At 42.3% G+C, this 69,464-nt stretch overlaps 2 protein-coding genes and 1 pseudogene across 8 annotated transcripts in view; 2 read left to right on the forward strand and 1 right to left on the reverse strand.

Annotated features, from left to right (window-relative positions):
* LOC111962038 (histone H4 transcription factor) overlaps positions 1 to 5,409 on the reverse strand; it is a 10,276-nt gene extending 4,867 nt beyond the window's left edge. For 2 of the 3 annotated variants that reach the window (XR_011479657.1, XM_023984798.2), the window contains exons 1-2: positions 4,967 to 5,409; positions 1 to 80 (exon numbers count right to left, since the gene is read on the reverse strand). The exon at positions 1 to 80 is cut by the window's left edge and continues 147 nt beyond it. Coding sequence is in view for 2 of the 3 variants with exons in the window: in XM_023984798.2 (XP_023840566.1) it covers positions 1 to 80; positions 4,967 to 5,132 (246 nt within the window). In the remaining variant the exon portion in view is untranslated. The remainder of the gene's footprint in view (positions 81 to 4,966) is intronic. The other variant, XM_023984799.2, reaches the window with a different exon arrangement.
* Positions 5,410 to 23,226: 17,817 nt separating this feature from the next.
* On the forward strand, positions 23,227 to 53,147 carry LOC111962039 (nuclear cap-binding protein subunit 3). 5 transcript variants are annotated; one of them, XM_070442925.1, is made up of 13 exons: positions 23,227 to 23,422; positions 35,128 to 35,230; positions 35,358 to 35,483; positions 35,554 to 35,688; positions 35,826 to 35,971; positions 36,071 to 36,179; positions 36,895 to 36,994; positions 39,801 to 39,901; positions 40,149 to 40,452; positions 40,599 to 40,783; positions 41,038 to 41,220; positions 41,338 to 41,582; positions 53,105 to 53,147. In XM_070442925.1, exons 1-13 carry the CDS (start codon positions 23,264 to 23,266, stop codon positions 53,126 to 53,128), a joined length of 1,920 nt encoding a protein of 639 aa, XP_070299026.1. In that variant the 5' UTR covers positions 23,227 to 23,263; the 3' UTR covers positions 53,129 to 53,147. The 5 variants fall into 5 exon arrangements, with proteins under 5 accessions (XP_070299026.1, XP_023840569.1, XP_023840568.1 ...); XM_023984801.2 differs by lacking the exon at positions 53,105 to 53,147 and adding an exon at positions 43,787 to 44,596; XM_023984800.1 differs by lacking the exon at positions 53,105 to 53,147 and having other exon boundaries at positions 41,338 to 42,536.
* Positions 53,148 to 57,259: 4,112 nt separating this feature from the next.
* Positions 57,260 to 57,384, forward strand: LOC111962849 (small nucleolar RNA SNORA57; annotated as a pseudogene).
* The last annotated feature ends 12,080 nt before the right edge of the window (positions 57,385 to 69,464 follow it).

A 69,464-nucleotide genomic window follows, 5' to 3' on the forward strand; every position in this document is an offset into this window, starting at 1 on the left:
AAAATACACATGGCGCTTCAACTCCTCAGCACTCTCCACAGAGCAGAACCCACAGTCTTTCCATATACAACTGTGCTCCTCTAGTGACAGAAAACAAACAAGAGACATGAATTTCAATGTGTGACCATGAAATTCCAAATACAAACTCGCAGAGTTCGGTCATCATTATTATCCCATAATTGTGGAAGACACTCATGATGTACACTGTTTACAGTGCATTCGGAAAGTATTCACACCCTTTGACTTTTTCCACTTTGTTACTTTACAAAGTGGGGTCACTTAGAAATTCTTGTTTTTGAAAGAAAAGCACATTTTTTGTCCATTAAAATAACATAAAATTGATCAGAAATACAGTGTAGACAATGTTAATGTTGTAAATGACTATTGTACATTTACATTTACATTTAAGTCATTTAGCAGACGCTCTTATCCAGAGCGACTTACAAATTGTAGCTGGAAATGGCTGATTTTTTATGGAATATCTACATAGGCGTACAGAGGCCCATTATCGGCAACCATCACTCCTGTGTTCCAATGGCACATTGTGTTAGCTCATCCAAGTATATCATTTTTAAAAGGCTAAAACCCTTTTCCAGTTATGTTAACACAGCTGAAAACTGTTGTTCTGATTAAAGAAGCAATAAAGCTGGCCTTCTTAAGACTAGTTGAGTATCTGGAGCGTCAGCATTTGTGGGTTCGATTACAGGCTCAAATTGGCCAGAAACAAAGAACTTTCTTCTGAAACTTGTCACAACAGACAAAAACAGTGTGCTTAATCTAATAACACACAATTATACGTGTTCATGTCTTTATTGAACACACTGTGTAAACATTCAGTGTACAGTTGTGGGTATATGTGGGTTTTGGTTKGTCCACCTGCCTCTTGAGGATTGACCACAAGTTCTCAATGGGATTAAGGTCTGGGGAGTTTCCTAGCCATGGACCCAAAATATCGATGTTTTGTTCCCTGAGCCACTTAGTTATCACTTTTGCCTTATGGCAAGGTGCTCCATCATGCTTGAATCAACTTTAGGAGACGGACCTGGTGCTTGCTGAACTTTCTTGGGTGCCCTGAAGCCTTCTTCACAACAATTGAACCGCTCTCCTTGAAGTTCTTGATGGTCCGATAAATGGTTGGTTTAGGTGCAATCTTACTGGCAGCAATATCCTTTCCTGTGAAGCCCTTTTTGTGCAAAGCAATGATGACGGCACATGTTTCCATGCAGGTAACCACGGTTGACAGAGGAAGAACAATGATTCCAAGCACCACCCTCCTTTTGAAGCTTCCAGTCTGTTATTCGAACTCAATCAGCATGACAGAGTGATCTCCAGCCTTGTCCTCGTCAACACTCACACCTGTGTTAACGAGAGAATCACTGACATGTCAGCTGGTCCTTTTGTGGCAGGGCTGAAATGCAGTGGAAATGTTTTTTGGGGATTCAGTTCATTTGCATGGCAAAGAGGGACTTTGCAATTAATTGCAATTCATCTGATCACTCTTCATAACATTCTGGAGTATATGCAAATTGCCATCATACAAACTGAGGCAGCAGACTTTGTGAAAATTTATATTTTGTGTCATTCTCAAAACTTTTGGCCACGACCGTAGGGTGGAAAAAGTATGTGAACCCCTGGATTTCATAACTTATTGATCCTCTTTTAGGCTGGGTTTCTGTATAGCACTTTGTGACATCGACGGATGTAAAAATGGATTAATACATTTGATTGAATAACCTAAACCAAACGTTTTCTGTAGTTGCGGATCAGACCTGCACAACAGTCAGGAGGAATTTTGGACCATTCATCTTTACGAAACTGTTTCAGTTCAGCAATATTCTTGGGATGTCTGGTGTGAACCGCTCTATAGGTCATGGCACAGCATCTCAATCGGGTTGAGGTCAGGACTCTGACTGGGCCACAGCAGAATGCGTATTTTCTTCTGTTGAAGCCATTCTGTTGTTGATTTCCTACTGTGTTTTGGGTCGTTGTCCTGTTGCATTACCAAACTTCTGTTGAGCTTCAATTGGCGGACATATAGCCTAACATTCTCCTGCAAAATGTTTTGATAAACATGGGAATTAATTTTTCCGTCAATGATAGCAAGCTGTCCAGGCCCAGAGGTAGCAAAGCAGCCCAAACCATGATGCTCCCTCCACCATACTTTACAGTTGAGATGAGGTTTTGATGTTGGTGTGCTGTGCCATTTTTTCTCCACACATAGTGTTGTGTGTTCCTTCCAAATAACTCAACTTTAGTTTCAACTGTCCTGCACAGAATATTTTGCCAGTAGCACTGTGGAACATCCAGGTGCTCTTTTGCGAACTTCAGACGTGCAGAAATGTTTTTTTTTGGACAGCRGTGGCTTCTTCCGTGGTGTCCTCCCCTGAACACCATTATTGTTTAGTGTTTTTCGTATCATAGACTCGTCAACAGAGATGTTAGCATGTTCCAGAGATTTCTGTAAGTGTTTAGCTGACACTAGGATTCTTCTTTACCTCATTGAGCATTCTGCGATGTGCTCTTGCAGTCATCTTTACAGGATGGCCACTCTTAGGGAGAGTAGCAACAGTGCTGAACTTTCTCCATTTACAGACAAAAAAAAGGCATGCACTGATTCTCGCACACAAGCTTGGCATCATTCACAAGCGATAGTATAATCATTCACAAGTGATGTGGTAATATTGTCACCCATCAGACTGTTCTTGATCTAATCTTGTCTTTACATATACTAAATAATATGTGACATTTGTTTTGATTTAGAATGGACTATTATCATGCACCCGTTTCGAAACAGGGGCAGGGAGGAGAAAAAAATCTACGCACTTAAATAGCAAACWGAGGATGCTTTTCCTATGGTTTATTTTCATGCCAGCCAGATAGGCTATATTCCTGTTGTAAAGAGAAGCAAATGTGCTTAATATCAGGAAAGTTGAGAAATACACATAGTAGGCCTAGCCTATATAAAGCTGATGGGATTCTCCTCTTTTTAATAGAGGCCATTCTCTATTACTCTATCACACAATGCCTTTAGAAATGTTGCGCAACATGAGCTATCATGAAGTGTTTGATTAGATTTTTGATTACATTTGCATTGACGTCAGAGTGATTAGTGGGACAATAGTGTGCGGAGCACCAGGTAATTAGTATGTTTGGTAGGCTACTAATGACCATCAGCAGCAGCAGAGCTTGGAGGAGCCTAATTATCGTGATTAAACAGTCACATGGAATTTGACTGCCCTCATGACTCGTGACCATCGGTGTGGCAGTAATACGATCACCGTAACAGCCCTAGTCCTGCTAAGCATTCAAAATGGAACAAGTACTTTTGGGTGTCAGGGAAAATGTATGAAGTAAAAAGAACATTATTTTCTTTAGGAATGTACTCAGTAAAGTAAATATTTTCAAAAATATAAATAGTATTTATATTTTTGAAAATGTTTACAGTCCATGGTAAGACAAAAATATAAATAGTATAGATACCCCAAGAAAAGACTTAAGTAATTTAGTATTTTTACTGAAGTACTTTACACCACTGAGCATATCACTCATCCCTTGGTGCTAGCACAGATCCAATACTCAGAGATCATCTCAGGACCCCTCACCCTTGACCCATCCTCCTCTACTTTCTTCACTGCCTCAGCATACGACACCTTCTGCGCTACTCTGACCACCTCCACCTGCCTCTCTCGCACCGGACACTTCCGAGCCCCAGCAACATGGTCACCCCTACAGCTGACAACTTTACCTACCGAAACTACACAATCCTCTGTCCCATGCCCACCTGTATAATTCCCACATCTTGGCATCTCCCTCCTAAATACTGCTGCTACATGACCATAAACGTTGCACCTGAAACACTGCAGTGGATTCGTCACAAAAGCTCTAACAGGTCTGCGTCACACCAAACAGCGGGAGCCACAAACACCAGGAATCCTCAACCTGTACACTTAACGCTACTCCAGAAATCACTCCTTCAAATGGTGCCCCATTCCTAATCGCAAAGCAAGAAACAGATCTTGACCCATGTTGCGTGACACAGAGCACTCACTCCCTCTGGTCCAAAGAAACAAAACTAATTTCACAAGTCCACTACAGGTTACCTTCACTGATTCAACAGCTTCCCCACCCACCCTGAAACCACAAATAGRTCCGCCAAAAGGCAAGGATCCACTTTCTCCAAAAATGTCTCTCCTCCTGGACCATATTCTTCTTCAACATGTCCATCAATGCCAGACACGGGCTCCAAGCTCTTTACTACACCTTCCACCTAGCTTAACTCACCCTTATTCACTTACATTTCACCACCAGGACTAGGTCTGGCACTGTTTGCACTTGACACCAATCATCTTCGACACCCCATTTCAATTTTTACTACTTTCTGAAATTTGATTGATGGAACAATCCAGCCAATAGGAGGCTGATTGGTCAGAAGTAAAAAAGGTACTGGCTCCACAGCAGCTCAAATAAAACATTTGACTTATGAATCTCTGTTTACAAACTTTAAAAAACTTTCTTCGAGTTTACGAATCTCTTGGTAACGTGACAGAACTCAGCGCGCAGATTAAAATGTACAAGTGTATTTTTGATTCACAGCAGAATATTCATAGTCGTAAAAATAAATGCTTGCAAATCTTATTCAATGTATTCAAATGTCAAGTTACACATGATACAAGCTCACTAAATGTAATCACATATTTGCAAGTCGTACTTGCAGCCACAAATAATGTGCAACAACGAAATTCAAAATACAAACTCACAGGGTTCATTATTATCCCACACACTATAGGCGTAGGTACTTTATCTCAAATCATATTAACTTTTCTTTGTCCTGTGTTTTGATGAAAAGTTAAAGTTGAGCATTCACTGGCTTTTCCTCTCATGTAATGTCTCTCACAGAGTGCCACTYCACGTCGGAGGCACAGGCTGTGAAAAGAGACGACTCCATTCTCCCCCCCCACCCGCTCACCAAATGAGAAATTGTCACCTTCCTCTATGTCCAGCGCCTTGAAGTGACCCTCCACATGCCCGCAGAACTCCTGCATCTGATCGAATGACTCTTGACAAGAACCCCACTCACACGCCAACTCAAGCGGTGAGTCATCTTTTCTCGCCGGTTTGTTTGCAGGAGGCATCTCTCACTATGAGTCTTATGCACGGTCGTGTATTGGGAAAAAGATAACGTCGTTATATGGAAACGAAAATTGTCTTGCTAGCTAGCTAAACTGGACAGCTGCCATTAGCCAACGTTAATATCCACGTGTGACAACAACGTTCTGATATCGTTACAACGAATGTGATCATGTTGAAAAGTCCAAAACACAATTGCTCAGTTATTTAGACTAAGAATAAACAAATCTACAAGTTCGCTAGCTACCTGGATGTTGTTAGCCAAACGTTTCCTGATGTGTTTCTGAGCTCCAATCAGAAATCACTTCATAGTCAGTGTCCAATGGACTTTCAGTAAAAGTCAGCCCAATAATGTATTGGCCAATCACGTAAGGCGGTTYCATGGGCTAGATGGGTACGACTGGAAAATTGACCTCTGAAAACAGGAACGATTAGAAACAGTTCCATTTAGAAATATCAGTTGTGTCTGTATTCGGCATTAGACTCAAAATAATGAAATAACAATTTCATAAAGGACATGATTTGTTCTGAGCACTTATTTATTTCCTGGTTTGAGCATTCCATTACAAACGTAAAACACATCATAAAGTATTGTACACTTGTATTTACATTCTTACAACCAGCAGAATTAACCCAGTGTCAAATGAGCCTAACAGCATGAACGCAAAGCTTACAAATACATTATGGATTGAGAAAAAACTGTTTTCACATTCCATGTCCTTCTTTAATAAGTTCGTAAAAATACACCTCCTAACCAATAATACAAAGAAAAGTCTTGGTATATTCATCTAGCTCTTGCAGTGGTGTAAAGTAAAAAATACTTTAAAGTACTACTTAAGTAGTTTTTTGGGGTATCTGTACTTGGCTTTACTATTTATATTTTTGACAACTTTTACTTTTACTTCACTACATTACTAAAGACAATATTGTATTTTTACTCCATACATTTTCCCCGACAACCCAAAGTACTCTTTACATTTTGAATGCTTAGCAGGACAGGAAAATTGTGAAATTCACGTACTTCAGGCGGACTCACTTGACGGTCTGACGGACTCACTTGACACAAATGCATCTTTTTTAAATAATGTCTAAGTGTTGGAGTGTGCCCCTGGCAAGCCGTACATTTTAAAAACAAAAAGATGGTGTTGTCGGCTTTGCTTAAAATAAGGAATTTGAAATGATATATACTTTTTACTTTTGATATTTAAGTATATTTTAGCGATTACATTTACTTTTGATACTTAAGTATATTTAAAACCAAATACTTTTAGACTTTTACTAAAGTAGTAATTTAGTGGGTGACTTCCTTTTTAATTGAGTAACTTTCTATTAAGGTATTGTTACTTTTACTCAAGTATGACAATTGGATACTTTTTCCACTATTGAGCTCTTGTAATCGCACCCATATTACTCTCCACCCTCAACTCCTCTAGAATTAAAGTAAGGCTTTAAACCCCTCAGAGAATAACTACAGATATCCTCCTAATCCCTCAATATGTTTGTGTCACAAAGAGTAGAAATCCTCGATATAGTCTTGGCTTGGACCTGGATATGGCCCCCCTGTGTTTCTTTTCACAACTGTATGATTGTGATTCAGTGCGTCATCGTTCATCCAAAACATGGTAAATTTCCCATACTAAATGCAGATTCTCAACCTAGCCTCAGAGCATTTCGTATTATTCTGCATGTAAATCTGAGACACCCCATTTAGTATGATATGTTACGTTTCGTATGGTATGTATTCATTTGTGGATGTCCATCACACATTAATTGCAATGCTCTAGAGGGGCATGATTTTTCACCGTCCCTTTTTCTTTGAAGAACTGAAGTCATCCTCAGCTCTCAGTCTTGTAAACGGACCAATTGTACGCAAAAAGGGAGATGTGTAGCAATAATCAAGGAATCTGAGAGCGAACCGGCTCTACATGTTTTCTGACCTGTGACCCACTGACACCTCCACCAGTTAGAGAGGAGTAAGGGACAGTTATACATTTAATGGGGTGGGTGGGATGGTCCAAAAAACGGTAGGGTTGTGTGATTTGGTTTTTAGCTTTGGGGAGGGTTGTGTGATTTTACTATTGTCTACAGAGCTGTAGACCACACTAGAGCTGTAGACCATACAAAGAGAGCGTACAAAGGTCTCCCTCGCCCTCCATTTGGCAAATCTGACCACAATTCTATCCTCCTGATTACTGCTAACAAGCAAAAATTWAAGCAGGAAGCACCAGTGATTCGGTTTATAAAAAAGTCGTCAGATGAAGCAGATGCTAAACTACAGGACTGTTTTGCTAGCACAAACTGGAATATGTTCCGGGATTCTTCCGAAGGCATTGAGGAGTGCACCACATCAGTTACTGGCATCGAGGACGTCATCCCCACAGTGACTGTACGTACATACCCCAACCAGAAGCCATGGATTACAGGAAACATTCACACTGAGCTAAAGGATAGAGCCACCGCTTTCAAGGTGTGGGACTCTAACCCGGAAGCTTTTAAGAAATCCTGCTATGCCCTCAGACGAACCATCAAACAGGCAAAGYGCCAGTACAGAACTAASATTTAATCGTACTACACCGGCTCCGACGCTTGTCTTATGTAGCAGGGCCTGCAAACTGTTACAGACTACAAAGGCCGCAAGCTGCCCAGTGACACGAGCCTGGCAGTCGAGCTAAATCACTTCTWTGCTCGCTTCGAGGCAAGCAACACTGAGGCATGCATGAGAGCACCAGCTGTTCCGGACGACTGTGTGATCACGCTCTCCGTAGCCGATGTGAGTAAGACCTTTAAACAGGTCAACATTCACAAGGCCGCGGGGACAGACGGATTACCAGGACATGTGCTCCGGGCATGTGCTGACCAACTGGCAGGTGTCTTCACTGACATTTTCAACATGTCCTTGATTGAGTCTGTAATACCAACATATTTCAAGCAGACCACCATAGTCCCTGTGCCCAAGAACACTAAGGTAACCTGCCTAAATGACTATACACCCGTAGCGCTCACGTCCATAGCCATGAATTGCTTTGAAAAGCTGGTCATTGCTCACATTAACAMCATTATCCCAGAAACCCTAGACCCACCCAAACAGATCCACAGATGATGCAATCTCTATTGCCCTTTCCCACCTGGACAAAAGGCACACCTACGTGAGAATGCTATTCATTGACTACAGCTCAGCATTCAACACAAGTGCCCTCAAAGCTCATCACCAAGCTAAGGATCCTGGGACTAAACACATCCCTCTGCAACTGAATCCTGGACTTCCTGACGGGCCGCCCCCAGGTGGTGAGGGTAGGTAGCAACACATCCGCCACACTGATTSTCAACACTGGAGCCCCTCAGGGGTGCATGCTCAGTCTCCTCTTGTACTCCCTTTTCACCCATGACTGTGTGGCCAGACACGACTCCAACACCATCAATACGTTTGCAGAAGACACAACAGTGGTAGGCCTGATCACCGACAACGATGAGACAGCCTATAGGGTGGAGGTCAGGGACCTGGCCGGGTGGTGCCAGAATAACAAACTATCCCTCAACGTAATCAAGACAAAGATGATCGTGGACTACAGAAAAAGGAGGACCGAGCACTCCCCCATTCTCATCGACAGGGCTGTAGTGGAGCAGGTTGAGAGCTTCAAGTTCCTTGGTGTCCACATCCCCAACAAACTAGAATGGTCCAAACACACCAAGACAGTCGTGAAGAGGGCACGACAAAGCCTATTCCCCCTCAGAAAACTAAAAAGATTTGGCATGRGTCCTCAGATCCTCAAAAGGTTCTACAGCTGCAACATTGAGAGCATCCTGACTGGTTGCATCACTGCCTTGTACAGCAACTGCTCGGCCTCCGACCGCAAGGCACTACAGAGTGTAGTGCGTATGGCCCAGTACATCACTGGGGCCAAGCTGCCTCCCATCCAGGACCTCTACACCAGGCGGTGTCAGAGGAAGGCCCAARACCCCAGCCACCCCAGTCATAGACCTTTCTCTCTGCTACCGCATGGCAAGYGGTGCCGGAGCACCAAGTCTAGAACCAAAATGCTTCTCAACAGCTTCTACCCCTAAGCCATAAGAGTCCTGAACAGGTAATCAAATGGCTACCCGGACTATTTGCATTGTGTGTGTGTGTCCCCCACCCCTCTTTTACGCTGCTGCTACTCTCTGTTTATCATCTATGCATAGTCACTTTAACTATACCTACATGTACATATTACCTCAATTAGCCCGACTAACCGGTGCCTGTATATACAGTTGAAGTCAGAAGTTTACATACACCTTAGTCAAATACATTTAAACTCAGTTTTTCACAATTCCTGACATTTAATCCTAGTAAAAATTCCCTGTCTTAGGTCAGTTAGGATCACCACTTAAGCCATTTTGCCACAACTTTGGAAGTATGCTTGGGGTCATTGTCCATTTGGAAGACCCATTTGCTACCAAGCTTTCACTTCCTGATTGATGTTTTGAGATGTTGCTTCAATATATCCACATAATTTTCTCTCCTCATGATGTCATCTATTTTGTGAAGTGCACCAGTCCCTCCTGCAACAAAGCACCCCCATAACATGATGCTGCCACCCCCGTGCTTCACGGTTGGGATGGTGTTCTTCGGCTTGCAAGCCTCCCCCTTTTTCCTCCAAACATAACAGTTCTATTTTTGTTTCATCAGACCAGAGGACATTTCTCCAAAAAGTACAATCTTTGTCCCCATGTGCAGTTGCAAACCGTAGTCTGGCTTTTTTATGGCGATTTTGGAGCAGTGGCTTCTTCCTTCCTGAGCGGCCTTTCAGGTTATGTCGGTATAGGCCTCGTTTTACTGTGGATATAGATACTTTTGTACCTGTTTCCTCCAGCATCTTCACATGGTCCTTTGCTGTTGTTCTGGGATTGATTTGCACTTTTTGCACCAAAGTACGTTCATCTCTAGGAGACAGAATGCGTCTCCTTCCTGAGCGGTATGACGGCTGCGTGGTCCCACAGTGTTTATAGATGTGTACTATTGTTTGTACAGATGAACGTGGTACCTTCATCCATTTGGAAATTGCTCCCAAGGATGAACCAGACTTGTGGAGGTCTACAATTTGTTTTCTGAGGTCTTGGCTGATTTCTATTGATTTCCCCATGATGTCAAGCAAATAGGCACTGAGTTTGAAGGTAGGCCTTGAAATACATCCACAGGTACACTTCCAATTGAGTCAAATGATGTCAATTAGCCTATCAGAAGCTTCTAAAGCCATGACATCATTTTATGGAATTTTCCAAGCTGTTGGCACAGTCAACTTAGTGTACTTCTGACCCCCAGGATTTGTGATACAGTGAATTATAAGTGAAATAATCTGTCTGTAAACAATTGATGGAAAAATTACTTGTGTCATGCACAAAGTAGATGTCCTAACCGACTTGTCAAAACTATAGTTTGTTAACAAGAAATGTGGTTGAAAAACGAGTTTTAATGACTCCAAACTAAGTGTATTTAAACTTCTGACTTCAATTGCATGTGATCAACATGCAGTAGGAAAACACRCAGTATGTAACCAAAACAGTCACATTCCACTTACTCTATTCTCCAATTCGTCATCCCTGCTGGGGTGTTTCTCAGACAGACACTGTTGGAATTGGTCACCCTATTGAATAATTGGTGACAGTTCAGTTTTGGACAGACCTRCATTTTGTGTTCATGGATATACAGAAAACCCATGAGGACCACATGGCTTAGTAAAATGGTCAACATTTTGTGACATACCCAAATAAGGCAAAATCCATTAACAAATAAGACCAACCTGTTGATCAATGGTCGATCGTTCTTCTTGGTGGCACACTTATGGCCAGAGAATTTTGCACCCAGATGCCTTKCCTTCGCTTTATTGGCATAGGACTTTCCACACTTCCGCCAATGGTCAGTACAGCAGCCAGTCGGTAGACACCCGTCTGGGCGCTGTCCGATGAGGAGCAGTAGCACGTCTCCGTTGGCAACAGGGTAATAACATGCTGCTTGTCTGGGAAGCCCTGTTAGAGGAATGATTGGGTGCTTGGCACCAGRATGATTCGTCCTTTTGCCACAGTCATCCTGGCCAAGGCCTCCGCTCCAGTTTCTGCCATGTCAACCTCTTCCTGTGCCACACAGGACTGGATGCCTTCAGCAAAGGACACCATGTCTTTCTCCAATGTGTGGTAGGGGACAGTGGTGGTGGTTATTCGCCTGGAAAATTGCTCATGGCACTCAGGGGTCAGCTGGAAATTTTCTAGGTTACAGTAGCCCCGCAGCACTTCCCTCAAGGCAAGGGTTTGGAGTTTTTTTTACTCTGACCTTCCATCCAACCAATGCCTTGAGGACAGCATTGAAGCTCTCTGAGCAGTTGTTGGTAATTCCGTCTGACTGGATGCCCAAGCTGTTTAGCACATATTGTGTGTGCTCTCTTGTCCATGGCGTCGGACACCGACTGATAGAAATAAGCTTTAAAATCAGGGCTCCAGTGTGCATTCGTAGTCACTCCTTGATTTTGAGGCCAAGAGCTCTTGGGTGGCGTTCTGGTAATCGGCCACAGCTTGGGCACCCTCTGACCCCATCTTGTGCTTCACATTGTTCGAGATGTGGTTACAGCAATTGACCATCCTGGCTTGCAGGCAGCACAGACTGGATTACTCCCTCAATAGTCACCTCACGGTCTGTGCAGAAGATTGCTGTTGATAGTTGGGGAAGGAGTGAAAGGATGGKGTGAAAKAACTGTTTGTGGTTTTCCATGTGCCGGGTGGTGTGAATGAGGAATGCCAGGGGAAGGACAGGTGCCTCTTGAAATGCTACATTRCGGAAAACAAGGGGTAAGSATAAAGATTGCCGMGGTCAAACGTGGTGTCATAGTGAAAAATGCTTGCTCCTTGGTGTTTTGATTTTAATGCCTGCCTTGGCCTCTTCAACCATTTCTGGTGCTGCCACCACTAGAAGGGTTGTGGGTCGAGTCTCCATATGTGTGACAATTCCAGGGAGAATATCACATATTATATGTGTTGCCACCAACTCGCCCCTGTCCAAAACAGTCAGGTCCCTTGCTCGATGAATTGTGTTCTTGACTTGTGCCAATTTGTGAGGTTGATACTCCGGCATGAATGATGCATTTGCGGGTGGTGGTGGGTTATGTCCGAGTATACAGTTGTGGCCAAAAGTTTTGAGAATGACACAAATATTAATTTCCACAAAGTTTGCTGCTTCAGTGTCTTTAGATATTTTTGTCAGATGTTACTATGGAATACTGAAGTATAATTACAACCATTTCATAAGTGTCAAAGGCTTTTATTGACAATTACATGAAGTTGATGCTAAGAGTCAATATTTGCAGTGTTGACCCTTCTTTTTCAAGACCTCTGCAATTCGCCCTGGCATGCTGTCAATTAACTTCTGGGCCACATCCTGACTGATGGCAGCCCACTCTTGCATAATCAATGCTTGGAGTTTGTCAGAATTTGTGGGTTTTTGTTTGTCCACCAGCCTCTTGAGGATTGACCACAAGTTCTCAATGGGATTAAGGTCTGGGGAGTTTCCTGGCCATGGACCCAAAATATCGATGTTTTGTTTTTTAATTGAAATTCATCTGATCACTCTTCATAACATTCTGGAGTATATGCAAATTGCCATCATACAAACTGAGGCAGCAGACTTTGTGAAAATTGATATTTGTGTCATTCTCAAAACAATTGGCCACGACTGTACTTTGCCAGGTGTTTCAGTCGTTCGCCTGGACATTTCATCTATAATTGAGGTCGGATTAAATCCCTTGTTTGCTGCTGTTGGCTGTTGCCGTGTGGGACAGCAGAGTAGTGAATTAGCATGGGAGTATGAGGTTGGTGCAGGAACTCGTACTCCCTGTTTTGGAGCCCTGGTGCTTCCTTCCCTGCATAGTACCCGTATTTTTGGTGAAYGCCGAAGGAAGGCTATGGGATCCCTTCTGAATCCATTGCTTTTGGTCTGCCTCCCAGTCCTCACATGACGAGGAACTACCCACAAACATAAAAATGTCTCCAGGCTTGGGGTGGAGTGGTGGAAAGTGGGATACCTTAGCGGGATCAACCGTTTCAATCATTTCAGCTGTTTGTGCTGGWGTTAACTTCTTATGGGCAGGTAGCTAGCGTCCCACCTGGCCAACATCCTGTGAAATTGCAGAGCGCCAAATTCAAAATACAGAAATAGTCAAATTAAACATTCATAAAAATACAAGTGTTATACATCGGCTTAAAGATGAACTTCTTGTTAATCCAGTCGCTGTGTCAGATTTCAAAAAGGCTTTACGGCGAAAGTATATCATGCGATTATCTGAGGACAGCGCCCCGCATACAAAAGCATACAAACATTTTACAACCAAGTAAATTAATTACAAAAGTCAGAAATAGCGATAAAATTAATCACTTACCTTTGATGATCTTCATATGGTTGCAGTCACAAGAGTCCCTGTTACACAATAAATGTTTGTTTTGTTCGATAAAGTCCCTCTTTATGTCCCAAAAACTCTGTTTTGTTGGCACGTTTTGTTCAGTAATCCACTGGCTCAAAGGCGGTCAGGACATGCAGACGAATACATCCTAATAGTACCGGTAAAGTTTGTCGAAACAAGTCAAACGATGTTTATAATTAATCCTCAGGTTGTCTATTGTCTAAATAATCAATAATATTTCAACCGGACAATAGCGTCTTCAATAGAAAGGAAAAACAACGAACGGTGCGCAATCGGTCACGCGTGCAAAACAGCTCTGGTTCATTCTACAGTCCACTTAGAAAATGTTCTCATTCTTCCTCATTTTTCAGAATACAAGCCTGAAACAATGTCTAAAGAATGTTGACATCTAGTTGAAGCCATAGGAACTGCAATCCGGGTCCTATCCYATTACATACTGTATAGGCATTCAACAGAAAAGTACCCACATCAAAAATATCCCACTTCCTGGATGGATTTTCCTCAGGTTTTCGCCTGCCATATCAGTTCTGTTATACTCACAGACATTATTTTAACAATTTTGGAAACTCTAGTGTTTTCTATCCAATATTACCATGCATATGCATATCCTAGCTTCTGGGCCTGAGTAACAGGCAGTTTACATTGGGCACCTCATTCATCCAAAATTCAAAATACTGCCCCCTACCCAAGAGAGGTTTTAAAGGCAGTGGGCGTGTGATGTATACTTTCTGGGGTAGTGATTGGGGGACCTGGGGTAGTGATGGGGCAATCTGGGATTGACGGAGTRGGGTTGTGCATTGGCCATCCTTCCCTTTGTCCACACATCGTAGAGTTGACGGCGATAGCTGAGGGTGGTCGACCTTTCCAGTTCATTGACCAGCACAGGAAAMAAAAATATTTTGATGATGGTAGCCTGCTGCTGTAACTTCCTCTGAACGGAGGCAATGTCATCAAAAGTTGCTGCCCTCTTTCTCTTTGGCATTCTGATAAGGAAAATGACATTGGGATAAATATGGAGATAGCACAAGACACTTAGGACAAGGGCCCTGACCTCCAGGAGGCCCCCAATGATTGATTGTGTTAGTCACTCTCACTCAGATATGGTCTGCATTGCATAACTCTTAGCAAAATGTGTAGAATTGCAGGAAATTAGCTGGAAAACTGCACTTTTTTCTCAGTTCCATGGCAAAATTTGTAGAATTGCATGAAATGTCTTCTAAAATTGCTAWACTTCTCTCCGCCCAATGGCAACATTTCTACAATTTAAATATAATTAACTTGAAAACATAACCCTAACCTGCTGTAATTTCTCCCCGCTGTTTTGCCAGCGAGGTGGGGGGCCCCCAACCAAACCTTGGTTATGGCCCCCAAAAAGCATGTTAAGATCCAAATGAACATCATCACATGGACAGAGAGGGACCTGGAACTTCATCCACAAATCATCTGAGTCAGAGTGCTGATCTAGGATCTGTCTATAATCATATTCTTGATGTAAATGGCAGAACTGATCCAAGAGGAACACTCCTACTCTGAGACACTTGATACGTAAGGCCCCAGGTTTGACTGAATGTTGACACTTGGCCACTGGGGTTGAGTGGGGTCATATGGGTAGCAAACTTCTTGATAATGAATTTACCTGCAGTAGAAGTGATGAGTTATCGCTGACGTGGACGAGGCAGAGGCTCAAGTGTTTCCACTCTACGASATATCTGTGGAATGGTTACAGACAGTATACAGGTCAAAAGTCATATATACAAATAACACGATTGGGTTGTGTAGCTGACAATAGTGGCTTGTTCAATCTTTACATACAACCCTCCTTTCTCCCTCCCAAGAAGTAATCACTGATTAGAAATGACTAGACAGGTTAAAGCCATGTAGTGGAGCCCTTGGTTTCACCTGCCCAATGCTTTGTAAGCAGCGATTACTTCAAGGAGGGAGGAAGGAGTTGCTCAGTAATTTGTACCAAACATCTCAGTTCTCCCAAAGGGCACCCATTCAGTTCTCTGCATGAACAGGAAATATAGTGGACACTCCTTTTAGCCCATGCATACGCCAATCTAATGCTTTCACATTTGTGGCGAATAGTGAATGTGTGCGCCCTTCAGCAGAAGTGAGTGTTTGATGTTATTACACTGACTTGAAATAATGAACAACCTAAGTGATTTCTTACAGACATCCTACCAAATGATCTTAAAATATTTGCAGACGACTCAAAACAACCAAGAAAGACTACAAATGAAATGATTCACCCACATATTAAACATATTCAAAGTATTTCTACATGAAMAAATAAAATGTGCCGAACAAATGAGCAATTTCAATTGTCATTGATTGACATTTCCTCTCATCCCAAATCACATGTCATGTCTACATCATGTAGAACCTTTCCATTTAACTGCATAGTAGGTCAGCCAACATGGGACAAGTGCTGGGGGAAAAACTGTCACACGCTAGGTCAAACAATGAAATGGGAACACAGTTCGGCAGGATGTCATCCAGAATTTGGAAATGTAAGGTCATTTGCAAGGGGTCACAATGGTCGGAATGGAAAGTTTATGAAGGTTGTAAGTTTAAGTCCTTGACAAGGCATGCTYTCTTGTTTCATTTCCTTTGTGGCCTTGACAACAATGTTGAGGTGGGATTTGGAAGGACATTGAAGAGAAGGGAAATGGTTTCCCATCAGCTGGCGTTAATGGAGTGACAACTTGTAAAGACTTTTCTTCGAGCTTTAATAACAGAAGTCTTGACGTAAGAGGCAGGGTTGGGGTCAATTCCATTACACTGAAATTCCAATTCCAATCCTCTTCAATGCTTTTCAATGAGGATCATTTTATTTATAGGAATTGGAATTTGGTTTATTTGCAGAATTCGCTGGAATTGAAACAGTATTCAACCCAACCTGGTAAGAATACAAACCTTCTCTGCAAAAAGGCTACTTTGTCCTGGGGGCGTGCTTTGTAGACCATTCAGAGGCGTTCCTAATCTTGGTCCCCAAGAAGAAACCCACATGTTATGATAGTTTAGAAAGAGTAGTAGTTAGTAGTAGTAGTAGTAGAAGTAGTAGTAGTAGTAGTAGTAGTAGTAGTAGTGGTTGTGGTGGTGGATTCCCAAAGAAGAGGTTGTGAGTTAAAACCCTTGCAAGAACATGCCATCTTGCTTTTGTGGCCTTGACAGAACAACAATTACATTAGACAGCAAGGGAAAATGGATTATAAAATGTTAGGTTAKAGCAACTGGCGTTGAGTAGGAGTGCTGATCTACGATCAAATCCTGTCCATATTATCTTATTCCTGAGAAAACTGAATCTAGACAAAGCTGATCCTAGRACAGTATTTATTAAATGTCTCAGGCTAAGAATGCTGAACTAGAATCAGGTATCCCCTCGTCAAAGTCRTTCATTAGATCCTAGTTCAGCATTTCTACTACAAGCCACCAAGTGAATGTTGGGTCTTGGGTGCTAAATGACTTGAACAGTGGTGGAAAAAGTACCCAATTGTCATACTTGAGTAAAAGTAAAGATATCTTAATAGAAAATGACTCAAGTAAAAGTGAAAGTCACCTAGCTAAATATTACATGAGTAAAAGTCTAAAAGTATTTGGTTTTAACTTCAGTATCAAAAGTAAACGTAATTGCAAAATATACTTAAGTATCAGTGGTAAAAGTATAAATTATTTCACATTCCTTATATTAAGCAAACCAGACGGCACAATTTTCTTTCTTTCTTTTTTTTCTTTAAGAAATAGCCAGGGTGTCACCACTTCCGCTGAAGTCGGTCCCTCTCTTTGTTCGGGCGGTGTTCGGCGGTCAACGTCACCGGTCTTCTAGCCATCGCTGATCCACCTTTCATTTTCCATTTGTTTAGTCTTTGTTTTCTACACACCTGGTTTCATTCCCCAATTACATGTTCATGTATTTAACCCTCTTTTTCCCCCATGTTTTTGTGCGTGATTGTTTCWATGTTCATTCGGTACRTTATGGTTGGTTTTTGACGGGTGCTGTTTTCACCCGTGCGTAATTGATTACCGTTTATTGTTGGTCAAGTGCATTGTTACCTTGTGCCTTTATTTTGAGAAAAGTAAAGTACGTTGCTCACTCATTCTGCTGTCCTGCGCCTGACTTCATGCACCAGCTACACCCACCTTCTGACACAGGGTCACACTCCAACACTCAGACATACAGTACCAGTCAAAAGTTTGGACACACCTAATCATTCGAGGGTTTTTCTTTATTTTTACTATTTTCTACATTGTAGAATAATAGTGAAGATATCAAAACTATGAAATAACACATGGAATCATGTAGTAACCAAAAAAGTGTTAAACAAATCAAAATATATTTTATATTTGAGATTCTTCAAAGTAGCCACCCTTTGCCTTGATGACAGATTTGCACACTCTTGGCATTCTCTAAACCAGCTTCATGAGGTAGTCACCTGGAATGCATTTTAATGAACAGGTGTGCCTTGTTAAAAGTGAATTTGTGGAATTTCTTGCCTTCTTAATGCATTTGATGGGCAGAGCCCCACCTGTTTTGAGACCCACATTTTTAGCAACAATTTTATTTTATTTTTTATATTAATATTTTTTTTGGGGGGGGGGGGCTTGCCTGTTTTGCATGTTATTTTGGCTTTAATAAGTGTCACATATCAGTTTGCAAACAATGCAAAAAATAATAATATATACAAACATGGTCGCATACAAACATGGTCTCTTTTTTGTTTTCTTGAGTAAGGCAGCTCCAAAATGAAGGTGTTTCAGCCTAGCTCAGTGCTTTCTGTGGAAGTGGGGTGGGCCAGCAGAAAATAGGAGCATTGCCCCGTGTTTGGCTCAGTGTTCTGTCACTCATGGGGACCTTACGCAATCGCCAAGCTTAAGTCCTTAGAAAGGGTAGAYATCCGACATTTCAGCCCTTTGGGTCCTGCCATAGAGTTATATTACAAGTGCCGTTCCAAGAAGGCTCAAGGTCATTGGCCACAGAAATTATGTCAAATCACGTTAAATGTACAGTWGCTTTGATTGGACTGATCATGTCAACATCTTACTATCACAATCTTAGCTAGCAGTCATCATCATGAATCAAGTCTGCTGGCAAATCCTTTTTAATCCTTGTCATATGAAGAGAAATAATGAAGAGAAAATATAGATAAAACATATCGGTGCTCATCGGCCATTGGACATAAACATTATACAACAATTTTGAGATCGCAAATTCAACAATGAGTGGCAGTGGCTGACTGCAAGCATTGCAACTGGGAAGTCGGGAATAAATAGCTCAAACTGGGAAAATACGTTTGGAACGGTCATTCAACTCGGAATTGTAAATCCGGCATCTTTCTCTTTGATGACARAATTTGCCCACGAAGGACTGCCGCGMCACTTTCCTGTTCAAGCACATCACAACAATGTGAGTCAAAAAATGTCTTATGCTGCTTCATAAATTATGTAGAATGCCAGAAAGATATGTATCATGTAGTGTTGTGGAAAATCTTGAGTCAAATATTTGCACAGATACCGGAACTTGTAGATTCAGTTAGACTTAATTACAGAGTAACAGAGCCGAGGAYTTCCAAGAAAAAAGCTAAGTTCTCTCATCACAGAGCCCTGCCTTTATAGTATTCCGTCTTTGCATAACGTATAGAGTCCCCTCCCTCTATATGAAAATAGCTTCCCTTGACCTTTCTCCACCATTATCTTTCCATCTCAGTTCTTGCTTGTTAACTCMCACATCTGACAGCTGTTTAGGTTATCCTTTCTAGCCCAGGGGTTCCGCTAGCGGAACACCCACAACATTCCGCTGAAAAGGCAGCGCGAAATTCAAAAATATTTTTKKGAAATATGTAACTTTCACACATTAACAAGTCCAATACAGCAAATGAAAGATAAACATCTTGTTAATCTACCCCTCRTGTCCGATTTTTAAAAATGTTTTACAGCGAAAACACAACATATATTTATGTTAGATCACCACCAAATCCAAAAAACACAGCCATTTTTCCCAGCCAAAGATAGACACACAAAAGCAGAAATAGAGATAAAATTAATCACTAACCTTTGATAATCTTCATCAGATGACACTCATAGGACATCATGTTACACAATACATTTATGTTTTGTTCGATAATGTGCATATTTATATCCACAAATCTCGGTTTACATTGGCGCCATGTTCAGAAATGCCTCCAAAATATCCGGAGTAATTACAGAGAGCCACGTTAAATAACAGAAATACTCATCATAAACTTTGATGAAAGATACATGTTTTACATATAATTAAAGATACACTTGTTCTTAATGCAACCGCTGTGTCAGATTTTTTTAAACTTTAGTAAAAAGCACACCATGCAATAATCTGAGACGGCGCTCAGATAGTAACAACATTTCTCCGCCATGTTGGAGTCAACAGAAATACGAAATTACATCATAAATATTCCCTTACCTTTCATTATCTTCATCAGAATGCAGTGCCAGTATCCTAGTTCTACAATAAATTGTTGTTTTGTTCGATAATGTCCATTACTTATGTCCAATTAGCAACTTTTGCTAGCATGTGTAGTACACGTGTCCAAACGCTGGCGCAGATGCAGGCAAGCGTCGGACGACAACTTCAAAAAGTTATAATACAAGTCGAATAAACTGGTCAAACTTAGTAGAGAATCAATCTTCAGGATGTTGTTATCATATATATCCAATAACGTTCCAACCGGAGCATTTCTTCATGTCTGTATAAGTAATGGCACACATGGCCATTTCATGACTAGTGCGCATGACCAGGAACTAGCATTCTGCCAGACCACTGACTCAAATAGCTGCCATCCCCCCACATCACACTAGAGTCTTCATTCCACGTTCTACAGACTGTTGACATCTAGTGGAAGGCGTAGGAAGTGCAAACAGATCCATATATTACAGGGAATTGAATAGGTGATGACTTTCACATCAACCCTTCTCAGAATTCTCACTTCCTGTTTGGAAGTTTKCCTGCCATATGAGTTCTGTTRTACTCACAGACATAATTCAAACAGTTCTAGAAACTTCAGAGTGTTTTCTATCCAATAGTAATAATAATATGCATATATTATCATCTGGGACAGAGTATGAGGCAGTTCACTATGGGCACCAATTCATCCAAAAGTGAAAATGCTGCCCCCTATCCCAAACAGGATTTATAATGGTAGCGGGGCCCTGGTCCTATATGTTCCATTCCTTATATAGCCATTCTGTCTCAGCTCTTCAAAGTGGACAGCCTATATGCTGCTAATAATGGAAATGTAATCATAGTCATGAGTTTGCTCCCACAGTAGCTAAGAAAGTAATACTAAGTGTATGTTGTGTAGTAAGCTGTTAGTAGCMCATGTGTCTCACCCTTATAATTWGGTCTATTGTAAACATATCGTTCCTGGTCGGTGTGTGCTTGTTTACWAACTTTTTTTGTACAGCTTTGACTGTGCTACTGATAGTRGTAGTGGCACTTGGCTTGCACGTGCAAATTCAGCACACACAACATTCTATAATAGAATTGTGTTATTTGACGTGTCAAATTAAAAGCTTATTTAATGCATCAAATAGTGTTATGACGTGTATCTTTTTTTCACACACAAAGACCCAAACGGCGTTCAATGTGCCTCACCCTAATAATTTTGTCTATTTTCACCTCTTAATTTTGCCTAATGTTGGTGGTGCACATGTAGCCTATAACCTGTTTTAGAGAAATRTCATTATTGAATATTGTAAGAGCTTTYATTATTATCCTACGGTTCTGACTTGGTGTACAGGGAGAACACTGTAAGAACGGCCCATGTTCTGAATTATGTCGCTGTACATTTCAAAAGTGCTGAACAAATAGTTATTGATTTTGACAACGTCCRTTGTCGCTCGCTCATTAATGTCTTAATCGAAMTRACAGATTGCCTCTTATCCGCTTGTCGTCCCGTTATGTCATAGTTTGTACATCTCAATTGTCAGTAGAAACCACATTTGTTTAAGCAAGTCAGCCATATATTTTTTTAAAGACAGTAAATGAAGCTGAATGAACTGTTTCGCTGCTAGACAAGGCTCTGCTGAAAGACCGGTGTAGCAGTGGTAAGGTGTTGGGACTGCTGTTGGGACTCTGCTGTTTGGACAGCTTTTATGTAGGCCCTAACAGTTTTTGGGCACCGTTTGTCACCGTTATAGTGCAATTAATGTATTGTTTAGTGTTGTGTTGTGTTGTGTAGTGGCTTTGCTGGCATGCATCCCACATTTTTGTTTGTTTGTTGCCCCACCARGATTTACATGCTAAAATCGCCACGGCCTCTGCTGCAGAGGATAAGTTTATTAGAAATTGCAGCCCAAATAAATGCTTCACAGAGTTCAAGTAACAGACATATCTCAAAATCAACTGTTCAGAGGAGGCCTTCATGGTCGAATTGCTGCAAAGAAACCATTACTAAAGGCTAAAGGACACCAATAAGAAGAAAATTACTTGCTTGGGCCAAGAAACACGAGCAATGGACATTAGACCGGTGGAAATCTGTCCTTTGGTCTGATGAGTCCAAATTTGAGATTTTAGGTTCCAACTGCCGTGTCTTTGTGAGACGCAGARTAGGTGAACGGATGATCTCCGCATCTGTGGTTCCCACCATGAAGCATGGAGGAAGAGGTGTGATGGTGTGGGGGTGCTTTGCTGGTGACACTGTCAGTGATTTATTTACAATTCAAGGCACACTTAACAAGCATGGCTACTACAGCATTCTGCAGCGATACGCCATCCCATCTGGTTTGCGCTTAGTCCCACTATCATTTGTTTTTCAATAGGACAGGACACCTCCAGGCTGTGTAAGGGCAATTTGACCAAGAAGAAGAGTGATGGAGTGCTGCATCAGATGATCTGGCCTACACAATCACTCGACCTCAACCCAATTGAGATGGTTTGGGTTGAGTTGGACCGCAGAGTGATGGAAAAGCAGCCAACAAGTGCTAAGCATATGTGGGAACTCCTTCAAGACTATTYGAAAAGCATTGCATTCCCTCTTCTCCAAATCTCAGTCCAGTCCAACATCTGCATCTCATTTGAACTTCATTTGAATATGATGACAATTTATTTTATTTACGTAACTAAGCCATCTGACTGACATCTGATAGACCAATAAATGCGACTTTGAAAAACACATCTCCACACTTGATCCCACCTACTCKGCTCACTTGCCTCCCATYGGAAACGACAGGATGTGGTCTATCTTGGGTTAGTTAAAARAAATATTAGCTTTTAGCRAGCTAGTTGCTCTGCAGTGCAAGCTAGCTTGACTTGCTATAAAGTTGAGGRAAAAGTAACTAAATAAAACATGTTTATTATCACCTGAAACAATATATTTATCCTGTCTTGAATTWAAATATATTTTACAATCTCCCAAAATAAATGTGATATCTGACGAGGGACGGTCTCCTCACACTGAGTACAGTAGGTGGCGGTAATTTTATTTATTTATTTTAACCTTTATTTAACTAGGCAAGTATTGCACCATAACGTTGGATGCCAACCACCGATAAACCTCRCCGAAGAATAACTCAATCTTGCGATAATAACGCTACACTCACAGGGTTAATTAGAAAAAATCTTTGCTACAAGACTCCGTGAAGATGACGTACGGCGTAATAAAGTACGTCACGATGTAAACGGKGCATTAGTTCCTGTTTTGAAACCGTTTGCTCGCATCATGGCCGCAGTACGCAGCCTACGGGTTTCGGTAAAGCCAGACTGCTCAGAGTCGGATTCAGACCGAGATGCCCGCGAATTTGAACCGATGGAGGTGGAGGAGGGCGAACTCGAGGCAGAGGACATCCCCGTTAACCGGTCCTTGAATGAATTGCTGCCGGTGAGTGAAGTAGGCTTCAYAAGACCGCGGGCTCGCGTACCTTCTGGGCCTGCGAATAGTGTYTGGTTATCGGAGGAACTCAGTGAGCTACTGTAGCAAGATGGCCAAGTAGCTAACGGTAACTAGTCAATATCCTCGCTATAAGTGCCTCTGTTTTTAGCTTGCAGCTAACTAGCAAGCTACAGTAGCTATACTTGTTGGTTTTTAGCGTTAGCAAACTAACGTTAACTTTACATATTTTATGACGACCTAGACTGGACACATTTTCTGATTTAAAAACGAGTTTATTGCATCCACCACGGAGCCCAGTTTCATAATGTTGCCRTATAGTAATATAAACAGGCCTTCTTTTAGGGCATTTTTCACCCTGCCAGTTCTTATTAGTAATATTGGGCACCATCTCATTTTAAGGACTTTCTTTTCCCAGCTCATTGTTCTGCGTTAAAATGCCAGCTTCGCTATTGTTAGCAATGATAAATACCCGCACAAACCTTGAAGRCTTACCTCAGGTAACTTAATATTAACAAGGTTAAGGATAGTTGGTGAGCGATATCACTGTTTTGCCTAGGTACAGGTTGTAGTGACCCACGGTACAAGAGATGGCTGGCGCCAAACCATCAAAAATGAAACATGTTCTACCCCATTTTTTTCCCCTTAAGAAATTGTAAACAAAACTCGTGTCCCTGTCCTCGTTTTCAAAATGTTGCCAATTTTAGGCTGGACAATACATTTTAAACAATGCTTTGTTTCAGGTAAAATCTAGAGCTGTGTTAGAATATTCCTACTGACTGCACTAACCATACTATTTGTGAAGTGAATTGAGTATAGAGTATGCTTATTGGTTATAGTATTGTAACGACCCTGGGTTTATAAGCGCGGAAATCGACTCTGTCACGAGAGCATGCTTTTGCGGCACAGTCGATAGCGCGCCGGACCTCGGGCTAGAAGGTCGAGGGTTCGAGACCTGCTCCCTGCTGTTTCATTACATGTGTGTCAGAAGTGATGGACCTTGCATCCACGACAGTGCGTGTGCTTGGCCGGTGAGCGCGTTCCTGTAAGGCGTAGAGTTGCAAGCTAGCGCGAGGACCGTCTTTGAAAGGAGGGAGTATTGTAAGCGGGAATGTGGACTCTGCCGCACGAGCATGCTTTTGCGGCACAGTCGATAACGCGCCGGACTCGGGCTAGAAGGTCGAGGGTTCGAGACCTGCTCCCTGCCTGTTTCATTACAGTATGGATATTGTTAATATGTCAAAAGTTCCTGGATGTTGTACTAAATTTGCCAAAATATGAAGTAATCATGCATGGACAAGTATACTTGCAGTGGAAACGGCTACGTTTCAAACTCAAAATAGACGGCCCTATGCCCTTGGGGAATCCTGCCACCATATTTGTAGTCGGTCCAAATGATTAGCCAAGCAAGGGAAGTTTGCAATTTAAACCTTCAGCCCTCGTTTTCTTTGGATGAATAGCGTTCCCAGAGTGAACTGCCTCCTACCTGTCCCAGATGCTAATATTTGCATATTATTATTACTATTGGATAGAAAACACTCTGAAGTTTCTAAACGTTTGAATGATGTCTGTGAGTATAAACAGAACTCATATGGCAGGCAAAAACCTGAGAAAAAATCCAAACAGGAAGTGGGAATCTGAGGCTGGTCGATTTTCAACTCATCGCCTATTGAAATCCCAGTGGGATATGGATCTGTGTTGCATTCCTACGGCTTCTACTAGATGTGTGTAGAATGTTGAATGAAGCTTCTACTGTGATGTTGAGCCGGATGGGAGATGTTTGAGTCAGTAGTCAGTGGGTCATGCGCATTCCACATGATAGCGACTTGCATTCCATTACTTCTATAGACCAAAAGGATATCCTGGTTGGAACGTTATTGAATATTATGATAACAACATCCTAAAGATTGATTCTATACTTAGTTTGACAAGTTTATTCGACCTGTATATAACTTTTTGAAGTTTTCGTCCGACGTTATGCGGGACTGCACGAGCGTTTGGATATGTGTACTAAACGCGCTAGCAAAAGTAGCTACTTGGACATAAATAATGGACATTATCGAACAAAACAACAATTTATTGTGGAACTAGATTCCTGGGAGTGCATTCTGATGAGGACATCAAAGGTAGGGAATATTTATAATGTGATTTCGTATTTCTGTTGACTCCAACATGGCGGAGAAATGTTGTTTCTATCTAAGCGCCGCTCAGACCACGTGCCTTACATGCACTCCACGAGGAGCCTGCCTGAGACGCGAATGCAGTAAGAAGCCAAGGTAAGTTACTAGCTAGCATTAAACTTATCTTATAAAAAACAATCAATCAATCATAATCACTAGTTAACTACACATGTTGATGATATACAGTTTATCTAGCGTGTCCTGCGTTGCATATAATCGAAAAAGGACAGTCGTTGCTCCAACGTGTACCTAACCATAAACATCAATGCCTTTCTTAAAATCAATACACAGAAGTATATATTTTAAACCTGCATATTTAGCTAAAGGATATCCAGTTAGCAGGCAATATTAACCAGGTGAAATTGTGTCACTTCTCTTGCGTTCATTGCACGCAGAGTCAGGGTGTATGCAACAGTTTGGCCGCCTGGCTCGTTCGAACTAATTTGCTAGAATTTTACTGTAATTATGACATAACATTGAAGGTTGTGCAATGTAACAGGAATATTTAGACTTATGGGATGCCACCCGTTAGATAAAATACTGAACGGTTCCGTATTTCACTGAAAGAATAAACGTTTTGTTTTTCGAAATGATAGTTTCCGGATTCGACCTATTAATGACCAAAGGCTCGTATTCTGTGTGTTATTATGTTATAATTAAGTCTATGATTTGATAGAGCAGTCTGACTGAGCGATGGTAGCAGCAGCAGGCTCGTACGCATTCATTCAAACAGCACTTTCGTGCGTTTGCAGCAGCTCTTCGCAATGCTTCAAGCATTGAGCTGTTTATGACTTCAAGCCTATCAACTTCCGAAGATTAGGGCTGGTGGTAACCAATGTGAAATGGCTAGCTAGTTAGCAGGGTGCCGCTAAGTAGCGTTTCAATCGTACGTCACTCGCCTGAGACTTGGGAGTAGTTGTTCCCTTAGCTCTGCAACGGCCGGCGGTTTTTGTGGAGCGATGGGTAACGATGCTTCGAGGGTGGCTGTTGTCGATGTGTTCCTGGTTCGAGCCCAGGTAGGGGTGAGGAGAGGGATGGAAGCTATACTGTTTCACTGACAATACTAAAGTGCCTATAAGAACATCCAATAGTCAAAGGTATATGAAAGGTATAGAGAAATAGTCCTATAATTCCTATAACTACAACCTAAAACTTCTTTACCTGGGAATATTGAAGACTCATGTTAAAAGGAACCACCAGCTTTAATATGTTCTCATGTTCTGAGCAAGGAACTTAAACGTTAGCTTTTTTACATGGCACATATTGCACTTTTACTTTCTTCTCCAACACTTTGTTTTTGAATTTTTTAAACCAAATTGAACATGTTTCATTATTTATTTGAGGCTAAATTGATTTGATTGATGTATTCTATTAACTTAAAATAAGTGGTGTTCATTCAGTATTGTTGTCATTATTACAAATAAATATATATGATTAATCGGTTACGGCTTTTTTTGGTCCTCCAATAATCGGTATCGGCATTGAAAAATCATAATCGGTCGACCTCTAATCTTAATATCTCATGTGACCGTGCGAATGAACAGCGTCTGAATATAAAATATATAAGCGTGTATCTTCCATAGCCAGCCAAGAAATTTACCTCAACATGCCCCTCGTTTGAGCGAGAAGGCAGAGTGCTCGCTGCCGTTGACGGCACAAGCTTTTGGCGGGGCTTGTTGAGTTGGCTACTTGTGCGAGAAGGCAGAGCGGCTGGTTGATGAATTTAACAATGAATGTACTGGGAAAATACGTTTTTGTCGACCAGGGGTGACTGAATTAATGTTCAGGATTATTGATAATCGTTATAGTAATCAAGTATAATATAAAAACAGGTAGTAATAAACATGAATCATCATATTACAAAGTAATCGGTAAATACTTTTTCAGTCTTGTGTTAGCAGTGTGGAAATGGATGGGGAAAAAACTTCTGCAGAGTTTTCCTGTGAGGGGAGTGGTGTATCCAGGGAGAAACTAAACTAATCTTCTGAAATTTCATTCGAGATCTTATGTTGCAATCTATTGGAATGATTTAGCAATTGCAGTAATACTGAATAAGGTGTATATTCTTACTAAAGTAGTAATTACTCAGAATTGCAAAATATAAAATTTTATAGTTAAGTTGATCACTTACAACCTTAAAATAACAATTTATAGCATAACAATGAAACTGACATTAACCAAAAACACCATTCTATTTATACGTCAATATAAATCTGGTAGCTCTCAAAAGAGCCTTTGCTTTGCGGAGCAGTTCGTTTTCAGTAGTGTGCTGCCTGCCATGTCGTCAGAGGAGGCTGCCTGCCATGTCGTCAGAGGAGGCTGCCTGCCATGTCGTCAGAGGAGGCTGCCTGCCATGTCGTCAGAGGAGGCTGCCTGCCATGTCGCCAGAGGAGTAGATCTGTGAATAATACAACGTTAATAAGTTATTGCCACGCTTTCACAGAGAGGCCTAGTTTACATTTAACATTCTTGTCATTTAGCAGACGCTCTCGTCCACAGCGACTTACAAGAGCAATTTGGATGAAGTGCCTTGCTCAATGGTACATTGACAGATTTTTCACCTAGTCGGCTCGGGGGTTCGAACCTGCCACCTTTTGGTTAATGCCCTTAACCGCTAGACTACAAACTACAAAAAGGCAAATGGTGGTAGATAAATCATATGCTGGTTAAATAAGACTGCTCTTAGAACTTTCATACAGTCATTATTTTGGGGAAATGGGGACATGTCTGTCTATTTCTCCAAGTATCTCAATGTATGTATTTTGATGCTTTGAAGTTCTACACCATTTTAAATCGGGATAACATATTATTTCTAATGTACGTTTGGGCAGCATACAATGCTGTGAACAATTGCTGGTAGTTAAAATGTACTCATGGAAGTCTGAGGTCGTCCCATTGTTTCCTATAGGTGGAGATATAGGTATGTCTGTTTATATTTTTAAGTGCGTGTTGTGATTGGTATTTTTGTACCATTCCTGAACCTGTGATCAGAAACAAGCTACATRGGGGCAATACCAGAATAAATGATTCTGTCTCTTCACAGCAAAATCTAAAAAGCTGCACCATACACAGTTGAAGTCGGAAGTTTACATACACCTTAGCCAAATGCATTTAAACTCAGTTTTTCACATTCCTGACATTTAATCCTAGTAAAAATTCCCTTCTTAGTCAGTTACAATCACCACTATTTTAAGAATGTGAAATGTCAGAATAATAGTAGAGAGAATTATTTATTTCAGCTTTTTTCTTTCATTCCCAGTGGGTCAGAAGTTTACATACACTCATTAGTATTTGTAGCATTGCTTTAAATTGTTTAACTTGGGTCAAACGTTTCGTGGGTAGCCTTCCACAAGCTTCTCGGAATAAGTTGGGTGAATTTGTCCTTCCTCCTGTCAGCAGCTGGTGTTAACTGAAGTCAGGCTGTAGGCTTCCTTGCTCGCACACGCCTTTTCAGTTCTGCCACAAATGTTCTATAGGATTGAGGTCAGGGCTTTGTGATGGCCACTCCATACTTGACTTTGTTGTCCTTAAGCCATTTTGCCACAACTTGGAAGTATGCTTGGGGTCATTGTCCATTTGGAAAGACGCCATTTGTGACCAAGCTTTAACTTCCTGACTGATGTTGCTTCAATATATCCACACAATTTTCCTACCTCATGATGCCATCTATTTTGTGAAGTGCACTAGTCCCTCCTGCCAGCAAAGCACCCCGCACAACATGATGCTGCATTCCCTGTGCTTCACATTTGGGATGAGCTCTTTGGCTTGCAAAGCCTCCCCTTCCTCCAAACATAACAATGGTCCATTATGGACAAAACAGTTCTATTTTTGTTTCATCAGACCAGAGGACATTTCTCCAAAAAGTACGAATCTTTGTCCCTATGTTGCAGTTGCAAACCGTAGTCTTTAGCTTTTTTATGGCGGTTTTGGAGCAGTGGCTTCTGTCCTTGCTGAGTGGCCTTTCAGGTTATATCGATATAGGACTCGCTTTACCGTGGATACAGATCTAGCATTCACAAGGTCCTTTGCTGTTGTTCTGGATTGATTTTTACTTTTTGCACCAAAGTAATAAATCATCTCTAGAGAGAACAGAAGATGACAAGGCTGCGTGGTCCCATGGTGTTTATACTTGCGTACTATGTTTGTACAGATGAACGCTGGTACCTTCAGGCGTTTTGGAAATTGCTCCCAAGGATGAACCAGACTTGTGGAGGTCTACAATTTTTTTTTTGAGGTCTTTAGCTGACATTCTTTTTGATTTTCATATGATGTCAGCTCAAGAGGAACTGAGTTTGAAGGTAGCCTTGAATACATCCACAGGTACACCCTCATTGACTCAAATATGTCAATTAGCCTATCAGATGCTTCTAAAGCCATGACATAATTTTCTGGAATTTTCCAATCTTTTTTAAAGGCACAGTCAACTTAGTGTATGTTAACTTCTGACCCACTGAATTGTGATAGATTATTCACTGTCTGTAAACAATTGTTGGAAAAATTATTGTTCATGCACAAAGTAGATGTCGCTAACACGACTTGCCAAAACTATAGTTTTTTCACAAGAAAATTTGTGGAGTGTTTGAAACAAACTAGTTTTATGTAAACTTCTGAACTTCAAACAGTATATAGCATTCATGTTGGTGGCAAGATGTCATATAATTTTAAAAACGGTTGAATCAAGTGTTTTTTTTTTTTTTTTTTTTTACCGGTTCATAAACATGTGCCATTGAATCGGTACATCAAAAAAATCTTCCCATTTATTTTGCAACCTGTACGGCACAGCTGTCAACATTTTCGTCCCCCTAATGAAACTGGTAACTTTCTATTTAGCCCCCTTTCAGCCAACTTGTATCTTTAATATATGGCAGGCAAACAAGTTCCCCGCCTCTCCCTTTTCTACTTGCTGCCTCCATTTTTGTGGTAGTGCTGCTTCTCGCATGGTTGAAATTTCGATGACTGAGCAGATTTTCCATATATTTCAATAGCTGCATGGTGACAACTCCTCTAATCAATAATACAATATAATACTCTTCTTTTTATAATAAAAATAATATATATTTATCAGTATATTTGAGTTCTACCATAGACACTGTTCTCTTTCTGGAGATAAAACTGAAAATGTAACCAGCTTTGTATGGCTTGTTTAAGAAATGTACATATATACTTCTCTTATTATACAACGGTCAATTGGGTTCATCGTCGTGGTGACGCGTGTCTTTTGAGGATGAGTCTAGAGATAACCTTCAGCTTGTTAATTAGGACTTCCTTCTCTAAGATAAGTCCCTCTGTAGCCATTGATTTAGCTTATGTTTTTTTTTAATAAGAGGGTTAAAATTTAGTAAAGCTTCTAGACTTCTGACCTTTGTAATGGTTATGCCTAAATGTGTGATTCTTCTTTCACTGGAATACCATAATATGAGGGTGTCACACATCTTTGACAGCCATGAGTTCACATTTACTAATTTAAAGATATAGACCAGACGCTTTGGAAAATGATTTTATACATTGATCGATATGGGAATTTGGTTAGCGTCTTTCCCATCTTTCTAATGACATAAGGTTGGACAGCGTTACTCTGCTGACATCGATGGCTAGACCAGAAATAGAAGTAGCCATTTTTCCCACCTACTTCCTCGTTATGCAGACATGCAGTGCATTCGGAAAGTATTCAGACCCCTTGACTTATTCCACATTTTATGTTACAGCCTTATTCTAAAATTGATTTAAAAAAATCCCATTCAATTCTACACACAAACTGGCTGCCACGGCAGATGCAATGAATAGATATTTTATCAGAAAAATCATTGTTAAAAATGTCATGTGTCCAGCCTAGTTAGGCTACCCTATTACACGGATGCTCAGGGGCGAAAATCTGATATCAAACCTTGGAGGGGACAATTACATTAAATTTTCTCCAGGAGCAAATTCCCTGAGGGGACACCAAAAGTAGTGCTGTAACACATAGCTCTGTTGTAATATGTTAAAATGTATATTGATGGGACCAATACACTACTTACTGGGATAATTGTTAGGTCAGTAGTTAATGAAAGGGTTTGTCCCACTTGTTTAAATCATTATAATACTACTAAATAATAATAGTCATAGCATGGTCCTTTTATCAGTGCAGTGTTCCTCTCTCTTGAAACGTCAAACACTCTGTTGCAAGAGTTTGCGGTTCTATTAAATTGTGGGTGTGGCTGCTATGGTTTTGTGTCATCACTAGTAGCGATGCTGTGGCCACTGTCCCCTATACTTGTACGCTGCCTGGCACAAGGGTGAACCTGGTCCGTGCCCGTGGCTGTGACCACTGTCCTCTGAAGTCTCTTCTCCTTGGCTCTTTCCCTTTCACCACCCTCACTGACTCACAGTCCTGTCTCCTAGAAAGATAAGGTGTTTGCGTAATCCTAAACTACCGGTACCCAAACTACACCAATTAATCACAACAGCAATTACCATTGCCTTAAACAAATCTTGGTTCAGTCACCGTTTAAGTTGAAGAGTGGGGGTTATCCAGGCATTTTCCAATTATGTCCCTATCTTACAAATTCAAAAAAATGGAGGAACCTTTTCATAATGTTGCCAAAAAAGACTCCAAACTTACCCTGAGACTCCCTGTTTCCTGCCAGTCTGTGCCCTGCAATATCTGTCCCCCAGCTCTTGCTTGTCTCGTGTTGCCAATTGTTGCCTGCTTCTGCCTAATTGACATCATTGGTGAAACATTTCCATTAGCATTTCACGCTCTTTCTATGAACATTTTATCAACGGTCTTTGAGATATTAGGCTACTAGAGTTCTTACTTTGCGTTTTGTGTACTGAAAAATACTCTGAATGTCCGTCTTTTTACTTTTTGCTGACATTTTTTCTACCTGGCTGGCTGATCGGTCTAGCTCAACACACACATTACACAACACATGCTGCAATATTCACGTTTTGAAATTGTTAACATAGTTTGTTTCATATTGGCAGGCTTTTCCAACAAAAGCTGAAAATTTGCCAAGCTAGGCGAGCACCAATTCCGTTTCGTGGTGTTGCCTATATCTTTGCTACCTGGTTAAAGGTGAAAAAAATAAAAAATTACACTTACGACCATATTTAGCTTTTGCAACGAGACCATTAATTATTAAGACAAGGTCTAGAGAGTGTAGTTTGTTCAGTTTGGACTTCAAGTTTATCGCTAACCTTATTCACAGGGACTTTGAAGCACTACAGCCTGCATGCTAATTTTGGAATATTACTGACGATAGCAAATATCATTCTTGACGACGCCACATAAATGGAATAGGTACTAGCTAGCTGATAGGTTATGTTGCTTTAGTTTGCGCACTAGTCCTCTGCATTCAAGCTAGTGTGTAACCCTGCAACATTAAACAAAATATATACATTGCCTAAGGCGCGATTGACTGGATTACCTCACGTCAGTTTACGTACACTGAGTGCCTTTCGGACAAGTAGGATACGAACCCTCTATTACCTTGCCAGCTAAAGAACGGGCAAGTGGATTCAAACCATTGTGAGGCAAAGGCGGGGGGCAACATCTGTGAACTTTAAAAACGCGTATTAAGTGTCTATAATCAGCACAAGTGCTTTCATTGCGTATTATTAATATTATTGAAATGACATAGTTATGTTTACAAAAAGTGATATATTGGGTGGGGACAAATCATATTTTTCCAGGATTGGCGGGGTCGTGTCCCCCCCGTCCCCCCTGGGATTTTCCGCCTTTGCCGGCCAGCTCTCTCTATTCTTCTTTCTATGGGCAAACATTTTTTTCCCTAATCCTATGAAAAATTCTGCTCCTGAACCAGCCATAGTCTAGCCAACTGGCTAATCTTTTGAATACAATGTAAGAACAGATGCATATTAGCTAGCTAGCAGCATGTTATTCCTCCCACCACACGTGGAAATCCATGTGGCTAGCTGCAGCATGTTTTCCTCCACCACACGTGGAAATCCATGTTGGTAGCTAGCAGCATGTTATTCCTCCACCACACGTGGAAAATCCATGTGGCTAGCTAGCAGCATGTTTATTCCTCCACCATGTGGAAATCCATGTTAGGCTAGCTAGCAGCATGTTATTCCTCCACCACGTGGAATCCATGTTAGCTAGCTAATAGCATGCTTATTCCTCCACACATGTGGAAATCCATGTTAGCCAGCATAGCAGCATGTTATTCATCCACCACACGTGGGATATCCATGTTAGCTAGCAAGCAGCATGTTATTCCTCCACCATGTTGGAAATCCATGTTAGCTAGCCATGTTATTCCTCCACCACACGTGGATATCCATGTTAGCTAGCAAGCAGCATTGTTATTCCTCCACCATACGTGGAAATATCCATGTTAGCTAGCAAGCAGCATGTGTATTCCCTCCACCATGTGGAAATCCATGTTAGCTAGCAAGCAGCATGTTATTCCTCCACCACACATGGAAATCCATGTTCAGTATGCATATTCATAAACATTCTAAATGAAACTGAGAATGTCTTCAAGAGGAAAAAAAGTATCTGCAGTGATAAAATATCTCTTGACACGGATCAATAACCTTTTTTTTTGTGTTAGTAAACACCAAACAAAGTATTGTAATGAATTGAATGTCTCTGCTTCGTGCCTAAATGCGCTGTACCTCTGGTGCATAGATTTGCACACGGAGTCCAGTGGCTATCATGCAGATCTGAATGGACACTGCACCAAGTGTGACCGGTGTAGATKGCCTCTACATCGCATTTTGATCTGTTTTATTTTCTGATAATTACAGGAAAAACTTCCATAAACAAATGCTGTAATGCCCTTATGCGCCAACTCCTCTCTTCCACATGGGTACAGTATTCCGGGCCCAATAATACAATCTCATTTCACATAACAGTACAATATAATGCAAACTCAATGTACAGTATGAAATGTAAATGTACAGTATAGGCCTATGCTGCCCTCTACAAAGTCACACGGAAAGGGGACATGAATAGCCATGCAAGCCCAACGACGACATGTAACYTACAGTAGCTAGCTAACATGTACAGTAGGGACACATTACAAGATAGAAAGTTAATACATGACAAATGCATACATATCACAAAAATGGTGGGAGACCATTTTATAATGCYYTGTCAGTGACCATATAAACTCATTTTATAAGTGTCTTAACATAGGATTGATTATGATTTATGGSACAATTTGACAGTAACCTACCTACCTCTTCCACATGGGTACAGTAGACAGGGATGAGGTAACGGGGGCAGGTGACGTTTATATAGGGGAATGCAGAAGGAAGTGTGCCACATTAAAAGGGCACGAACAACAACAAAAGGAATGTACACCGATATCRGGCATGGAACTATTCAGATTGTGTAATTATTATGCGACATGAATTTCAGAACTTGTTACATAACCACACCTGAAAGTGATCTGGCAAACATTTGCATGAATACTAGTTCCATCGTTGAAAGATGAGGCTAAACCAACAGTCAAACTTTCACTGCTATAACGCATCTTGCCTTTGTTGACTTTGTGTTTCTAGGAGGCGATTGAGAGGACGGAGAAGARCGCAGAAAGGTTCCACTTCTGTGCAGAGGCCAACCCAGCCCAGATTGTGGTGCTAGACAGAGACACCATGAAGAAAGGTACATACACACACACACACACAGTGCTGGATAGAGACAAACTGAAGAAAACTACATGCAAATAGACTTAGCTGGCGTTTCTATCACTTTCACACTTTCACACCTGAATACACTCTCCCTTTCTCAGCCATCCCTAACTTGCGTCTGGAGGCGTTGCACGTGGCGGGTGTGGATGATATGAGCACCCAGGATGTGTTTGGCTACTTTAAGGAGTACCCTCCAGCACACATCGAGTGGATCGACGACACCTCCTGTGAGTAACACACAGCGGCAACTGACAATAAATTGTATTTTTTAACATGTTATTAAATATTGTTTCCTAGGTAATGTGGTGTGGCTGGATGATGTCACTTCCACCCGGGCTCTGATCAACATCAGCCACGTGCCTGACCCAGAGGTGGTTACCAAAGAGACAGACGACACCAAAGAACTTGGTGATCCCACCCAGGAGAGCAAGGGTGAGTGTACAGGTACTGTGGGTAATTCTGTGTTAATGGTCAGAACTCAGAACTGCGATGTGGTGCTTGTGTGGTCAGTCGTATGAAGCATGTACTTGATGTGTTTTGTCACTGAAATTTGCCTGCCATTCTCTCAGCTCGAGGGCAATCAGGTTCCGATGATGATGATGATGGAGAGGTGGAGGAGGAGCAAAAAGAGCCGGTGAAAGAGAACCGTGAGGAAAGTGAGGGAAAAGCCAGCGAGGGAGAGACTGAGAAGAAAACAGAACCTGAGATCACCCAGGTAAAACTGTATGCGAGACTGTTTTCTGTGGAAAACATTGCATGTTAGTAACCTGTGTTTGTGTGGAAACGCTACATGTTATTTACCTGTGTGTTTCAGGTGGACCTGCTGTCCCAGGCAGAGATTGAGTCACTGCTCCGGAACGACTTACGTCCAGCCACCAAACCTTTCAAGGGCAACAGACTCTTCCTGAGGTTGGCCACTCACGGTGAGATGCTTGCTTGCTTGCATGCATACTTATGTACATGCATACCTACCTACCTACCTACCTACAGTACCAGTCAAATGTTTGGACACACCTACTCTTTTCTTTATTTTTATTCTTCAAAGTAGCCATCCTTTGCCTCGATGACAGCTTTGTACAATCTTGGCATTCTCTCTGAGGTAGTCACCTGGAATGCATTTCAATTAACAGGTGTGCCTYGTTTAAAGTTAATTTGTGTCATTTCTTTCTTTAATGAGTTTGAGCCAATCAGTTGTGTTGTGACAAGGTAGGGGTGGTATATAGAAGATAGCCCTATTTGGTAAAAGACCAGGTCCATATTATGGCAAGAACAGCTCAAATAAGCAAAGAGAAATGATAGTCCATYATTACTTTAAGACATGAAGGTCAGTCAATCCGGAAAGTTTCTTCAACTACAGTTGCAAATACCATCAAGCGATATGATGAAACCGCCACAGGAAAGGAAGACAAAGAGTAGTAGGATGGTCAAATAAAAATCCTTGAATGAGTAGGTGTGTCCAAACAAGACGTATACACACTACAAACAAAGGCTTCGGACGCCAAGCTAGCAACATTTATTTAGCAACTATCATAACTCACAAGTATTCGTTTCTTCTTAAGAATTTGAAGTTGTATTTGACGTCTGAAGGAGTGGTAAGATTAGGAATCTGGTACAATGTTTCTCTCACTCTGTGTTCAGATGATAAGAAGGAGCTGGGTGCTGTGAGGAAGAGCAGATATTACATGAAGTACGGCAACCCCAACTACGGAGGCATGAGGGGCATCCTCAGCAACTCCTGGTAACCACACACACACCCACTTCCTTACGTTCATTCATTCATACATGCTGGATAGGCGCACCAGATGACCCTGTGGTGCGTCTCCATGGCGATACAGTGGTGTGCTAAGCCATCATGGCAGCCGCCACCAGACAGTCAGATCCTCAGCACCACCATGGCTGACTGGAACGGATATGCTGCTACACTGTTGTACATTGTCCTCCTTTTTGTCTTTTTGCTCACTAATTCCTGACGCCATCTTTAACTTTTTCTTTGTCTGCACTTTCCCTTTATCAGAAAAAAAACAAGGTTCTACATTACTAACATTCAGGGATGCAAACTAGTCACCTTTCGGCTGAATTTCGCCTTTTTAAATCCGAAATAGGTGACCTACGTGAATCGTTAAGATCTGATGAGAAAATTTGGTGGGGGGGGCTTTGGATCACTACTGGCTGTAAGCGAACGAGTGATGCGCGTTTGTAAGCGAACGAGTGATGCTGGCTCAGCCAATCCACGGCTCAGCCAATCATTCACATAACAGAAGCTGCACGCGACTGAAGAGAGAAGAGACGACCTATTTGCTAGTTACAAAATCAGTGCGGGCTCTGGAAAGACCGCTGTAGGGTGCAAAGGCAGTTTGCCAGTTACAGCAGCGCTTCCCTGAACGATAACGAGGAGGTAGGTGAGAGGCCTGACCACGGAGCAGGGGGTAAGAAGGCGATGAAGCGTACTTCATAAGCTGTAACCAAAAAACAACTGGCATTTGGAAAATTTGATGTGAGGGGGAAAGTGTGGTGGAACAAGTATTGTTAGCATTAAGTATTCTCCGTTAGCTCGCCAGAGAAATGTTGAGCAACATTAGCCAACTTTAGCTGGCTAATGAAGTCAGACAGCTAGCTGGCTAACGTTACAACATCAGATGAGCTAACGTTAGTAGCCTAACCTCCCGAGTGGCGCAGTGGCCCACGACATTGCATCGCAGTGCCAGCTGTGCCACTAGAGATTCTGGGTTCGAGTCAAGGCAGTCGCAGCCGGCCGCGACTGGGAGACCCATGGGGCGGTGCACAATTTGCCCAGCGTTGTCCTGGTTAGGGGAGGGTTTGGCCGGCAGGGATGTCCTTGTCCCATCACGCACTAGCGACTCCTGTGGCGGGCCGGGCGCAGTGCGCGCTAACCAAGGGGGCCAGGTGCACGGTGTTTCCTCCGACACATTGGTGCGGCTGGCTTCCGGGTTAAGTGGGCATTGTGTCAAGAAGCAGTGTGGCTTGGTTGTGTTTCGGCTCTCGACCTTTGCCTCTCCCGAGTCCGTACGGGAGTTGCAGCGATGAGACGACTAACTACCAATTGGATTCCACGAAATTGGGGAGAAACGGGGTTAAAAGAATAAATTAAACCTAACCAATTCGCTATAGTATTAACTGGTATACGACTCCTTGCCGTTAAGTTATAACGCATTAGTTGCTTACTGGCAATCTGTGTGAAATGTTGACTAGCTAACAAACAGTTTTTTTAACTCTGTGGTTAATTTTCAGAATGAGTGAATTGGGTGAAAATGAGGCATTGCTTGTTAAACAAGTGGATTCAGGGATCAAGTGTAGCTGGAGCTGGGCCTGGCTTAAGCTGGATGAGGTGAAAGAACACACTTTCCTTCGTTCAATACAGTGGGTAAAAAGGGGTATGCCAGGTGTACTCGCTGCCTGAAAGAGATCAATTATGCCAACAAAYGGTATCCTGCTCTGCTGGCACATTGTAGAACAGATGTCCACAATGTAATACCGTGCAGTGTAGCCCAAATATACTGCTTTTGTTGTGTTGAACTTGACAGTAAAACTTTTGTATGAGTGAGGGGGGATTATTCAATGGTTTACTCAGTGAACGTTATTTTTGCACACTTGTAGCCTTGTGCACCTGATCGATGTCTACTATACTGGCCACTATGATAGAGCAACAATAGAATGCCTGTTTGCTTCATTCTATTTCTACTTTAAGATGTTTTTTCCCCAAGTTCAATATTTAGATGTGTGTGTGTGGTCTCAAGCGTTCTATTATAAAGGCTGTCATGGCTAACTGTAATATTAGTGCAGTGTTTTTTTCTCAAGACTTGAGTGTCATTTGCAGTAAAATCTAGGCAACAAATAACATTGGATTGCTTTCTGTACATGTTTTAGCTGTGAGTTAGGTTCACATGAACCACTTCCACACAGAGACTGATCATGTAGATCATATTATTTGTTTAATTTCCCCCTAGCAGGGATGTTTTCAGTGAACAAAAGTGTCACTCTTTGGGGACCTGACAGGTTTGCATCCCTGAACATTTCTTAGTCATCCACTGCTTGAACACAACAGCAGTCATTCTCTTTCCCTTTTATTCTCCCCTCACTCATTTTCTCTACTTCTCATCTATTTTTCCGTCTTTTTCCCCCAGTTTATTTTCCATTTTGACCCCCTTCCTTCTATCACAAAGACATGCTGGTTAGTCTAGGATCCCCAAATGTATAACTGGACCTGATAGTCAGTTCCACCGCTTTTATTCATTCTTCCCTCTAATCAGAGACTGATTTTAAACCTGGGACACCAGGTGTGTTCAATTAATTATCAGGTAGAACAGAACCAGCAGTACTGTGGACCCTGTAGGGAAAGATTTGAATACCCCGGACTAGAAGGTTAAGGGGATGTGGTTAGGTTAAATGTTGAAGGTATACTGTGGGTACTAGGTGAGGTATAGACTGTACTGTGTGAAGTATAGGGTGGGTGCTAGGTGATGTATAGACTGTACTGTGTAGGGGTGGGTATGTTTATTGTTGCTAATGTCTGTCACCTTCTGCAGGAAGAGACGGTATCACACACGCAGAATTGTGAGCAAGAGCAAGAAACCCCTGATAGGGGACAGCATGGGGGACACACCGCCCTACAAACACAGCCACTCTGGTAAGTACACATAAACACACCCTGCCCTGCATACATGCACTGCTCTACAAACCCCAACCCTGGGAACAACACACTCACACGTCACCCTAAATATACTTGGGTGACAACGCGCACACACACACAAACGTTTACAGATGAGGCCCAACATGTGCAAATGTTAATTTACAGATCCCCTGTGTTAATCTGACTTCCTCCCCCTCTCTCCTTCATCCTGCTCCCTCTTCTGCTCCCCCCCCCCCCCTCTCAGCTGACCTGATCAACCTGCCAGAAGAACCAATAGAGGAAGAAGAGGATGAGGAAGAAGACATGGACTCAGACGACAGGGTGGTGGAGTACAAGGAGAAGGGGGAAAGAGGGAGGGTGAGGGTGGGGGACCCAGTGGTGGCCCTGTGGAGTCGTTTGGGCAGACCCTCTTCCCCCTCGGTCTTGTCGGACTCAGACGAGATGGACTATGACTTGGAGCTCAAGATGATCTCCACCCCCTCTCCCAAGAAGAGCATGAAGATGACCATGTACGCAGATGAGGTCGAGACCAACCTCAAGACTATACGGTCAGTGGGTGGTGGGTGACCATGTGTTCAGACCATGACCAACCTCAGGAGCCTACAGTCTGTGTCTTTGTCTGTGCGTGTGTAGAATGTGGACCTTTTTAATGTAGGTAAACATAGGGAAAACATTTGCTGTCTGTGTTTTTCAGACACTCTGCTGTTCGGAGTGACAGCGGCAGTGGCATCCGGAACAGGATTGGTGGAGGATCAGTGGGCGAGACCAAAAGCAGTGCGGTGGAGAAAGTGATGGACGTGAGGCAGCTATTGGAGGAGAAGAGACGTGGCCTATCCCAGCACAAACATGGCCACCCTGTGGCCAGCATTGGAAAGACAGGTCAGTTGTCCACCAGTCTACAAAGTCAATCTAATCAAATGTTATTAGTCACGTGCCGAATACCACAGTGTAAGACCTTACAGTGTAATGCTGAATTACAAGCCCTTAACCAACAATGCAGTGTTAATAAGAAAAGTGTTCAATTATTTACAAAAATAAACTGAAGTAATACATAAATAACAATATCAATGTAATCTTGTTCCCGGACACTATATGTTGTATTTAACCATGTTCTGGGTTGTGTGTGTGTGTAGATGTGAGGCAGCGGTTAGGGAAGAGGCCGTACTCTTCTGAGAGACGACCCTCCGCCTCTCCCGTCGCCTCCCGAGACTCACCCCCTCCCCGACAGCCGATCACAGATGTGCACAGGCGACTGGGCGTGGTCAAACAAGACACCCGCCGCCTCTACCCTGATTCGTCCAAAGACAGGAAATCAAGTAAATAAGGAAGAAAAACGCACATGTCCATATACTGCTATTAGTCAATAATGCAGTAGGTTTGTTGAAAAGACACTGAAAGAAAGCGCTTTAATATTGAACCCCCTCCCTCTCCAGGTCGTCTGTGGAGCAGGCTCGGCCCCTCCTATAAGGACGAGGTTCCCGAGCGGAAGCCTCCCAGTCACGGAGCGGGTTCGGGATCAACCAGCTCCAGGTTGGGGGGGCGGGGAGGAGAAGATGTTGAGAAGGAGAACGACTCTGCACTGCAGAAGGTGTGGGGGGCCTTGATCAAACAGAAGGAACAGCAGACCCACAAGATGAAGAGGAGTCGGCTTGACAACCTGCCCTCGCTACAGATAGAGGTCAGCCGGGAGAGCAGCAACGGGTCTGACTCAGACTCCTGAGGGAGAGGAGGGAGGCAGAGAATGGGTAGGGGAGCGAGACGTGTTGATAGAAACTGAGTATGGGAAGAGAGGTGTGAGTGAAATGGAGAATAAATACAACTGGTGGGGGAGGGTTTAGATCAGTGTGGATTGGGTCATGCCTTCATCTAGAGCAGCAAGGTGACCACCTCCACCCCTGCTCTCCTTGAGTTACTCGTCTCTGTTTAGATCCTTATGGGCCCCTGTTGCTGTGGCCTGGTCCATCGTACGAACACAAGAACTGGACAGAATTGTCTGATGTAGAGAGAAGTTATGTTTGTCAGGACAGGAGGCACTTTTTTTTTGTTTAATCACATGATCTCTGCAGCCCATGGGACTGGTGTTCTGATCAAACGTGTTCCTGTGACATTTTACTGATGGCCTACCTACACTTCAAGTCATGTCAAATATTTAAAGGGCAATATAAATGTCTCTGTTAGCCCCTCAACTACAGAAGAACTGGGACGAGGATAAGATGCAGATACTGAGAGCTCTCCCTGTCTCTTTGTGTGGTACCAGACACAGGATCATACAGTATATGGTATCTGTGTGTGAGTGACTTTGAACAACAATTATTGGGTTTGTGGCAATTTATTTCCTTCCACAGGTTTGGCCCATAGAGACAACTAAACCAGATGAATCGATTCTCTACGGAAAGGTTTTGTACTGTCTGAATGTTTTATGTGCAAATGGCCAATGTTCATATTATGTTTTTCAAGGCAGAAGATTCTTCAATGACTGTGCCGTCCTTCAAAGCCCCATAGTGCACTACTTTTGACCAGAGCCCTATGTAGGGAATAGTGTGCCGGTTGGAGGACAACCTTACATTCCCAGACAGAAAAGGAATTGATTTCATTAAGGCCTAAGCAGAAATAAAACATGTCAACAACTGTCTGCTTGTCTTGGCAATTGTAACAACTCTTTATTTGACTGAGAATACAATCAACTAGAAGGCAATTTTCCAAGAAATTGACTAGCTTCGGCTCTTTGAAAGTATTTTGGTGGATAGGATAGCCTTAAACATGTTAGTTTGGTGTCTCTAGCTTTAACAGATCAAGAGTTAAGTTTGGTGAGTTATTTTATGTGTTTACACAGTCAAGTTTGGACACTATGGTTTTTTTATTTTTCCATTTTCTACATTATAGAATAATAGTGAAGACATCAAAATGATGAAATAACACATGGAATCATATAGTAACCAAAAGTGTTAAACAAATCAAAATATGTTTGAGATTCTTCATAGTAGCCACCCTTCCCCTTGACAGCTTTGGACATTTGGCATTCTCTCAAACAGCTTCATGCGGTAGTCACCTGGAATGCATTGCAATTAACAGGTGTGCCTTGTTAAAATGTAATTTGTGGAGTATCTTTATTCCTTAATGTGTTTGAGACAAATAGTTGTGTTGTGACAAGGTGGTATACAGAAGATAGCCCAATTTGGTAAAATACCAAGTACATATAATGGCAAGAACAGCTCAAATAAGCAAAGCGAAATGACAGTCCATTACTTTAAGACATGAAGGTCAGTCATCTGGGAAATGTCAAGAACTTTGAAAGTTTCTTGCAGTTTCTTGAAGTGCAAGCGCTATGATGAAACTGGCTCTGATGAGGACCGCCACAGGAAAGGAAGACCCAGAGTTACCTCTGCTGCAGAAGATAAGATCATTAGAGTTACCAGTCTCAGAAATTGCAGCCCAAATAAATGCTTCAGAGTTAAGGTAACAGACACATCTCTGTTCAGAGGAGACTGAATCCGGCCTTCGTGGTCAAATTGCTACAAAGAAACCACTACTAAAGGACACCAATAAAAAAAGAGGAGACTTGCTTGGGCCAAGAAACACGAGCAATGAACATTAGACCGGTAGAAATCTGTCCTTTTGGTCTGCTGAGTCCAAGTTTGAGATTTTTGGTTCCGACCACTTTGTCTTAGTGAGACGCAGAGTAGGTGAATGGATGATCTCCGCGTGTGTGGTTCCCACCTTGAGGCACTGGAGGAGTTGGTGGTGTGGGAGTGCTTTGCTGGTGACACCGATTTATTTAGAATTCAAGGCACACTTAACCAGCATGGCTACCACTGTATTCTGCAGCGATACGCCATCCCATCTGGTTTGCGCTTAATGGGTCTATCATTTGTTTTTCAACAGGACAATGACCCAACACACCTCCAGGCTGTATAAGGGCTATTTGACCAAGAAGGAGAGTGATGGAGTGCTGCATCAGATGACCTGGCCTCCACAATCACCTGACCTCAACCAAATTGAGATGGTTTGGGAGGAGTTGGACCGCACAGTGAAGGAAAAGCAGCCAACAAGTGCTCAGCATATGTGGGAACTACCTCAAGACTGTTGGAAAAGCATTCCAGGTGAAGCTGGTTTAGAGAATGCCAAGAGTGTGCAAAGCTGTCATCTAGGCAAAGAGTGGCTAAATATATTTTGATTTAACACTTCTTTTTTGTTACTAAATGATTCCATATGTGTTATTTCATAGTTTTGTTGTCTTCACTATTATTCTACAATGTGGAAAATAGTAAAAATAAAGAAAAATCCTTGAATGAGTAGGTGTGTACAAACTTTTGACTGGTACTGTATGTGTGTGTGTGTATACCGTGAAATGCTTGCTTACAAGCCCTTAACCAACAATGCAGTTCAAGAAATAGAGTTAAGAAATGATTTACTAAAAAAAGTAAATCAAATAATTAAAGTAACACAATGACATAACAATAACGAGGCAAATATACAGGGGGTAACCAAAGTGTTAAACAAATCAAAATATATTTTAGATTTTTCAAAATAGCCACCCTTTGCCTTGAAGACAAAAACATTTGAAACCCTGGAATGAGTAGGTGTGTCCAAACTTTTGACTGGTACTATATAGATATACATAAACGCAACATGTGTTGGTCCCATGATTCACGAGATGAAATAAAAGAGCCCAGAAATGTTGTTTACATCCCATTTAGTGAGCAGTTTATTCTTTGACAAGATAACCCATCCACCTGACAGGTTTGGCATATCAAGAAGCTGATTAAACAGAAGGCTCATTACGCAGGTGCACCTCGTGCTGGGGACAATAAAATGCCACTCTAAAATGTGCAGTTTTGTCACAGCACAATGCCACAGATGTCTCAAGTTTTGAGGGAGCATGCACGAGGCATACAGACTTTAGGAAAGTCCAACAGAACTGTTGCCAGATAATTTAATGTTCATTTCTCTACGATAAGCCACCTCCAAGGTTGTTTTCAAGCATTTAGCAGTACGTCCAACTGGCCTCAACCGCAGACTCTGTAACCACGCCAGCCCAGGACAACCACATCTGGCTTCTTCACTTGCAGGATTGTCTGAGACCAGCCACCCGGACATCTGATGAAACTGTGTTAGCACAACTGAAGAATTTCTGCACAAACTGTCAGAAACAGTCTCAGGGAAGCTCATCTGCGTGCTCGTCGTCCTCAGCAGGGTYTTAACCTGACTGCTGTTCGGTGTCGTAACCGATTTCAGTGGGCAAATGCTCACCTTTTGATGGCCACGGGCACGCTGGAGATGTGTGCTCTTAACGGATGAATCCTGGTTCAACTGTATCGGGCAGATGGCGTCGTGTGGGCGAGCAGTTTGCTGATGTCAGTGTTGTGAACAGAGTGCAGCATGGTGGCGGTAGAGTTATGGTATGGGCAGGCATAAGCTACGTACAACGAACACGATTGCATTTTTTCAATGGCAATTTGAATGCACAGAGATCCTGAGGCCCATTGTCATGCCATTCATCCGCTGCCATCACCTCATGTTTCGGCATTATAATGCATGGCACCATGTCGCAAGGATCTGTACACAATTTCTGGAAGCTTAAAGTGTCCCAGTTCTTCCATGCATACTCACCAGACATGACGCTCATTGAGCATGTGTGAGACACGACAGTGTGTTCCAGTTCCCGCCAATATCCAGCAACATCGCACAGCCATTGAAGAGGAGTCGGACAACATTCAACAGCCCACAATCAACAGCCTGATCAACTCTGTGTCATGCTGCATGAGGCAAATGGTGGTCACACCAGATACTGACTGGTTTTCAAATCCACTCCCCTACTTTTTTTTTACAATATCTGTGACCAACAGATTCAAATCTGCATTCCCAGTCATGTGAAATACATAGATTAGAGCCTAATAMATTTTTCAATAGACTGATTGCCTTATATGAACTGTAACTCAGTCAAATCTTTGAAATTGTTGCATGTTGTGTTTATTTTTGTTCAATGTAGTTATAGTTGATAAAGATTCTAAAGAATTTGAAGTTAGCCTGAATGTTTTAAAGTTGGTCTTGTAGCTTATTTGGCCAAGGAGCAGGACAATTTTGAACAGCTACCTCTGTATTCTTGTGGTTCTCATTCAAACCATGTTCATTTATGCAAATGTAAAATGGTTATAGTTCAAAAAGTGTGTATATATAAACTCATTAAAAAAAGAAATGTCCTCTCACTGTCAACTGCGTTTATTTTCAGCAAACGTAACATGGGGCGGCAGGGTAGCCTAGTGGTTAGAGCGTTGGGCTAGTAACCGAAAGGTTGCAAATTCAAATCGCCGAGCTGACAAGGTACAAATCTGTCATTCTCATCCTGACATAACCCTGAGGGCTAGGGAATGGCCCTAGCCCTCACCCTCCGATCCAACAGGTCCCAGACCTGCTCAATGGGATTGAGATCTGGGCTCTTCGCTGGCAATGGCAGAACACTGACATTCCTGTCTTGCAGGAATTCATGCACATAATGAGCAGTATGGCTGGTGGCAATGTCATGCTGGAGGGTCATGTCAGGATGAGCCTGCAGGAAGGGTACCACATGAGGGAGGAGGATGTCTTCCCTGTAACGCACAGCGTTGAGATTGTCTGCAATGACAACAAGCTCAGTCCGATGAGGCTGTGACACACCGCCCCAGACCATGACGGACCCTCCACCTCCAAATCGATCCCACTCCAGAGTACAGGCCTCGGTGTAACGCTCATTCCTTCGACGATAAACGTGAATCCGACCATCACCCTTGGTGAGACAAAACCGTGACTCGTTAGTGAAGAGCACTTTTTGCCTGTCTAGTCCAGCGATGATGGCTTTGTGCCCATAGGCGAAGTTGTGGCTGGTGATGTCTGGTGAGGACCTGCTTTACAACAGGCCTACAAGCACTCAGTCCAGCCTCTCTCAGCCTATTGCGGACAGTCTGAGCACTGATGGAGGGATTGTGCATTCCTGGTGTAACTCGGACAGTTGTTGTTGCCATCCTGTACCTGTCCCGCAGGTGTGATGTTAGGATGTACCGATCCTGTGCAGGTGAAATCACACGTGGTCTGCCACTTGAGGATGATCAGCTGTCCGTCCTGTCTCCCTGTAGCGCTGTCTTAGGCGTCTCACAGTACGGACATTGCAATTTATTGCCCTGGCCACATCTGCAGTCCTCATGCCTTCTTGCAGCATGCCTAAGGCACTTTCACACAGATGAGTAGGGACCCTGGGCATCTTTCTTTTGGTGTTTTTCAGAGTCAGTAGATAGGCCTCTTTAGTGTCCTAAGTTTTCATAAATGTGACCTTAATTGCCTACCGTCTGTAAGCTGTTAGTCTTAAACCCTTTACAATGAAGATCTGTGAAGTTATTTGGATTGTTACGAATTATCTTTGAAAGACAGCGTCCTGAAAAAGGGAAGTTTCTTTTTTTGCTGAGTTCATTATTATTACAGTCAATAGGCTGTTGGCAGTCGCAAATATATACATTTTCTTTCATGCCTGTCTCAATGGACTAATCCATTGCTGAGGCCGCGGGGGTGGCAAGAGGCATTAGTCATACCTTCAAATTCATGGAACCTGCAGATACCCTGTAAACGTATTCCCCTCATCAAACCTCTGAAGACAGGATATCCATTTGTCCTCAGGTTTGACTGGGAAAGGGTGAAACTGGGACAAATAGGGTACATTTACTCAAATTCCTTAAAACTACAGTATGACATAAAGATACAATAGCATGGCAGCTAGACACAGCTACAAAGGCCCCTATTGCAATGCAATTTAACATTACTAATGCAGAACAGTATGTACTGTCATAGACATAATCCATCTTCTGACTAATACAACCAAAAGAGCTCAATGCATTCTTATACAAAACTAGCATGATCTAACATGAGAAAACACGCAATTTGTGTAGCTAACATGTAAACTATTAGAGCCATAGCTAAGATACAATCTCTACAAAATAATTATATCAATGTTTCAAACTTCACCAGAATAAACTTCCACAACATGAGATAAGTAGTTAAAGAATAAGTTACGTGTAGGGCTGTTACAGTGGCCGTATTACCGCCACACCGGCGGTCACGAGTAATGAAGGCGGTCAAATTCCCTATCGTCATGGTAATTAGGCTTCACCACCAAGCTCTGATGCTGCTGATGGTCATTAGTAGCCTACCAAACTTGCTAACTGCCTGGAACTCAGCACTCCATTGTCCCTTTAATCACTCTGACATCAATGCAAATGTGATCGAAAATCTAATCAATCACTTAATGAGAGCCCATTAATGAGAGCCCCGCTCATGTTGAGCAACATTTCTATAGGCTATACAATTGCGTGAGAAAACAGAGTTTTGATGGCCTCTATTAAAAAGAGGAGGATCCCATCAGCTTTCTATAGGCCTACTATAGTTATTTCTCAACTTATTAAGCACTGATGGGTTTGGACTTCTAAACTTGAAATAGTGTTTGACATCAGGTATCCTATGGAAAGGAGAAGGGCCACAGTCTGGTTGCTACACCAGAAGTTAATGGTTATCTGTAGGAGAAATGTATATGGTGGAGTCAATTAAGGTTGGATATGAGCCAGGGGCTTGGAATTGAACTGAATAAGGGAAAGGCAATCACATGGTTGCGGTCACTGATAAGGGTGGAGAGATGTGGATTAGTGCGGAATGGGGGCCGAGGTCAGGCCACATTAAGGGAGAAGGAACAGTTTATTACCCACATCACTTAACTTCCTGCCTAGCAATGAAGATGTAATGTTTAGAGAGAAGGAGGAGACTTCACCTAAATTGGGGTAYATTTACTTGTGCTGGGGGAAAATGTCTTTGTCTGTTCAGCTGTCTGACCCATTGGGTGAATAAACTTGGTTTGAGCTTTTCATAGTTGTCCGACATTGCTTATCTTTCTAACAGGAGTATAGCCTACCTGGCTGGCATGAAAATGAACTACGGGAAAAGCATCCTCCATTCGCTATTTAAGTGCACATAGACTGTTTCGAGACAGGTGCATGATAATAGTCCATTCTAAAATAAAATGTCACACATATATTTTTTAGTATATGTAAAGACAAGATTAAATCAAGAACAGTCTGATGAGTGACAATATTAGCCTATCACTTGTGAATGATATATTGTCACTTGTGAATGATGCCCAGCTTGTGTGCAGTAAGGCAAGAAACAGCGCATGCCTTTTTTTGTGTGTCACTTTTTCAAATCATAGTCTCACACCTCATAGCCTAGCCCATAAGCCTACATGTTTTGATAAGGTTTGTATCCCAATTAAAGTGGGCAAATAACTTCTTAAAATTGAGCATGTTGATCTGCTTCTGGGTGTAGAGCCGAACTGGCATACTGTCACGCCCTGACCATAGAGAGCTTTTTATTCTCTATGTTGGTTAGGTCGGGGTGTGACTAGGTTGGGTCATCTAGGTAATTATATTTCTATGTTGGCCTGGTATGGTTCCCAATCAGAGGCAGCTGTTTATCGTTGTCTCTGATTGGGGATCATATTTAGGCAGCCATTTCCCCTTTGTGCTTTGTGGGATCTTGTCTATGTATAGTTGCCTGCGAGCACTACATTAGCTTCACGTTTTGTGCTTTATTGTTTTCTGTAAGTTTCACTTTGTAATAAAGAGGATGGAACCATACCACGCTGCATCTTGGTCCACTCATTCAGACGAGCGTGACACATACATACATACCTCGTGAGTTTCAAGTTTGGGGAAAATCATTTTCACCATAAAAATGCACCTTCATAATAAAAGCATTACATGCATAATCGCATTTGCGGTCACTTCTGAGAATGGTGTTTTCCCAATAATTGATTGCATTTTGGAACATTCGTGCTCATTGCCTACTGCCGTGTGCGCATTGCTGTGCTTATAATGTGAAGAAATGGGCTAATAGTTTATCAACATTTTAAGCTAAACATTCTGATCTGTTGCGTTAGCCTCATTGCTTTAAAATAGTTTTTTTTGATGCTAGTGGTTGTATTAATTTGGGATCTATTGCAGCCCACAACTGTCCCAGACTATGCTTGGAATATTTATTTCTCACACAGAATAAAATACGTCAACTTCTGTACTATGGGGGATAATAGATTGACATGGGCTAGTGCTTTTGCTGTTCGTTAGCCCTACTCATCTTGTTGGCTGCCAAAAAGTAAATGTGGACAGTTCTTCCAACATCTTCAATATGCACCTCGGAATTGGATAAGGACTTGCGCAGTTGCGTCACCGATGTGTCTGTCTTCACTTGTAGCCTGTGAGAAGGACCCGATCATGTGACAGGCATTGGTTAATAAGAATTAAGATACACTACGTAACCAAAAGTATGTGTATACCTGCTTGTCGAGCATCTCAATCCCAAACCATAGGCATTAATATGTAGTTGGTCCTCCCTTTGCTGCTATGCTGTCCACATCCTTTTGGCCATGTAGTGTATCTGAGAGAGCCATGTGAGTGAGAGGTGCTTCGGAGCACGCAGCCGGGAGAAGGGAATTATATTTGTTATTTTCAGCCGAAGGGCACAACGGCCACGGATCGCAAAAGGCATGGATTTATTTAATGGGCATTACGGCCACACAAAGGGGATGCCGCCGGGAAATTTGAGCCCTTAAGTTCTTGTCAAATTGGGAATGAGAGACTGATGAAGTGTGTTCAGCCTGCGATAAAAAATAAGCATAGTTCATGTCTTTCGTACAACTTTTTTCAAATCATCATGAGAGTTTAATCATGCAGCCTTAGAATGTATTGAAAATCAAAACATATGCCCAAAGTTTGTTTCAAAACTAAATTTGCATAAATAACTTACAGTATATTTTATTCAGCTGCAGTACCAGTAAAAAGTTTGGAAACACCTACTCATTCAAGGGTTTTCCTTTATTTTTGCTATTTTCTACATTGTAGAATAATAGTGAGGACATAAACTATGAAATAACACATAAAACGTGTTTAACAAATCAAAATATATTTACATGAGATTCCTCAAAGGAGCCACCCTTTGCCTTGTTGACAGCGTTGCAAACTCTTGGCATTCTCTCAACCAGCTTCATGAGGTAGTCACCTGGAATGGATTTCAATTAACAGGTGTGCCTTGTTAAAAGTTAATATGTGGAATTTCTTTCCTTAATGCGTTTGAGCCAATCAGTTGTGTTGTGACAAGTTAGGGGTGGTATACAGAAGATAGACCAAGTCCATATTATGGAAAGAACAGCTCAAATAAGTAAAGAGAAACAACAGTCCATCATTACTTTAACTTCTTATGGCTGCAATCCCGTTAATGGGATGATATGACAACAGCCAGTGAAAGTGCAGGGCGCCAAATTCAAACAACAGAAATCTCATAATTAAAATTCCTCAAACATACAAGTATCTTATACCATTTTAAAAGGTAATCTTGTTGTTAATCCCACCAAAGTGTCCGATTTCAAATAGGCTTTACAGCGAAAGCACCACAAACGATTATGTTAGGTCACCGCAAAATCACAGAAAAACACAGCCATTTTTCCAGCCAAAGACAGGAGTCACAAAAAGCGGAAATAGAGATAAAATTAATCACTAACCTTTGATGATCTTCATCAGATGACACTCATAGGACTTCATGTTACACAATACATATATGTTTTGTTCGATAAAGTTCATATTTATATCCAAAAACCTCAGTTAACATTGGCGCCATGTTCAGAAATGCCTCCAAAATATCCGGAGAAATTGCAGAGAGCCACGTCAAATAACATAAATACTCATCATAAACTTTGATGAAAGATACGTGTTTTACATAGAATTAAAGATACACTTGTTCTTAATGCAGCCGCTGTGTCAGATTTCAAAAAGCTTTACGGCAAAAGCACAATATTCAATAATCTGAGAACAGCGTTCAGCCACAAAAGGAAGCCATACAGTTACCCGCCAAATTGTGCAGTCAACAAAAACTCATAAATAGTATTATAAATCTTCACTTACCTTTGCTGATCTTCGTCGGAATGCACTCCCAGGACTCCCACTTCCACAATAAATGTTCATTTTGTTCGGTAATGTCCATCATTTATGTCCAAATAGCTATTTTTGTTTAGCGTGTTTGGTAAAACAATCCAAAATCAGGAAGCGCGTTCACTAAAAGCAGACGAAATGTCAAAAAGTTCCGTAACAGTTAGTAGAAACATGTCAAACGATGTATTGAATCAATCTTTTAGAATGTTTTTAACATAAATCTTGAATAACGTTCCAACCGGAGAATACCATTGACTTCAGATGTGCGATGGAACAGAGCTCCCTCTCATGTGAACACGCATGGTCAGAGCATGGTCACCTCATGGCAGACCTGACTAATTCCTGTCTCCTTCGGCCCCACTTCACAGTAGAGGCATCAGACAAGGTTCTACAGACTGTTGACATCTAGTGGAAGCCGTAGGAAGTGCAAACAGATCCATATCCCACTGTGTATTCAATAGGGGCTGGGTTGAAAATCGACTAACCTCAGATTTCCCACTTCCTGTTTGGATTTCTTCTCAGGTTTTTGCCTGCCATATGAGTTCTGTTATACTTACAGACATCATTCAAACAGTTTTAGAAACTTCAGAGTGTTTTCTATCCAWTACGAATAATAATATGCATATATTAGCAACTGGGACTGAGGGGCAGTTTACTATGGGCACCTCTGTGCACCGTTCATCCAAGCKACTCAATACTGCCCCTGCAGCCATAAGAAGATACGTTCATCAGAGTTACCACCTCAGAAATTGCAGTCCAAATAAATGTTTCGCAGAGTTCAAGTAACAGACACATCTCAACATCAACTGTTCAGAGGAGACTGCGTGAATCAGGCCTTCATGGTCGAATTGCTGCAAAAAAACACTACCAAAGGACATCAATAATAAGAAGAGACTTGCTTGGGCCAAGAAACACGAGCAGTGGATATTAAACCGGTGGAAATATGTCCTTTGGTCTGATGAGTCCAAATTGGAGATTTTTGGTTCCAATCACCGTGTCTTTGTGAGATGCAGAGTAGGTGAACGGATGATCTCCGCATGTGTGGTTCCCTCTGGGAGTTGTGATGGTGTGGGGGTACTTTGCTGGTGACACTGTCAGTGATTTATTTAGAATTCAAGGCACACTTAACCAGAACTGATGTCATATTCTGCAGCAATATGACATCCCATCTGGTTTGTGCTTAGTCAGACTATCATTTGTTTTTCAACAGGACAATGACCCAACAAACCTTTAGGCTGTGTAAGGGCTATTTGACCAAGAAGGAGAGTGCATCAGATTATCAAATCTGCTGCATCAGATTAGCTGGCCTCCACAATCACTCAACCTCAACCCAATTGAGATGGTTTGGGATGAGTTGGACCGCAGAGTGAAGGAAAAGCAGCCAACATGTGCTCAGCATATATGGGAACTCCTTCAAGACTGTTGGAAAAGCATTCCATGTGAAGCTGGTTGAGAAAATGCCATGAGTGTGCAAAGCTGTCATCAAGGTAAAGAGTGGCTACTTTGAAGAATCCAAAATCTAAAATATATATTTATTTTTTGAACACTTTTTTTGGTTACTACATGATTCCTAGCTTTGTCTGAATCCTGGCTTAGGAAGGCCACCAAACTTTCTGAAATTTACATCCCCAAATACAACATTTTCCATCAAGATAGAACTGCCAAAGGGGGCGGAGTTACAATCTACTGCAGCGATAGCCTGCAGAGTTCTGTTTTACTATCCAGGTCTGTGCCCAAACAGTTTCAGCTTCTACTTTAAAAAATCCACCTTTCCAGAAATAAGTCTCCTACTTTTGCCGCTTGTTATTGACCCCCCTCAGCCCCCAGTTGTGCCCCTGACACCATATGTGAATTGATTGCCCCCCAACTATCTTCAGAGTTCATACTGATAGGTGACCTAAACTGGGATATGCTTTATACCCCGGCCGTCCTACAATCTAAGTTAGATGCCTTCAATCTCAAACAAATTTCYAAGGAACCTAGCAGGTACAACCCTAAATCTGTAAACATGGGCACCCTCATAGATATCATCCTGACCAACTTGCCCTCCAAATACACCTCTGCTGTCTTCAACCAGGATCTCAGCTATCACTGCCTGCGTGCGTAATGGGTCCGCGGCCAAACGTCGACCCCTCATCACTCTCAAAATATTTCAGCGAGCAGGCCTTTCTAATCAACTTGGCACGGGTATCCTGGAAAGATATTGACCTCATCCTGTCAGTAGAGCATGCCTGGTTTTTCTTTAAAAGTACTTTCCTCACCATCTTAAATAATCATGCCCCATTCAAAGAAAAATTGAACTAAAAACAGATATAGCCCCTGGTTTACTCCTGATTTGACTGCCCTTGACCAGTACAAAAACATCCTGTAGCATACTGCATTAGCATCGAATAGCCCCTGCGATATGCAACTTTTCAGGAAAGTCAGGAACCAATATACACAGTCAGTTAGGAAAGCAAAGTCTAGCTTTTTCAAACAGAAATTTGCATCCTGTAGCACTAATTCCAAAAAGTTTTGGGACACCATGGCAAATAAGAACAGCTCCTCCCAGCTGCCCAGGCTAGGAAACACTGTCATCACYGATAAATCTACGATAATCGAGAATTTCAATAAGCATTTGTCTATGGCCGGCAATGCTTTCTACCTGTCTACCCCTTCCCCGGTCAACTGCCCTGCACCCACCGCAGCAACCTGCCCAAGAGCCCCCCCGCTTCTCCTTCACCCAAGTCCAGATAGCTGATGTTCTGAAAGAGCTGCAAAATCTGGATCCCTACAAATCAGCTGGGTTAGACAATCTGGACCCTCTCTTTCTAAAATTATCCGCCGCAATTGTTTCAACCCCTATTCCTAGACTGTTCAACCTCTCTTTCGTATCGTCTGAGATCGGAAAGCTGCTGCGGACTTCCCCCTCTTCAAAGGGGGAGACACTCTAGACCCAAACTGTTACAGACCTATATCCATCCTACCCTGCCTTTCTAAAGTCTTATAAAGCCAAGTTAGCAAACAGATCACCGACCATTTCGAATCCCACTGTACCTTCTCCGCTATGCAATTTGGTTTCCGAGGTGGTCATGGGTGCACCTCAGCCACGCTCAAGGTTCTAAACGATATCATAACCCCCATCGATAAAATACAGTGCTGTGCAGTCGTCTTCATCGACCTGGCCAAGGCTTTCGACTCTGTCAATCACCGCATTCTTACCGGCAGACTGAATACCCTTGGTTTCTCAAATGACTGCCTCGCCTGGTTCACCAACTACTTCTCAGATAGAGTTCAGTGTGTCAAATCGGAGGGCCTGTTGTCCGGACCTCTGGCAGTCTCTATGGGGGTGCCACAGGGTTAAATTTCTCTGTATATATCAATGATGTCGCTCTTGCTGCTAGTGATTCTCTGATCCACCTCTACGCAGACTACACCATTCTGTATACATCTGGCCCTTCTTTGGACACGGTGTTAACAAACCTCCAAACGAGCTTCAATGCCATACAACACTCCTTCCGTGGCCTCCAACTGCTCTTAAATGCAAGTAAAACCAAATGCATGCTCTTCCACCGATCGCTGCCCGCACCCACCCGCCTGACTAGCATCACTACTCTGGACGATTCTAACTTAGAATATGTGGACAACTACAAATACCTAGGTGTCTGGTAGACTGTAAACTCTCATTACAGACTCACAGTAAGCATCTCCAATCCAAAATTACATCTAGAATCGGCTTCCTATTTCTCAACAAAGCCTCCTTCACTCATGCTGCCAAACATACCCTCGTAAAACTGACTATCTTACCGATCCTTGACTTCGGCGATGTTATTTACAAAATAGCCTCCAACACTCTACTCAGAAATTTGGATGTAGTCTATCACAGTGCCATCTGTTTTGTCACCAAAGCCCCATATACTACCCACCACCGTGACCTGTATGCTCTCGTTGGCTGGCCCTCGCTACATATCTGTCGCCAAACCTACTGGCTCCAGGTCATCTATAAGTCTTTGCTAGGTAAAGCCCTGCCTTATCTCAGCTCACTGGTCACCATAGCAGTACCCACCCATAGCACGCGCTCCAGCAGGTATATTTCACTGGTCCTCCCCAAAGCCAACACTTCTTTTGGTTGCCTTTCCTTCCAGTTCTCTGCTGCCAATGACTGGAACGAATTGCAAAAAAAGCTGGAGTCTTATTTCTCCCTTTAAGCATCAGCTGTCAGAGCAGCTTACCGATCACTGTACCTGTACACAGCCAATCTGTAAATAGCCCACCCAACTACCTCATTCCCATATTGTTATTATTTTTTTGCTCTTTTGCACCCCAGTATCTCTACTTGCACATCATCATCTGCACATATATCACTACAGTGTTAATGCTAAATTGTAATTATTTCGCCACTATGGCCTATTTATTACATCATTTGCACACACTGTATATGGATTTTTCTATTGTGTTATTGATTGTACGTTTGTTTATCCCATGTGTAACCCTGTGTTGTTGTTTTTGTCACACTGCTTTGCTTTATCTTGGCCAGGTCACAGTTGTAAATGAGAACTTGTTCTCAACTGGCCTACCTGGTTAAATAAAGTTTAAATAAAATAAAATAAATAAAAAACAATGTAGAAAATAGTAAAAATAAAGAAAAACCCTTGAATGAGTAGGTGTGTCCAAATTTTTGACTGGTACTGTATGTTCAATTGTATTCTTCATACTATAAAATAATCTAAAATAATGCCACGGAAGTCTAAGCAAATCTTGTCTGCTTAATGAACTAGCGTAGCCCACAACCATATGGCATAGAGCCAKATCAGGACCTAACAAGGACAACTCAGAGTATGCTATTCTGTTTTTCTGAAATTGGCTACATTTTCTTCATATCATGTTTCTTTAGACCTGTCTAAAATAAATAATAGATTTACTGTGAAGGTGTAGGCTATATTACATGGATTTATTAGACTTTTTAAAATGTAGAGGTCTGCATCAGTGGCTTGTAGGCTATGCGTGGAAGCCAGGAGATGCTAAATTTGTTTATATTAATTAACGGTCAGTTACCATGAGAACGGCAGTTATTTGCTTGACCATCACCGGCTGACACAATTTCATGGCCGCCACAGCCCTATTTACGTACCAACAATGCTATGATAGGCATAATACATTTGCAGATTTGGTGGAGATAGCTAAGGTACTGTATGCAGAATCAAACATGGTTTTCTTCATTAGAGAAACCAAAGTTCTGTTTACTGTAATGTCAAGGTGACAAAAGGAAAGCTGCTTATATAAAACCCGCCTGCAGAGGGAGATAAACAAACCCAAATGGTAAATAAACACTCATGTAACAGAACAGTGAAGATTAATTTATAGTTAAAGTTAGGGATTTGAACCTCCATTCTTGGCATGCACACTGTTCATCTGTACTCATGTTTGTGTGTGTTAACAAGTCCAGTGCTATGTCTTCGGTGCCAGAATGTTCCCCGTCTTCTGGCGCTATCCTCAATCGCCGGGACATTCTCACGTCATGCTGCTGTAGCCTGTGTATTATGTCATGTTATGTTGTTAATTAGACACTGCACATTGTCAGAACGTTGTTAGATTCTAACTTCTCTTTCCTCCTCTGTCTGTATGTAGACGTGTGAGATTTCAGATGTACTGGGAAGACGAGGAAGAGAAGTGGCACCTGAGGGACGACGAGAGGGACGACGAGAGCGACGACGAGAGGGACGACGAGTCGACGAGAAGGTGGTTGTTCACTACAGAGATCACTCGTAGCACAATACATTAATAATGGAATGTACAGATGGAAATTCTTATCATGTTTTTGTCTTAATCAAATTTTATGTTTTTGTCTTAATATATTTCTGCAGATATATCATCCTTCGTGTTTTGAAGATTACAAACATTTAAGTATCAGCTTACACGCTTGATCTTACACGCTTGACGTCTTTGTTCCTGGACGTCACCCCGTCCCTCATCAAGCTACTGATGGAGAACCCACTGGGTGAGGCCAATGAGTAGGATGAGGGCACTTCCTGCTGCGCTGCGGTGAAACAGGAAGTGGAGGCTTTGTTGTCGGGGAGACTGGCGGTGAGGCTCACAATGTGAAGGAGGTTCAGGTTCAGATGAAGGGAGAAACACAATTTCCTGAAAAATGTAAATAAAACTATGCTGCTTTCTCTTTCTTTTTCTCTTCGCTTTTACGGGCTGCTCTCATCCGTACATACTGACTGCAGGAATGTCCACAAGAGATATTGCCAGAGAATTGAAGGTTCATTTCTCTACCATTAGCCGCCACCATCGTCGTTTTAGAAAATTTGGCAGTACGTCCAACTGTCCTCACAACAACAGACCAAGTGTAACTACGCCATTCCAGGACCTCCACATCCGGCTTCTTCACCTGCGGCGTCGTCTCAGACCAAATAATTTCTGCACAAACTTTCAGAAACCTTCTCAGGGAAGCTCATCTGTGTGCTCCTCGTCCTCACCAGGGTCTTGACCTGACTGCAGTTCGGCGTCGTAACTGACTTCAGTGGGCAAATGCTCACCATCGATGGCCACTGGTATGCTGGAGAAGTGTGCTCTTCACGGATGAATCCCGGTTTCAACTGTATCAGGCAGATGGCAGATGGCGTGTATGGCGTCGTGTGGGCGAGCAGTTTGCTGATGTCAACGTTGTGAGCAGAGTGCCCCATGGTGGCAGTGGGGTTATGGTATGGGCAGGTATAAGCTAGGGACAACGGAAAAACAATTTGGAATGCACAGAGATCCGTGACAAGGTCCTGAGGCCCATTGTTGTGCCATTCATCCGACCCTGGAACGACGTGTACGACAGCGTGTTCCACTTCCTGCCAAAATCCAACAACTTCGCACAGCCCAGAGGAGTGGGACAACATTCCACAGGCCACAATCAACAGCCAGATCAACTCTATGCAAAGCAGATGTCGCGCTGCTTGGGGCAAATGGTGGTCACACCAGATACTGTGACCAACAGATGCATATCTGTATTCCCAGTCATGTGAAATCCATAGATTAGGGCCTAATTTATTTATTTCCATTGACTGATTTCCTTATGAACTGTAACTCAGTAGAATCTTTGACATCGTYGCATGTTGCGTTTATATGTGGTAAATTAATTTGAAAATAAGCAGTTTAGTTTATTAATTTATTGATGGTTTAAGTTTACAATAGGTAAGGAGGAATAACATTTTGACCTTTACACTGCTGTATACATACGACAAGACATAGTTAGCGACTAACGTTTCTACACAGTTGTCTGTGATCCTTGTTATGATCCTTGAATAGTTATGCACGCTCAAGTTTTCTGTTTTTTTGTCTTATTTCTTGTTTGTCTGAACCAGAAAAAATATTTTGCATCTTCAAAGTGTTAGGCATGTTGTGTAAATCAAATGATACAACCCCCCCCAAAATCTATTTTAATTCCAGGTTGTAAGGCAACAAAATAGGAAAAATGCCAAGGGGGTGAATACTTTCACAAGCTACTGTAGCCATGATTGGATGAGATAATGGATGGGCTGGACATAACGAGAGATGAGTTGGAATTGGTCTGCCGTGTAATATGTTTCCATAACATGAGCTGCTCAGTATGTGTAGGTAATCCTTCTAACTCAGCTTTTTTGAAAGATATCATGAAGATCTGAAAAAGGTGTTGTTAATATTCTCCACTTTCTGGAGGACCGAGTTTTAAAATCAGCGGAATGCCCGGTGGAAGCAGAGTTTGATAGCTAAGGGGATGGAGAAAATTCTGCCTTTTGATTGCAAATATGCAGAGGGAGTCGAAAAGAGAACACACAGAAGGCTGTTGTATTAAACACCTGTCTCCGGATTACATCTTCAAAGATGTAATCCGGAGACAGGTGTTTTATACAACAGCATTCTTTATGTGTTCTCTTTTTGGACTCTCTCCGCATTCGGCAATCATCTTTCTGCTTCAACCGGGGATTCCACTGATTTCAAATCTGGGTCAACTTCTTCCATCATAACTACACCGTTTCTTTCTCACCATTGTCATCGGGAGACTTGTATGTCTGGTTAAATAAAAAATATTTTTACCTAAATCAGGGATTTCCTCATTGTCTGATTCATTTTCAGAGTCAGAGTCAGCATGGCACAATCATCCCCCAAGAAAGTAGTCCATCACAACATTTTCCCACTGAGCTTTGTCGATATTAACATCAGGGCAGAAATGTCGAGAGCAGTAGCACAACTTTTTCAGTTCTTCATGATACAGTGGGGAGAACAAGTATTTGATACACTGCCGATTTTGCAGGTTTTCCTACTTACAAAGCATGTAGAGGTCTGTAATTTTTATCATAGGTACACTTCAACTGTGAGAGACGGAATCTAAAACAAAAAGTCCAGAAAATCAACATAGGTAATGATTTTTAAGTAATTCATTTGCATTTTATTGCATGACAATAAGTATTTGATCACCTACCAACCAGGTAGAATCCGGCCTCTCACAGACCTGTTAGTTTTTCTTTAAGAAGCCCTCCTGTTCTCCACCTCATTACCTGTATTAACTGCACCTGTTTGAACTCGTTACCTGTATAAAAGACACCTGTCCACAACACCAAATCAAACAGACTCCAACCTCTCCACAAATGGCCAAGACCAGAGAGCTGTGTAAGGACATCAGGGATAAAATTGTTAGACCTGCACAAGGCTGGGATGGGCTACAGGACAATAGGCAAGCAGCTTGCGTGAGAAAGGCAACAACTGTTGGTGCAATATTAGAAAATAGAGAAAATAGAAGAAGTTCAGAGATGATGGTCAATCAACCCTCGGTCTGGGGCTCCATGCACAGATCTCACCTCGTGGGCATCACATGATCATCGAGGAAGGTGGGGCATCAGCCCAGAACTACACGGCAGGACCTGGTCAATGACCGAAGAGAGCTGGGACCACAGTCTCAAAGAAAACATTAGTAACACACTACGCCGTCATGGATTAAAATCCTGCAGCGCACACAAGGTCCCCCTGCTCAAGCAGGCGCATGTCCAGGCCCGTCTGAAGTTTGCCAATGACCATCTGGATGACCAGAGGAGGAATGGGAGAAGGTCATGTGTCTGATGATTCAAAAATAGAGCTTTTTTGGTCTAAACTCCACTCGCCGTGTTTGGAGGAAGAAGAAGGATGAGTACAACCCAGAACACCATCCCACCGTGAAGCATGGAGGTGGAAACATCATTCTTGGGATGCTTTTCTGCAAAGGGGACAGGACGACTGCACCGTTTGAGGGGAGGATGGATGGGGCCCATGTAATCGCGAGATCTTGGCCAACAACCTCCTTCCCTAAGTAGAGCATTGAAGATGGGTCATGGCTGGGTCTTCCAGCATGACAACGACCCGAAACACACAGCCAGGGCAACTAAGGAGTGGCTCCGTAAGAAGCATCTCAAGGTCCCGGAGTGGCCTAGCCAGTCTCCAGACCTGAACCCAATAGAAAATCTTTGGAGGAGTGAAAGTCCGTATGCCCAGCGACAGCCGCGAAACCTGAAGGATCTGGAGAAGGTCTGTATGGAGGAGTGGGCCAAAATCCCTGCTGCAGTGTGTGCAAACCTGGGTCAAGAACTACAGGAAACGGTATGATCTCTGTAATTGCAAACAAGGATTCTGTACCAAATATTAAGTTCTGCTTTTCTGATGTATCAATACTTATGTCATGCAATAAAATGCTATTTAATTACTTAAAGATCATACAATGTGATTTTCGGGATTTTTGTTTTAGATTCCGTCTCTCACAGTTGAAGTGTACCTATGATAAAAATTACAGACCTCTACATGCTTTGTAAGTAGGAAAATCTGCAAAATCGGCAGTGTATCAAATACTTGTTCTCCCCACTGTATCTTAAAAAAAAAGGTGTGGTAGACAGGATTATCCACACATACAGCTGTTATAGACAGAAGCATGCTACATGGCAGACCAATCTAGACTCATCTCTTGGCATGTCCAGCCCATCCATTATCTCAGCCAATCCATTATCTCAGCCAATCATGGCTAGTGGGAAAGTTCCTGTATTTTTCTGTGGCTGAATCAACTAGGGTTGTTTTATTCATATTTACAGATGGCATACACATTTGTTACTGAGGCACATGAAAGTTCACCTGTTCCAGCAGGCATTTCTGGTCAGAAATGTATTTAGAAAAAAAACTAAAATAAACGTTAAAATGCCTCTCCTGTGAAGTAGTGACGTGCAACATATGCCTAGTTTCTTGAAACGGGTCACATAACTTCTTCTGTGTGCGATTTTTAAATAATCAGTTCAAGAACATGCATCTGGTAGAATAAATTATTGGTATCATGATTGTCTTCTACATTTTTTTATTTACACGAAGAGTGACCATTTAGATTGCCGTTTTTCCATTCACTGTAATGGGGGATCCTGTTTTCTACTAACAATGTACTGTAGTCGGCCTTGAAATTCTGTGGCTTCAATGAGAAGGTGCAGTCGTTCTCCCCTGGTTGTACCCTAAATGAACAGGAACCAGGTTTATCCATGCCCAATCTACTGGGACCCTCAGCCAATCAACAAGCTAATAGCAGCTTTTAATGACCAATCATGTGTGAGAGAAATACAATGATGTTGTAAATATTCCATCAGATGAGACTTGTTTCACAAGGAAAGAATGCTGACAGTGTTATTAAGCTGTTCAGCTGTTGTTGTGCATACATACCACATGCATTCAAGATTTGAATGTGAAGCTGTAGCCATTGCAGGGCCGGCTCTAGCGGGGTGCAGGATTGAGCACTGCCCACTCAAAATGTAATGTTGCTCACCCAACTGATTATTTTAAATGGTTAAAATTGCAATTAACAAGCTTTGAAACAAACCGAGATATTTCGTGGCCAATAAAGCCCATTGAATTTAATTGAGAGAGAGAGAGGGCGCCTTGATACTCCCCCAGGACAGTCATGGCAACACACACATACAATTGAGTCCTCAAGGACACTGAACCTGTACCAGTTGAATAGATGGACTCTCTAGCCAACCAGTAACATCAGTATATCAGGTACCAGGGAGGAGATGGGAACCAGAGGACACTTCAGCCCTCCAGTCAAAAACGCCATTGTCACTTATAGCAGAAACACATGTTCTGCTATAAGTGATGGCAATGGCAATTCCTGAAGACAAACAATGTATACGAAATGCTTCAGTCTGGTTTTAGACCCCATCATAGCACTGAGACTGCACTTGTGAAGGTGGTAAATGACCTTTTAATGGCGTCAGACCGAGGCTCTGCATCTGTCCTCGTGCTACTAGACCTTAGTGCTGCCTTTGACACCATCGATACCACATTCTTTTGGAGAGACTGGAAACCCAAATTGGTCTACACGGACAAGTTCTGCCTGGTTTAGATCTTCCTGTCGGAAAGATATCAGTTTTGTCTCTGTGAATGGTTTGTCTCTGACAAATCAACTGTACATTTCGGTGTTCCAAGGCCGTTTAGGACCACTATTGTTTTCACTATATATTTTACCTCTTGGGATGTTATTCGAAAACATAATGTTAACTTTCACTGCTATGCGGATGACACACAGCTGTACATTTCAATGAAACATGGTTGCCCCCCCCAAAATTGCCCTCGCTAGAAGCCTGTGTTTCAGACATAAGAAGTGGATGGCTGAAAACTTTCTACTTTTAAACTCGGACAAAACAGAGATGCTTGTTCTAGTCCAAGAAACAAAGAGATCTTCTGTTAAATCTGACAATTAATCTTGATGGTTGTAAAGTCGTCTCAAATAAAACTGTGAAGGACCTCGGCGTTACTCTTGACCCTGATCTCTCTTTTGACGAACATATCAAGACTGTTTCAAGGACAGCTTTTTTCCATCTACGTAACATTGCAAAAAATCAGAAATTTTCTGTCCAAAAATGATGCAGAAAAATGTATCCATGCATTTGTTACTTCTAGGTTAGACTACTGCAATGCTCTACTTTCCGGCTACCCGGATAAAGCACTAAATAAACTTCAGTTAGTGCTAAATACGGCTGCTAGAATCCTGACTAGAACCAAGAATTTGATCATATTCAGTGCTAGCTTCCCTACACTGGCTTCCTGTTAAGGCAAGGGCTGATTTCAAGGTTTTACTGTTAACCTATAAGCGTTACATGGGCTTGCTCCTACCTATCTTTCCGAGTTGGTCCTGCCGTACATACCTATACGTACGCTACGTCACAAGACGCAGGCCTCCTAATTGTCCTAGAATTTCTAAGCAAACAGCGGGAGGCAGGGCTTCTCCTATAGATCTTCATTTTATGGAACGGTCTGCCTACCCATGTGAGAGACGCAGACTCGGTCTCAACCTTTAAGTCTTTACTGAAGACTTATCTTTCAGTAGGTCATATGATTGAGTGTAGTCTGGCCCAGGAGTGTGAAGGTGAACGGAAAGGCTCTGGAGCAACTAACCGCCCTTGCTGTCTCTGCCTGGCCGGTTCCCCTCTCTCCACTGGGATTCTCTGCCTCTAACCCTATTACAGGGGCTGAGTCACTGGCTTACTGGTGCTCTTTCATGCCATCCCTAGGAGGGGGCGTCACTTGAGTGGGTTGAGTTACTGACGTGATCTTCCTGTCTGGGTTGGCGCCCCCCCTTGGTTTGTGCTGTGGTGGAGATCTTTGTGGGCTATACTCGGCCTGTCTCAGGATTGTAAGTTGGTGGTTGAAGATATCTCTAGTGGTGCGGGGCGTGCTTTGGCAAAGTGGGTGGGGTTATATCCTTCCTGTTTGGCCCTGTGGGGGATCATCGGATGGGCCACAGTGTCTCCTGACCCCTCCTGTCTCAGCCTCCAGTATTTAACTGCAGTAGTCTATGTGTCGGGGGCTAGGGTCAGTTGGTTTAACTGGAGTACTTCTCCTGTCTTATCCAGTGTCCTGTGTGAATTTAAGTATGCTCTCTCTAACTCTCGTTCTCTTTTCTTTCTTCTCTCTCTCGGAGACCTGAGCCCTAGGACCATAGTCACGGCAAACCGGCGCAGATGACTCTTGCTGTCCCAGTCCACCTGGCCTTGCTGCTATTCCAGTTTCAACTGTTCTGCTGCGGTTATGGAACCGCCACCTGTCCCAGACCTGCTGTTTTCAACTCTTAATGATCGCTATGAAAAGCCAACTGAAAATTATTCATGATTATTATTTGACCATGCTTGTCACTTATGAACATTTTGAACATCTTGGCATAGTTCTGTTTAATCTCCACCCGGCACAGCCAGAAGGGACTGGCCACCCCTCATAGCCTGGTTCCTCTCTAGGTTTCTTCCTAGGTTTTGGCCTTTCTAGGGAGTTTTTTCCTAGCCACCGTGCTTCTTACACCTGCATTGCTTGCTGTTTGGGTTTTGGCTGGGTGTCTGTACAGCACTTCGAGATATTAGCTGATGTACGAAGGGCTATATAAAATAACTTGATGATTGATTGATTGATGTCTAAGAAACACAAGATTTTCTTTCTATATCTGGTCTTCATTTCTGACTGTCCACACATAGTTTTATATGTGACCCATATCAAATTTGCACGTTCACACTGATGTAGACTTTGATGTAGCACACAGATGCAATGCTCATTTCCTGTCACAACTCTTCCTTATATGTTTTTCTTGCTGAGGGAGAGACAGAGACACGTTGACTTCCTGGTCGAGGCCTCTCCCTTCAGTAATTTCCTGTTTGTCATCCAGAGGAGTAGGATGACATTGCCTTTAGACACTGATCTAAAGTCAATTTTGCATTGCCCCCTTAAGTTTAGGATTACAGAAGGGTAAACTGATCCAAGATCTGTCCTAGGCAACTTAAACCCAGAATGTCTAGCGGAGGTGCGGTGTCCATTTACCTATTTCACGGCTGGTTCTAGGAGCAAATGTCTGGAATGGCAGTTCAATTTTTATTGCTCAGGGCTGGTTCTAGGAGCAAATGTCTGGATGCATTCCATTTTTATTGCTCAGGGCTGTTCTAGGAGCAAATGTCTGGAATGGCAGTTCAATTTTTACTGCTCAGGCTGGTTCAGGAGCAAATGTCTGGAATGGCAGTTCATTTTTATTGCTCAGGGCTGGTTTAGGAGCAAATGTCTGGAATGGCAGTTCATTTATTGCTCAGGGCTGGTTTAGAGCAATGTCTGAATGGCAGTTCCATTTTTTACTGCTCAGGGCTGTTCTAGGAGCAAATGTCTGGAATGGCAGTTCAATTTTTACTGCTCAGTGCTGGTTCTAGAAGCAAATGTCTGGAATGGCAGTTCTGTTTTACTCTTCAGGGCTGGTTCTAGGAGCAAATGTCTGGAATGGCAGTTCCTTTTTATTGCTCAGGGCTGTTAGGAGCAATGTTAATGGCTAGTTCATTTTTGCTCAGGGTGGTTTTAGGAGCAATGTCTGGATGGCAGTTCCATTTTATTGCTCAGGGCTGGTTTAGGAGCAAATGTCTGGAATGGCAGTTCCATTTTATTGCTCAGGGCTGGTTCTAGGAGCAAATGTCTGGAATGGCAGTTCCATTTTTACTGCTCAGGGCTGGTTCTAGGAGCAAATGTCTGGAATGGCAGTTCAATTTTTTACTGCTCAGGGCTGGTTCTAGAAGCAAATGTCTGGAATGGCATTCGTTTTACTGCTCAGGTTGTGTTAAGAGTTCTTGTGTGTGTTATTGTTCTCGGCTGTTTGGAGATAATGTCAATGGCAGTTCCAATTTTTATTGCTCAGGGCTGGTTCTAGGAGCAAATGTCTGGAATGGCAGTTCATTTTTTATTGCTCAGGGCTGGTTCTAGGAGCAAATGTCTGGAATGGCAGTTCAATTTTTGTCGGTTGTTTCAAAGCTTGTTAATTGCAATTTTAACCATTTAAAATAATCAGTTGGGTGAGCAACATTACATTTTGAGTGGGCAGTGCTCAATCCTGCACCCCGCTAGAGCCGGCCCTGCAATGGCTACAGCTTCACATTCAAATCTTGAATGCATGTGGTATGTATGCACAACAACAGCTGAACAGCTTAATAACACTGTCAGCATTCTTTCCTTGTGAAACAAGTCTCATCTGATGGAATATTTACAACATCATTGTATTTCTCTCACACATGATTGGTCATTAAAAGCTGCTATTAGCTTGTTGATTGGCTGAGGGTCCCAGTAGATTGGGCATGGATAAACCTGGTTCTGTTCATTTAGGGTACAACCAGGGGACGAACGACTGCACCTTCTCATTGAAGCACAGAATTTCAAGGCCGACTACAGTACATTGTTAGTAGAAAAGGTCCCCCATTACAGTGAATGGAAAAAACGGCAATCTAAATGGTCACTCTTCGTGTAAATAAAAAAAATGTAGAAGACAATCATGATACCAATAATTTATTCTACAGATGCATGTTCTTGAACTGATTATTTAAAAATCGCACACAGAAGAAGTTATGTGACCCGTTTCAAGAAACTAGGCATATGTTGCACTCACTACTTCACAGGAGAGGCATTTTAACGTTTATTTTAGTTTTTTTCTAAATACATTTCTGACCAGAAATGCCTGCTGGAACAGTGAACTTTCATGTGCCTCAGTAACAAATGTGTATGCCATCTGTAAATATGAAATAAACAACCCTAGTTGATTCAGCCACAGAAAAATACAGGAACTTTCCCACTAGCCATGATTGGCTGAGATAATGGATTGGCTGAGATAATGGATGGGCTGGACATGCCAAGAGATGAGTCTAGTTGGTCTGCCATGTAGCATGCTTCTGTCTATAACAGCTTATGTGGATAATCTGTCTACCACACCTTTTTTTTTAAGATACAGTGGGAGAAAAGTATTTGATACACTGCCGATTTTGCAGATTTTCCTACTTACAAAGCATGTAGAGGTCTGTAATTTTTATCATAGGTACACTTCAACTGTGAGAGACGGAATCTAAAACAAAAATCCCGAAAATCACATTGTATGATTTTAAGTAATTAATTAGCATTTTATTGCATGACATAAGTATTTGATACACTCAGAAAAGCAGAACTTAATATTTGGTACAGAATCCTTTGTTTGCAATTACAGAGATCATACGTTTCCTGTAGTTCTTGACCAGGTTTGCACACACTGCAGCAGGGATTTTGGCCCACTCCTCCATACAGACCTTCTCCAGATCCTTCAGGTTTCGGGGCTTCGCTGGGCAATACGGACTTTCAGCTCCCTCAAAGATTTTCTATTGGTTCAGGTCTGGAGACTGGCTAGGCCACTCCGGGACCTTGAGATGCTTCTTACGGAGCCACTCCTTAGTTGCCCTGGCTGTGTGTTTCGGGTCGTTGTCATGCTGGAAGACCGCCCATGACCCATCTTCAATGCTCTTACTTAGGGAAGGAGGTTGTTGGCCAAGATCTCGCGATTACATGGCCCCAATCCATCTCCCCTCAATACGGTGCAGTCGTCCTGTCCCTTTTGCAGAAAAGCATCCCCAAAGAATGATGTTTCCACCTCCATGCTTCACGGTTGGGATGGTGTTCTTGGGTTGTACTCATCCTTCTTCTTCCTCCAAACACGGCGAGTGGAGTTTAGACCAAAAAGCTCTATTTTTGAATCATCAGACCACATGACTCTCCATTCCTCCTCTGGATCATCCAGATGGTCATTGGCAAACTTCAGACGGGCCTGGACATGCGCCTGCTTGAGCAGGGGGACCTTGTGTGCGCTGCAGGATTTTAATCCATGACGGCGTAGTGTGTTACTAATGGTTTTCTTTGAGACCTGTGGTCCCAGCTCTCTTCGGGTCATTGACCAGGTCCTGCCGTGAGTTCTGGGCTGTCCCTCACTTCCTCATGATCATTGATGCCCAACGAGGTGAGATCTTGCATGGAGCCCCAGACCAGGGTGATTGACCATCATCTTGAACTTCTTCTATTTTTTCTATTTTTTCTAATATTGCACCAACAGTTGTTGCGTTTCTCACCAAGCTGCTTGCCTATTGTCCTGTAGCCCATCCCAGCCTGTTGTGCAGGTCTACAATTTTATCCCTGATTCCTTACACAGCTCTCTGGTCTTGGCCATTGTGGAGAGGTTGGAGTCTGTTTGATTGGTTGTGGACAGGTGTCTTTTATACAGGTAACGAGTTCAAACAGGTGCAGTTAATACAGGTAATGAGTGGAGAACAGGAGGGCTTCTTAAAGAAAAACTAACAGGTCTGTGGAGGAGCCGGAATTCTACTGGTTGGTAGGTGATCAAATACTTATGTCATGCAATAAAATGCAAATGAATTACTTAAAAATCATACAATGTGATTTTCTGGATTTTTGTTTAGATTCCGTCTCTCACAGTTGAAGTGTACCTATGATAAAAATTACAGACCTCTACATCTTGTAAGTAGGAAAACCTGCAAAATCGGCAGTGTATCAAATACTTGTTCTCCCCACTGTATCATGAAGAACTGAAAAAGTTGTGCTACTGCTCTCGACATTTCTGCCCGATGTTAATAATCGACAAAGCTCAGTGGGAAAATGTTGGTGATGGACTACTTCTTGTGGGATGATTGTGCCATGCTGACTCTGACTTCGAAATGAATCAGACAATGAGGAAATCCCTGATTTAGGTAAAAATATTTTTTATTTAACCAGACATACAAGTTCTCCCGATAATTTGG

This window comes from Salvelinus sp. IW2-2015, linkage group LG4q.1:29 (genome assembly GCF_002910315.2).
Source record: "Salvelinus sp. IW2-2015 linkage group LG4q.1:29, ASM291031v2, whole genome shotgun sequence".
Lineage (NCBI taxonomy): Eukaryota > Metazoa > Chordata > Actinopteri > Salmoniformes > Salmonidae > Salvelinus > Salvelinus sp. IW2-2015.